Source organism: Calliphora vicina, chromosome 1, assembly GCF_958450345.1.
Source record: "Calliphora vicina chromosome 1, idCalVici1.1, whole genome shotgun sequence".
In the NCBI taxonomy this organism is placed as follows: domain Eukaryota; kingdom Metazoa; phylum Arthropoda; class Insecta; order Diptera; family Calliphoridae; genus Calliphora; species Calliphora vicina.
The window spans coordinates 166,092,021-166,164,109 of NC_088780.1; the positions used below are offsets into that span (position 1 = coordinate 166,092,021).

The window sequence follows — 72,089 nt, forward strand, 5'->3', positions numbered from 1 at the left end:
TCAGATATAACAACAAAAAAATAAAATATAAAAATTAAAATATATGTATATTACAATGTGTAATAAGTTAAAATAAAGAAAACAACGTCATAAAAATAATGACCGAAATGAATGTTTGAAAATAACTAACTTACTTGGTGTTGTACTCCACTGCGTATGAATGTGAAATAATAAAAAAAAATTAAGGGTCGTCCACCATCGTCACCGCCACCACCACTGGAAAACGAAACCACGACCACAGACCACATAACCAACAACAAATACACCAACCATCTCACCACATATCCATTCATTAGCGGCCGCAATATGAGACAAAAAGTATGAAAGTGATAAGTTTTTTTTTTTTTTTTTTTTATAAAAAAAAGTATATCTAAATATGAAATAAATATAAATCACGTAAATTACTTATTTTTATTGTTAACATTAGAAAAATATAGAAAAGTATATATTTAATAAAAGCTGTTTGTGTGTATGCGAGTGTGTGTGTGTATGTGTGATACTATCGACCAGTATTGACAATATATTTTAAGGCAAAAATCGCTTAAATGTTGTTTAAGAATGTTAGATGATCAAATGTATTGCGTAAATTAGTTTTATTATCACACATCACTTCCCTTAATTTGAGTTATCTTTATTAAGATTTCATTACTACGAAAGAAAGAAAGAAGTTTTTATTACAAATTATCCAACTAAACTCTTTTCATTATCAATACATCACTGTCTCTCACATAATGATATGACCTAAAATTACTTTTTTTCGGAAAATTTGTTAAGCTACAAACTTCTACTTGTATTAAGTTAAATAAAACTTAAACCGTTTAATATAAAAATTCTCCAAAATACGTAAATTTATTCAAATATTATACAAATTCATAAAACATTAAATTTAGATGGTGTGAATGATTATTTTGCTGCTTGCCAAATACAAGATGTTGGTTGTTATGATAACTACATAGATATTCAGTCTGGTAGCTGCTTTTCCTTCTTAGGTATTGGTCCTGATGTGTTGTATCAAGCATTTCTCAGAATTAAATCGAATGCTATTGGATATGATGCCATGCCATTAAAATGTTTAAGGATTATTTTTTTTGTTCATTTCATCACACCTGCTTCATCTTGCGAACACAATAATCACTACGTCATCTTTCCCTTGTAACTGGAAAATAGCTAGAGTTGTACCCATCATTAAGGAAGGACAGTCGACTGAATTGGATAATCTACGTCCTATTTCTATACTTCCAGTCCTTTCAAAAGTTGTGGAACATATATTAAAGGACCAAACGATTGTGTACATAGATTGTAGATCTTTGATTCATCCCTCTCAATCGGGGTTTCGACGTGGCCATAGCACCACTTCTCTACTGTTATCCTTGACTGATTCAATCAGACAGTTTTTAGATAACCGTAAGAATGTTGTATTACTTTCTGTGCATTTTTCCAAAGTCTTTGATATGGTTGTTTAAGTTGTCTCATGATTTTGAGTTTTCACGTCATGCTTGTGACTTAATTAAATCCTACCTACACGATAGACATCAGTATATATCTATTGGCACTTCTCTTTCTCACACTCTACGGATCACTAGTGGTGTCCCACAGGGGATGCTTAAAAGCGTAAGTGAACCACCTTTCCTGTGTTCTTTAATTCTTTGTTTACAAGATCCCAATCAATTCTTTTCCACAGGTCGAGGTTCTGGATAGTTGAGTGGATTTGCCTCCCGTGGTACAAATTGACAGAAATATGAAAACACTCTGTGATGTTTTAATAATGGTAAAAGCCGTTTTTGTGGACACTCCATAATATATAATTCTGTGTTTATAGTGCCTGATGTCACAAATTATTGGCTTCATTTACCACAACTGAAAATGGCTTGCCACACAAGAAACTTCTTGGGGAGTGTTGTTTGTTTTTTTTGTACGGTATTGTTCTTGAACAATAATAAATCTTGACCCAGAAGTTGTGAAAAGTCTGCCAGTATATAAGTTTCATCAACTAATTTTTTCACTCGTTCGTTTGCTTCTAAGTTCTTTATCGCATTGCAATCTGGAACTTTCTGAACTTTATACGACTTTAACCCAGCATTAGTTTTGAGTCTTCGCAGAAAAGAAATCAGTGTATATAACTTTACGATCTGCTTTTCTGATGGAAGTTTTCGGTGCTCTTAGAAAGCGGTTATTAAAAAATAATAATTTTTTAGACCAAGGATAAGTTTTGGCTGGTAAAATATGTATACTTTTTTTTGACTCATTCTTTAGAGTCCTGCCGATTCGGTTTAAGCCATAAATCGGCCTAATATCAAAATTTGACCAACTACCGAAATCTAAATTGTTAATGTACAAGATCATAGATTAAAGAATTTTAAAGAAGAAATAAGTTATGAATATACAAAGGTGGGTTAAAAAGTCTTTGATTCTTTTGAGCTATATACACTTTGACCAACGTTTCTCATACTGATCCATGTGAGATACTTATGGCTTCCATAATCTCTCATACTTTCAGTCTTCGATCGGTCAAATAACATGATTTTTTTCAATTGTTTCGGCCACAACGAAATTCAGTTAACCACTTTTTTACCATTGATTCTCCTCCAATTTCTCCTTAAGTCACGAGGTAGTCTGCTATCAATGTCTATTAAACATAAACTGAATGACAGGAGTCAACTGACAGTGTTGCCCTTTCAATAAAGAGCTAGAGATTCAAAAAGTCGCGGACTTATATTTAAATTTTTTTTTTCGGAAATTATTAATATATGTTTCGATTTGTTTCGGATTTAACCGAGATTTGTTGGCCGAGTTTGGTTTCGGCCTAAAAAATTTCGGTCCGACTCTAGGGTTTTGTAGAAATAGTTTTATTTTGTTTTGAAAGTAATGGGAATGTAATTAATAGTGCACGCTAACTTTTGGTTCCCAAGAATTTTGACATTATAAAAAGATTCACTGTCGCTCCATTTTGAAGACGCAGGTATGAATCAGAATATATCGCGTTAATTAGATGTTACACCCCTCACAGTTCGGTGAACAAAGTAGTGATTTTTAGATAGGAATTAGTTATTTAAAACTAGTATACTTGAGAATTTTGACCTCACATCCAGAATTGTTCTATGTATTGTAGAAATACGTTCTGTAAAATGTTACTATATATGATGGGATAACCTTAAAAGATTCATCCCAAAAATACTGAAGCACTTATTTTACAGCTTGCTTATTCATACAAAATATAGCACATAAACGCGAGTTTCGTTGCGTTTCTGTAGTCAGTCCAGGCGCGGATCCAGGTCAACCATTTGGGGGGGGGAAAAATTAAAATTTATTCTACATTTTTCTTTTTATTCCTTTTTATATGAAAACTTTTCAGTTTCCTATTTCACCCCCTCTGGATCCGCGCCTGAGTCAGTTGAACCATCAACATCGCCTTATCGAATTCACCATGGTATTGAAAATTAATCTTAAACTGGCACTAGCTCTGTTCAACTTTTTATTTAGAAAATGCAATGAAAACAAGTAAAGGTCACACATGACAAATATTTGACGAAAAAGACGTAACCACAAAATAAAATACATTTGAATTCTTTTATTCATTTTAAAAACTTATTTTACTTAGGATGATGCAAAACAAAACATTTACAAATCACTCGTCAAACAAATTTGTGCTAGAAAAAGTGGTTACGCTTTTCTGATCAAATATTTTCCATATGTGACCCTACCTTTAGAAAGTATGAGCAAAAATATTTTTCTTTCAAAATTTCAATAATTTATTTTCGTGAATGATTTTCGGAAGGAGGGAATTATGGACCGATCGCAATGATATATGTTGAATTTTATGTGTATACTAAAATTTTTAAGAGTTTTATGATCTTTAAAGTGATTTTCGGAAGCAGGCCTTATATGGGAGCAATGATTAATTATGGACCGATCATCATAAAATTAGGTGACATGAATTCCGTAGAATTTATTTGGAGCGAAATTTGCGTAGATATTTACATAAATTAAACATTTATGACCGATAAAGTCAAATTTCGGAAGTAAATTTGTATGGATACTAGGCGAAATAATGGACCGATTTTAGCCAGTTTCAATAGTCTTCGTCCTTAGGCCTAACAAATGGTATGTGTCAAATTTTTATCGAAATATCTTCAAAATTGCGACCTGTACTTTGCACATGTATATAATACTTTATTAAAGTATTATATACAGTGGTTGACAAAACAACGAGTGGATTGTAACCACTCGGTTACAATCCAACGGGTCGTTGTCGTGTTGGAATCTCCAAACTAGCGTATGGATACATCACATCGTTTAATATGGTTCTGTATCCTATACCTGTCATGGTATCTTTTATAATATGAATTGGGTCCATACCTTGTCTTGAAAAACATCCCCATACCATAATATTGCCACCGCCAAACTTTACAGTCTTATTTGTGTACTTTGGATCTAATCTTTTTCCCTTTGGTCGTCTTACAAATATTCTCCCATCACTGCCTCTTAAATTGTATTTGGATTCGTCGGAAAAGAGGACAGTATTCCATTTCTGTATCGACCAGTTTAAATTATCCCTGGCAAATTGTAGACGAGCAGAACGGTTCTTTTTAGAAATGAGTGTTTTTTTTCACAGGACGATAGCAACCAATACCAGTCTCATTTGCCCTGCGACTAACTGTTCGGGTACTTATTTCTAATTTTAGGCTATGACGAGTTATTTTTGGGAATTTCTTGAACTCTCTCGCTATTAAATTATCTTGTCTAGGAGTAGTCTTACCAGGTCTTCCACCTAAATGTTGAATTTTTACAGAACCGGTCTCACGAAATTTCTTTAACAGGATGCTTTTTACATCGTTCTTTTAAATATTATTTTCGTTTTACACTTCTTTCTTGCAGAAGTTTAAAAGTTTCCATTGTTTTGTCAGTAGCGAAATAGTGAATATTTTTAATTTTGTTCCCTTTTTTCAGAATATAATTAATTATGTTGTTTGTTTTTCAGTTAATTTATATAAATAAAACTATACAAGTAAAATACTAAAAAAAAAATTTCATTTTAAAAAAATATTTAAAATTTTGGGCTACATATGGAATATTTGGAAAAGTTTCCATTGTTTTGTCAACCACTCTATTTATATCGGATATGTAATAGATTAATGCAGTGTATAGTATAGAATTTTAAAACATCTACTATTTTTTAACTTTTAATAAAAATTTTCCCATTAAAATTATATTTATTTGAAAAAACATAGTGTGTGAAAATACAATCATTAAATTGACAACACTTGTCTCCCTAAAATATTCGTAAAATGATGAGGAGAAGAATATGAATATAAGAGTAAAAATTACAACAAAAAAAAATAAATTAAAAAAACAAAAAAATATACAAAAATACTACCAAAAGTAGTAGCAGAGGAGAGAGATATGAGTGAGTGAGTGACGACTAACTATAGTGTGTGAATTTTATAATATTTAAGAAAAAAAACGAAAAAAAAAATAAATTCAAATTACCTAATCACTAATGGAATAAAACTAAATTTATCAAGTTATAGTGCGAAAAGAAAATTGCTAATAAATAATTTTTATTTATGCAAAGTTTGGACAAGTATTTTCTAAATATAAATATCTACTTTTCACCTCGAGGACAACTAAATAATAATAAACACGATTTACTTGGCAAATCTGTCTGCCTGGTGTTAGTTTTTCTAATTAACGCTATTTTATTATATTCGTTAATTCAATTCAATACGATGTGATGTGATGTGTTCATTCATTATTTATTTTCATTCACTTAATTATTTACATACTACATTTTGTAGTAGCTATGTTTGTTTGTGTAAACCCCTATTAAGCAATTAAAAATAAATCCTTTATTTAATTCTTCTGTTTAGTTTTAGTTAAATTTGTTTTGTTTTTTTCTTCTAATTTATGTGAAACGAGCGAGTTGTCGCCTGTATCGTATCGTTTTTTTTTTTTTACAAATTCTGGTTGTTTATTTCTAAATGGTTAAATATTTACCCAATTGGGTTTGGTTGGTGGTTTATTCTATGTTCCGTACATATGTTCCGTTTGTTTTGAAATAGAATATACAAAATGTAGTTGCACATACATACATACTTATTTTCTATTACAATTTGGTTCTATGTACGTATTAGTCTTTTTAACATAATAATAAATATTAATTTTATTCACTTGTCGTCTTTAAATTTTTGTAGTTTGTTTTCTTTTCTTTTTCTCCTCTACACATATTTTTGTATGTTTGTTTGTCTGTCTATTCTGTCGTATTGTGTCTATTTGTCTAGTTTTTAGGCCCTCTATTGTTGTTGTTCTTGTCATTAAATAGTTTGACAATTGGTCGAGTGGTTGGTCGTTCGTTCATTCGGTTGGTTGGTGGGTCGGTCGGTCATCACCCGGTTTTTTCATATAAACAGTTAAGCGGCTTCTATATTGTTTTTTTATGATTGAGCTGCTTTCCTTATTTTATTTTTTATGTCTTTTTTTCTGTTTATTTGTCATTTTTATTGTACGTAAACATTGATGCCAGATTTGTAGTTTTATTTGACATTTGACGATGGAACAATATTTTTGTAGCGTAATAAAAGGTGATTATCACTTTATTTAGTGGTTTTCTTTAATTAACCCTTAAAATTTTGAAGACCAGCTAAAATAAGAAGTATTTATAAGACATATTTCCGTTTTTATTGAGATATATTTTTGACATTTTAAAATTTAATAAAAAACATGTAAGAGAGCTTTATTCGGCTGTGCCGAATCTTATATACCCTTTATCAAATTATACTTCAAAATAAAAATTTTAAATATTTTTAGGTAAACAAATATTTTTTAAAGTTTTTTAAATTTTTATAGAAAAAATTTTTTTTGAATTGTGTTTTTTTTTTAAATTTAATTTTTTTAAAATTTTTTTTTTGTTCTTTCAAAGGTCTTTGAAATATCTATCATTAGATATCCATATTGTCTAGTAATCCAGATATATGTAAAAAATCGAGGTTGCCCTGGTTTTTTCCTCATATCTCAGCCATTTGTGAACCGATTTTGCTGATTTTAAATAGCAAACTTCTCGAAATCATGTCTGACATAATTATTGAAGATTTGGATCCCGAAGATATCTGGGTTCTTCAGAAAATTGATTTCAACAGACGGAATGACAGGCAGTCAGTCAGTCAGTCAGACAGACATACTGACAGACGGACATGGCTTAATTGACTCCGCTATCTATAAAGATCCAGAATATATATACTTTATAGGGTCGGAAATGGAAAATGTAGAAATTACAAACGGAATGACAAACTTATATATACCCTCTCACGAAGGTGAAGGGCATCTTTTTAAAATGGAATATACTACGAGGGTGGATCAAAATTGAAACGCAGGTTTTTGAGTAAAAAATTATTTTACATTTATTATTACAATTATTTTACAATTATTTACTAAAGAAAAGATTTGTCGAATAGATATTTTTTGTGAAAGTCAAATCAAATCCAAAACCCCGAGACATTTCTTCAGGTTTGGAAACAAGAAATAGTCACTCGGGGCTACATCCGGAGAATATGGCGGAAGAGGGAGGATTTCGTAGCCAAATTCATTGATTTTTTCCATGGAAACTGTACATGTGTGTACCATTTTGTGCCCCCGATTGTGAGCAAACGCAGCAACCATCGGAAAGCTTTCTCATACCCAAGTAATCGTTCAAATTTGAAACCACAGAGCCATGTGAGATGCCTATGGCTTCCACAATCTCTCGCACTTTCAATCTCCGATCGGCCAACACCATATCGTTGGCTTCTTCCGTGCTTATACGGCTACAATTCAGTAAACAATCTTTTTACCATTGAAATTGATGGTGCAGAGTACTACTATATGGCTAAGGCCTTTATTTGAGTGATGGCTAATGAGCATACGAAATTCACTTTTTTTCCAATTTCTCCTCAAGTCACGTTGAAATGTCTGTTATCAATGGCTGTGAAACACTAACTAAATGACACAGCTCAAATTTTGTCAGGAGACAACTGACAGAAGCCTGTTGAAAGGAGCAGTGTTGTCCTTTCCGTTAAGAGACCTGTTAAAACCGAAACTATCATAATATGTTCCATTATAACCGAATCTCTTTTATTATAACTATTATCAATTTCATAATATCAACTCACTTTCCAGATACCATCGCAGTTTCGATTTGGATTAAGTATTTATTGTCAAAGCAATGAAAAATTAGGTTTAATTTTCACAAACCTTTTTCTGGCCCATTCAGTGACTCATTCACATTCCCTCACAACCGCATATTTCTTGTTTAGTTTTAATAAGATACACCCAGTGTCTCTTTCTTCGTGTTATTATTTGAATTCTGTATTTTGTGATCTACAATTTCCCATAGGCTTTTTATGGAATTGAGATCTGGCCACTTCAAAACGCGTACCTGGCTCAGCGTGTGGATACATAACATCGTTTAATATGGATCTGTATCATTCCAGTCATAATATATTTTATGATATGATATGCTGTAAAACAGCACCACACCATAATATTACCACAGCCAAACTTGTCTGTTTAATTTGTTTACTTAGATCCAGTCTCTTTTCCTTTGGCCGTCTTACAAATATTCTTCAAACACCGCCTCATAAATTGTATTTGGATTCATCCGAAAAGAGAACAGCATTCCATTTCTTTCCATTGTATAGGTATGAGCAGTACGGTATTTTTAGAAATAAGACGTTTTTACCTGCTTAATTTGCCCTGCGCTAACTGTTCGATAACTAATATCCAATTTTAAATTATTGATATTTTTTTGGGAATTTCTTAAACTGTCTTGCTATTAAGTTATCTTGTATTGGATTAGTTTTACGAGATCGCACTTCCCAAAAGTTGCGTTTTTACATTACCAGATTTATTAATTAAATATTTACAGGATATATTTTTTGCTTCGGGAAAGAATTCGCAGTTTTACTATAAAAAAATAAAAAAGTAATACAAATTTGAGAACATTTTAACTTTAAAAAAACGTTTTTTCGAAATGGGTCGGCGGATAGAGACTTGAAGGCGCTACGAACAAAGTCCCCAATCCGAAAATTGGGGGCTTGTTCGATACACCCCAGAGTAGAAAGTCCCTTCGGCAATACAGAAAATATAAATATTAATAAATTTATTTAAAATTGAAGACATTGAACAAAAGTCCCAAACTATTTTTGGGATTTATTTAATTTTCAGTAATTGGGGAATACTTTTATTATTAATTAAGTACCCAATTTTAAAAATTAAATAAATCCCCAAAAAATTAACTAAGTCCCTAAATTTCGTTGTTGGTTTTTTCTGTATAAAATGTTGGGGCTTTAATTCATATTCGGTTTGGGGACTTTGTTCGTAGCGCCAGATTTGAAACAACGATCAAATCTTCTCTCAAAAATATGTATTTTGATGACCTAGACAAATCTTATTATATGGAAGGGATAAAAAAATTGTAGAAACTTTGGAGAGGTTTTATCCAAAAACCTGTGTTTTATTCAAAACGTCGCGAACATATTGATCTGCCCTCGTTTATGTATTTGGTAAAAGGTTATGTTCTTGAAAACTGAAAATACGGAATGAATATAGGTACCAAGTTTTCAAAAAAGTTTCCAATGGATTGTCACTCACCGTAAATTAGATGATAAGTCATTATTAGACTATTTCAATGTAATGTAGACAGTATGTATTGCAGTAATTTAATTTATTTTTCACAAGATTTGTACATATTTAAGCCTCTAACCCGCAAGAGTGCCTCAAGGCATGCATTACAAAATACCAATTATCTCAAAAAGTCATTATAGGTATATTTTGTTTTTAAATTTAACTGTGACTTTTGTTACAGATTTGTTAACATTTCCCTCGAAGGTCAAAATGCATTCTGACATTTAGTTTTTGTTCTGTCAGCTGTTTTGTGAGTGATGTCATAATTTTAGCACATGACATTTTGTGACATTTTTTTTTTTTTTTAAAAATCAAAGTTTACTAACTTTTAGTTGCCCGATCTATTCGAAATATTTTCATTAGTTTTACAATAAAATCATATCATAATTATTGTTTCTTACACCTAAATCGACAACAATGCCCTGAGACATTCTTCACCTTTTTGCATTTGGTTCCTAAACTTAATTTGCAAATTAGTTTCTAATGTCTGTTCTGAGTCTATTGGGTCATAATTGCCCTAAAAAGAAATTATTCGAAACTTTGTTTTTATCTTTTTAAAGTTTGAAGGTTAGAGGGTTAATGATTACTAGGTAGTTATCAAATAATCGATTTTCATCTTAAACATCTGGCATCGCATTGTATAGCTACTTATTTCATGTTTGCAAAAGTTTTCTTGTTATTCTATTTCATTTTACATCCATCCATCCATATTCCTTACATTACATTAGCTACATAGGTATTTTTTTTTATAAAATTTATCTTGTGTCTTCGCTTTCGTTAAGCGAAAATACAAGTTCTCTTCTAATTTTTCTTCCATCTGTTTTCTTTTATTCTCGTTTGTGTGAGTGTTTTTTTTTTGTTTTCTTTTTTGCGATTCGACAAATACAAGACAAGTACAAGTGAAATATGCAGAATAATAAAAATACAATTGTGTGCTAAAAAAGAAAAAACAACACAGAAGAAGAAACATGACTGAAAACAGCAAGAAAGAAATGTAGCAAACAGCGGCTGCAGCAGCTGTGGCCGCAGCAGCAGAAAAGTGAATTTGGTGCTCTTCTTCTCTTTTGCTTTTTTTTTTGTTTTCTTTCTGCTCTCTAGTGGTGGTATCTCTTATCTTACAAATACACAGGCACTTTAAACGGCCTAAAAGTATCTGAAATATGTGGTGTAGTTTATCAAAAAATATACCTACCTAATAATTTAAATATTTTATTTTTTTTCTCCACCACATACCTATGTCGTGTCACCACTACAACATACATATTTTGAAATATGTATTTGCTGTTGTTATCTTTATTTTACCTTAATTCAAAAAAAAAAAAAACTAATTAATAAAATTCCGTATTTGTGTCATTTCACATAAAAATGTCAAAATTTTCAAATATATAGTGTCAAAGTATAATTGCAAAAAAATAACCAACCAACAACTATAACAAAACAAATGTAAAGAAAACAAAAACAAAAGTGATAATTTTCAACTTTAAATACAAAATGTTCTTCATAATAAATATAAATATTTTATCTTTTCAAGTATGTTGTGCTGTTGGTTGTGTTGTTTTTTTATTTTTTTTATTCTATCTTGTTTTTGTATCTGTTGTTTTAGCTGCTTTTAAATACTACATTTACTTGCACTGCAAAATTTATTTTATTTCATTTTATTAAGTTTTGTGTTTTTTTTTGTTTGTTTTTATTTTCGTTTTTATGACAAATCTATGATAAATTAAACAATTCAATGTTAATACTATTCTCAACAATATTGTACAAAAAAACAACTACAACAAGCGAAATATTTATACATATTTGTTGCTGTTGTTGCAAATAATGATGATGATGAGAATTTAAACATGTGTTTAATTTTCTGTAATAATAAATCAAAAATCAAGAAATCTACAAATAAATTTATCGACTGCGACAGATAGACAAACAAATATTTACTCATTTTAAATGCTAAAATTTATCCTTCTTTTGTTGTGTCGTGAATATATTGATGTTATTTAAATTTGATTTATTAAACAACCTACACTGTCATACCAATGCCTGGTTTTGCAGACCAAAACCTAAAATTTGGCCTATTCCGAAACATTTCAACTAATTTTTAGGTTCTTGCACCCCTTTACATGGTTGAATTTCACTCAATTCCATCTTGAACAGACAAGTATTTTTTTGAGGATACGAACTGTTTTTTATTATATACTAGTTGATCGCCCCCGATTCGCCCGGTAGCATTTACTAATGTTAGTTCTTCAAGTTTCTCCAAACCACTCACACCAGCCTGTTCTTATTTATTTGGAAATAAAATATCTAAATTTGTACTGCATACTTTAGGGAGCTTTTTATTACAGTTGGCAGGACTCACAAAAAAAAAAAGAATTTCCGAGTTTTACCCGGAATTTTTGAATTTTTTTTCTTTATAAACCATCTCCTAAAAATTTCGAATCGAATAAAAAAAAATCTGCCAAATCGCTCCAGCCGTTCTCACGTGATGTCATTACATACATGGACAATTTCATTTATATATATGTATATAGATAGATTAGTCTTTTGATTTTATTGAAATTTTAATTATCTATGTAGAAATTATTGGAATATCAGAATTGCTGGTAGGTTACAATTAGAGTTTCCTGTTTTATTTTAGCAAAAAGAAAAAAAATTTTCAAAATATGTACGTGAAAAATTTCGGAATTTTCAAAACTTAAAAATATTAAGAAACCTGCTTCCATTATCTTGATTCTATCTTTTCTTCCAAATTGTCTAGGTATTTATCTTTCTTTCCTATTTTTTGTCTGTTTTTGTAAAATACAGAATAAATTCATTTTAAATATTCGGTTTTGCCATAGAATCCAATCATTGTCGGAATCCGGTTTTGAAAACGACTAAAAAGAACTTATGAAATCCAATGTAAATTTTTGTTTAATCGATAAAGAATTTAATTCTATATTGAATAAAAACCGATAACTTTGGATTCTATGACAACTACGATTAAAACCTTTTTTTATTGGATCTATTTTCAAAACAGATCGTACACCAGTTACAATAATTATATACAGGCGTTAAAGTAATTTTCAAAAACAGTGAGTGTGAAAGAAATTTAGAATCGTTAAAGCTCTGATCCGAGGCGACATTAGTATATTGGGTCTATATGAAATAATGAACCGAACCGAGTCTCCTGAAGAGTTGATGTAAAATTCGAACGGATTTAGATAACGTATTGTCATTTTGAAGTACATAGTTACATTGTAGTGTAAACTAAGTTTTTTTTTGGTGCGATCATTTCGAATTTAATGCCAACAAAGCGGCAAATGCGGGAAGTTTTGCTTTACTTCTTAACCCTCTAACCCGCAAACTTTAAAATGATAAAAAAAAGTTGTCGAATAATATTTTTTAGGGTAATTATGACCCAATAAACTCAGAACAGCCATCAGAAACTAATTTGCAAATTAAGTTTAGGAACCCGGTGCAAAAAGGTGAAGAGTGTCTCAGGGCATTGTTGCTGGTTGAGGTGTAAAAAACAATAATTATGATACGATTTTATTGAAAAGGTAATGAAAAGAACTAATAACAAATATTTCGAAAAGATCGGGCGATTAAAAGTTAGTTAAACTTTGATTTAAAAAAAAAATGACGTAAAATTTCACGTGCTAAAATTATGACATCACTCACAAAACAGCTAACAGAACAAAAACTAAAAGTCAGAATGCATTTCGACCTTCGAGGGAAATATTAACAAATCTGTAACTAAGGTCACAGTTAAACTAAAAAAAAAAATTTTAAAATTTTTAGGATAATTGCTGTTTTGTAATGCATGCTTTGATGCACTATTTCGGGTTAGAGGGTTAATTTTTAAAAAATGCAGCTGAAGCACTCTGATTGCTTACCAAAGCTTATGGTGAATGTATTCCATCGAATTCAACGTGTGTGATATGGTTTGTTCTGTTCAGAAATGGTGATTCTGACATGGAAGACAAAGATTGCTTAGGCCAGCCAAAAAAGTTTGAAGAGCTAGCAAAAGCATTGGAAACGACTCAATAAGCTATTTCAAAACGTTTGCGAATAGCTGGATTCATCCAAAAGCAGAGAAATATGGTACCATACAAATTGAAGCCGAAGATTTTGCATGTCCGAAATTATGTTTAAAGGCTATAAAAAAAAATCTTTTTATCACCGAATCATTACTTGCGATGAAAAATGGATTCATTACATGTGATGACCGGCCACCAGCCGAATCGACGCCAAAGCTGCTGAAATCTGACCAGACCATCACACGGGGAACTGTACCGAAAGCAACTGATTTGTTTGAAGCGTTGAAGCCTTACCGAACGGCTGTAAGCCGGCTGAGCCGAGCCGCCGATAAATTTTCAAAGAATTTCTTTTTTGGATTAAGTCGGCTGGAACATAGCGGCCATTTATGATAAACGTTTCTTAGTAATTTCATAAAATTTTCAGAATTTCACTTTTTAATTTTTTAGAATTTGAGTAGTTACTCTTTAGTCGGCTGACAGCCGGCTAGCCACCGCCGCCAACCTTTTTTGGAGTCAGCCGCAGCGAAATTTAGTCGACGCAGGTCTCTGGGCCGCCTTACCCGCTTTATAGTCGAGACCGTGTCCGTCCGACTACTATTTGTTTCGATCGATGTAGAACGCTCACTCTGGGATACGCTTCACTTTAAAACTGAGTATCCGATATTGGATTGGTTCGTTCTTGGCCTCTAAAGATAAGCAGTTCTTTTGGCTCAGAATCCATATGTTGCCAGAAATATGGAAAATTATCATAGCTATCAATCGTTACCATATAAACATTCTTAGCAAGTGGTATTACATGTTTTAAACTTTACTATCTGTTCGTCTATCGGGACATTGGTTTGAAATTTTCTTTATATCAAGATAGAGCCCTTTACTGCATGATGTTGAGGATGAGTAATGCAATGCCTCCAATGCAATCCTCTGACTGTTGAAACATTGAGATGGTTGAAACATTTATAACTGTGTAGCGCCCTCCTAACATAAATAAATAATGGCTATAAAATATAATGAATATACCACCAGAGGCGCTGTTGAATTTAAGTTTTGAATTTTTTACTTGAAACAACAAGGGAACGGAGTCTCAAGGTCTCAATGTGGTTTACATCGGGTATATATAAAATTAAAATATTGCTCTCGAACCGAACTTTTATATAAAATCGTTAATAGCAGATCCAAATCTTTAGTCCAATGTTTTAAATATTTCTCATTCTTGAGGGAATATTGAAAGCAAATATTTTTAGAAAACTAAAACAGTCAGGGAAAGTCTAATTTAAACGAAAAGAAAAATGTTACATTTATTAATCCTAATGAAAAGTGCATACGTTGGAAATTTATAAAGATAATAGAAACGTTCAAGTAATGTGCAGCATAATTTTAATTAGACTTTTTGCAAAATATCAGCTTCTGAATTAGTTCTTTGAATAAAAATCTCTACATTTAAATAAATTTCTTTTGTTACTAGCATTTTCTTGATTTTTTTTTGTGTGTGTTTGTGTGTTTTTCTTTTTAATTATTGTTCAGTGTCACGTCTGATTATTATCAGTTGGTTGTTGAATGGAATCGTATGATGTCTGTCTTTCTGTCATCCCAAATTGTGTCATTTCAAACAAAACGAAAGATAATTACATTTATTATTAAGATTTCTATTTATTCTTTTGTTTATTTTGGTTTGTTGCGACCAAATACAGCCCCCAAAGAAACACAAATACTGAAGAATTTATACTAGATAATGAAAATTGCATAATCGTAAATTAGGCTCAATTTTTTTTGGACTTCATTTTATTTCGGCTTATCTTTGCAGTTGATTTATGACAAGTTTTTAATTGTTTCAAATATATTTTGAGGCCATAAAATGTAAAGTGTTGTTTTAGACTTTAATTGTTTTAAAATGTTTAATTTTTTTTTGATTTGATTTGTTTTAATCTAAATATCTATTGTTATCTCTGCACAATTACACCCATATTTATTTTTCTAGTTTTATGTTGATATAATTATAGCAAGTTGTGTCAAAAACAAATCAATTTTATATGAAATTGTTATTATTTTTGTTTATAAATTTGTGTGTTTTTATTGCTTTAAAGACATTTGTACGGGAAACGGTATTATTTATTGTATTATAGAATATTATTCTACCAAATATCTCTTGAATGCTGATCACGTAATTAACACAAACACACCTTTTTACACGTTTTAACAATTAAAAAATACTCAAGTTTCCATAGGGCGGGGGACTAACGAAAGTTTGCGTTGTAGGAAAAGAAAATAGCAATTTTATTGTCTATAGTATTTAAAATTCTCTTCTTATTGTTCTTAATTTTATAATGTAGCATATTTTATATCCTTAATAAGCTGCAATTACTAAAATTTGTATGAATTTTTGTTAACAAAATTTAAAAATTTGAATTTTCAAAATGTTAAAAATTCTACTTTATTTAAAACCTTTTTTATGATTAAACAAATTGTTGGGATCTCAAAGGGTCCGTATAAAGACTTCAGGAAGCAGCGATCTGAGGGAAACATTAAGCTTAATCACTGTATTTTAATTTATTTTCCAATTTCAGTTTGATTTCATGACAAAATAATATACTTCGAACCTGATATATTCCCAGAAGAAATAATTGAAATGAAATGTAACTCGAGTGTTAATTTTTATTTGAAATCGAAAACTTGGGTTGATTCTCGTTTATTTTAAAGTTTTCTCGCTTGTTGTCTCAGAAGCGTTGAATCTATTCACATCTATCGGCAATAACATGTGAAATTTATGTTCCCATGAAATATCCATTTCCCTTGAAGACAAAATTGCTATCGTGAAATTCCCCATGAACATTTCATTCACAATAGTTCATTTTGTTTGTAACAGCTGCTTATTGTTTACACAATTCCATCTAAAAATTTCACAACAAGGGGAATTTTTTCACGTGAACAAAGTTGATGAAAGAAAAAAGGAAAAGGGAACATATTTCATGTGAAATATTGATTCGCGATAGGGGTGATTAACTCTTTGCGGTTTAGTGGTCACTTCACTAACCACCTTTAAAATTTAAAATATAGTTTATTGGCATCTATTGCCATTTTGCTAAACAATTATATTTTTTGAAGTAATCACTTATGGTTAAATAAATATAGTAATATGAAAATATGTATTGTAAAAATCAGTTTTTTTTAAGAGACTTTCACGCATTCAATAAAAAAAAGCACAGAGTGTTTATTGTTCGTCGAATTCAGTGTTACTTTGCTATTTCGTTTGTTTGGTCAGAAAATTTAGTCGAAAATATTCGATTAGATTTTTATCATAGTTATTTTTAATGCCAACCGCCACGGTGGTTAGTAAACTAACCACTTCACTCCACAAAAAACCTTGGAATGGGGTGGTTTTTTTATGTTTTGATTAATTTTTTTCTCTTACTTTTTATAATAAACTAACCTTGATTAATAGGGCCCATACACAACACCATCGTTATTGAGCAATCAAGTGATTGTGCAATTAAGCTTGAAGCACACAATACACCAGCATGCTGGTACAAAATTAATTTTTTTTTAAAATTGTGTGAAAACGGTTATAATGAATAATGATAAAATTTGTGGTGCACTTATTGTTGCTATTATCCTAAAACGAAAAATGATCAAAAAAATCGTATTTGGATAAAGAAATGGATAGAAAACAAAGGGGAACTAGAACATATTAAACTTCTAAAAGAATTGACAATCAGCGCAGAAGGTGATGATGGTACATTTTCCTTCTCTGGAACATTCCTGATCTTCCAAAAATTGAGTTTATCGTAATACCACAACGAAGACTCAAAAACATCATCTGTTCCTGCAGCAGATTTTTCACTTTTTTGGTCGAAAAACTTGGAATTTGTTCGAAATTTGTTCTTTTTACCACTTTTTCTCTATCTGCTTCTTGGTCCACCTGTTTTAATTGTTCTACCATTCCGTACTTTTAACATTCCATAGGCTAGGCATTGTTTACGTTCGAGAAATGCTGCCCAAAATATTTTTTCTTTGGCATTCATATCTAATTTTTTTTATTTTTTTGATGTTTATGCCATGACGATTTTAATTTTGTGAGCTAATTTTACAACACAAGATTCAATCATGCTGATACAATCAAAAAAATATCAAATTAGTTTTGATAAAGCACCAGCAGCTGGTACAATCGCACCACAAGCTCATACATGTTCAATCAGCTGGCACAAGCACTTGATTGCACAATTATATGGTGCTGTGTATGGGCCCTATAAAGTAAAAATGCAATTACTTGGCTGAAAGAATTAATTCAATTGTCATCGACATATTTGTATGAAGCTTTTCCTGCACTTCTATCTATCACAAAAAAGAATTGATCACGTGTGGACACTGATGAAAATGATGTTAAATGATGTGCATTATCTGAAATTTTCTCTAAACATTAAACAAAAACAGTATCGTGGCCTCATCTTTTGAGGCCAAGAACGAATCAAGCCAATTTCGGATACTCTATTTCAAAGTGAAGCGTATTCCAGTAAGAACGTTCTGCATCGATCGAAACAAATAGTATTCGGACGGGGTAAGGTCTAGACTATAAGGAGGGTGAGGTAAAACTGCCCAACCACATTTTTCTAAATAGTTTTTAAGACGGATTGCAACATGTGGTCGAATGTTATCATGATGGAATATTACGGTTTCATGCCTGGCCGCATATTCTCGGCGTTTTTCGGCAAATGCTCGATTCAAACGAATCAATTGCGTTCGGTGCAGGTTCCCTGTGATGGCCTGACAAGCAGCTTATAATAGATAGGACCCTTTTGCTACCCCCAAATACAGAGCATTACCTTAGCGCCATCGATATTTGGTTTTAGTGTCGATTGGGCTGGTTAACCGGGCTACACATACGATCAATTATGCTTCGGGTTATCGTAATGGATAAATTTTTCAAGCATTATTTCAGACATACCAAATCCACTTTCAAGGTCTATCGGCTTCAATTCGTATGATACCCATTTTCCCAGCTTTTGGATGAATCCTGCTGCTTGCAAAAGTTTTGAAATACCAATGATTTTACATGCTCTTTTTGAGTTTGACAACAATCTTCAAGGAGTAATGAAGACCAATTCTTGGTGTTCAAATTTTTTTGGCTGTTCTGGGCGATTGTTGTCTTTCTTGTCAAAATCACCACTTCTGAACCGAACTCACCATCCCTCACACGTTGAAGCAGATGGTACACATTCATCATAAGCTTTGGTGAGCAATAGGTGTACCTCAGCGGCACTTTTTTTCATATTAAAGAAGTAAAAAATCTTTGTTGTTTACACTACACATGGTCAATTACTAAGTGAGAATAAATGTCAGACATGTACCCTTCAAAATGACATATATGTTATTAAAAACAAAAACCGCCTTCAAAAGATATGCCATCTATTGTAAATCCTTAATATTTGCTTAAAATTTTGGTTGAATACATAATTCAGCTAGCTGAATTGCTCCTAACTGCATTTTATGTCAGAAATTTGCCATAAAATAGCAATTCAGCTGATTATAGTTGATATTCAGCTAGTTGAATTAATAGAAATACAAATTTTGTTCAAAATTCTTCAGTGAATAATGATATTCTTTACACTAATTATAAACTAAAATTCAGCCTTGCTTGCTGATTTGAGATTTTTATTCATAAATGATAGATTTTGGTATTTGGCATTTTCGAATTTTTCATACATTTTTTTTTTGAAAATTTTTTAAATAATTTAAGCTTCAATGGAAAGATTTCTTTGTTCTGTAAAATTAGGAAGATTTGTTGTAAGCGACAAAATTATTAATTAGCAGTCTCTAGATCGGTTAAAAAGTGTATTTATAACCAATAAAAAAACTGAAAGTGAACCCGTTATTTTCGGTCTCTGGTTGTAAGCGACAAAATTATTAATTAGCAGTCTTTAGATCTGTTAAAAAGTGTATTTATTCCCAATAAAAAAACAGTTTGGAAGATGACAACTTCACACAAGAAAAACTTATTTTAGTTATTTTGATATTTAGGGGTATATTTATTTTGATTTAAAGATTTCAAAATAATTTTAAATTTCTTCTTAATTAAATTTTTCTTCTTTTCATCTGGCAACCTTGCCTAACGGACGTGTTTTTGTGCTGAGATTTGTGAAAAGGTCTCCGCACTCAAGCTGAATGCTGCTGCTCTTTTCTAAAGTTTCTTAACAATCCATCAAATACATTTTAATAAAGAAAAAGTTGCAATAATAAATACATTATTGATGGAATGAAATCAGTGTCCACGCTGGATTGGATTTTTTTTTCATTCTTTATTGATATTTATATCTTTTATATATTTATTTTGTTATTTGTTGTTTTTGCCAGCTGAAATCGTGTAGGTTTGAAAACATGTTTTTATTTTATTTAATGGTGGATTTTCGTTTTGTCTTTTAGAATGTAAATTCATTCATTAAATTATTTGTTTGATTCATATTTTGTGCAGCATATAGATACAAAATAATGTGTATTTAACTGTTTTAATTTTAATAAATATCATCATTATTAAACAAATAACAATAACATCATTTCTCCTTTTGTCTAATTACAGAATTTGGCTCAGACAATAGTATCGGTTAAATTATTGATGTGACACCACTAACTAGTAGACAAAAAAAAACATAATAAATTATTTCGAATCTTTTTGTCGCAGTGAATAAATAAAAAACTGTATGTAATACAAACTAAACGTTTTTAAACTAAATTCTGAAAACGAAAACGTAGAAATTTTGGTGCTAAAGTGCTGAAATTGGAGACAAATTAAGCAAAAATAAATAATTAAAACGCATTATAAGAGAGTGAGGGAGATTGATAGAGAGAACAAACAACGTGCCATCATTATCATCATCATCATCTTCAATAATAATAATTATAATAATAACAACAACAACACCATTAATTCAACACATAACAGCAAATCAATACAATAAACAATCACCAACTACAACAACAACAACTACAACAACAACTAAAAACCATGGATGCTTAGCGAGAGTATTAAAAACGATACAAAAAATAAAACAAAAATAAAATTCAAGAAATAATCCGTAGCAGAAGAAGAATATTATAATAATTTTAAACATATGTAAAAAATTAATTACAATCCCTCCATTAAATGCACTACTACAACAGCAACAACAACAACCACAACAACTACTATTCATCATTATTCGATTTTATATTAATGAAAACACAAGGTATGCTAATTAATTTTATTTGCTTTTCTAACAGTGTGACAAAGATTGTAAGAAACTTACTATATGTTTGATGAGATCTTTCTGTTCAAATATCTCTTGAACTAAAACCGATAATTCACACATGTAAGCGTATTTTTTTTTGTACATATTTTCAAGTATTGAAAAAACATTTGTACAATATAAATTTATTCAAAGTATTGGCCATTGTTAGCTATTACTTTTTCCAATCTTTCTGGCAATATATAGATTCCATGCCAAAAGAACTGCTCATCTTTTGAGACCAAGAACGAATCAAGCAAATATCGGATACTCTGAAGAGTATCACAGAGAAAACGTTCTCCATCGATCGAAACAAATAGTAGTCGGACTGGGCACGTTCTGGACCATAAAGCGGGTGAGACAAAACTTCCCAAACACTTCTTTCTAAATAGTTTTTTAACAGGTATTGCAACATATACCCGAAAGTTGTCATGATGAAATATTACAGTTTCATGTTTGGCCGTATATTCTGGGCGGTTCTTGGCCAATGCTCGCTTCAAACTAATCAGTTGCATTCGGCACAGGTTCCCTGTGATGGTCTGGCCAGATTTCAGCAGCTCATAACAGATAGGAATCTTTTGATCACATCAAATACAGAGCTCTGGTGTCGATTCGGTTGGCAGGGCTTCACGTAAGATGTCTTACGCATCGCAAGTAATGATTCGGTACAAAAATTATTTTCTTTTATAGCGTTCAAGCATCATTTGGGATATGCAAACTATTTTTTCAAGATCTCTTCAATTCGTATGTTAACCCAAATTTCCCTGCTATCGGATGAATCCAGCTGCTTGCAAACGTTTTGAAACTGCTAATTGAGTAGCTACCAATGAGTTTGCAAGCTCTTATTGAGTTTGACAACAATCTTCATGGAGTAAAAATCCCCACTTCCGTGTAAAAATCCCCACTTCTGAACAGCACAAATCATATCATCTATCACACGTTGAAACCGATGGAACATAATCACCATAAGCTTCAGTGAGCAATCGCTGTGTTTTAGCGGAATTTTTTTAAAAATTATGTAGTAAAGCAAAACTTCCCGCATATGACGCTTTGTTGGTACAAAATTCGACATTTTCGAAGCAAAAAAAAATAAAATTTGTCTGCACTATAATGTTCAATAACTTAGTGAGAGACAAAACTTCCCAAACACTTCTTTCTAAATACTTTTGCAACATGTACCCGAAAGTTGTCATGGTGGAATATTACGGATTCATGTTTGGCGCCATGGATATTTGGCTTTGGTGTCGATTATGGCTGCTTGACCAGACTTCACATACGATCTCTTACGCTTCGACTTATTTTTCATTGCAAGTAATGATTCGTTGCTAAAATGATATTTTTTTATAGCATTCAAGTAATTTCGGACATGCAAAATCGTCTTTCAAGATCTCTCGGCTTCAGTTCCCAGGTACCCAATTTCCCTGCTTTTGTATGAATCCTGCTGCTCGCAAACGTCTTAAAATTACTGGTTGAGTAGCTCCCTATGATTTTGCAAGCTCTTGTTGAGTCCTCAAAAGATACTCCATCTATTGTAAATCCCGCATTTTTAAGTCATACAGCCAATACTATCTGAATTGTTGTAGGCCTGAGGTGAGCATCTTTGAGCGTCTGCCCATGTAAATACAGATCAACTCAAAACAACTCAGCACTCACTATGTGAAATTTCATTAAGATAGCTTTAATCGATACCGAATTATTTCTGAAATAAAAGTCTCTAAACCACTGTGAATTGGGATAAAGCAACTGAACATTTTAAATTTGTATAAAAAATCGTTGAAAAAGGTACTTTACGATGTTAAAACGTATTAAAATATTTTGAATAGGAGTGAATTTTCCATGCCTGCTCAAAATTAAAGAATTTTCAAAGCAGAACAATTCGAAAAATGTCCGCAAATTAACCTTCGAATAAAATTTATTCGAATAATCTAGGAAAAATATATTTTTTATTCGATTAAATTATTAAAATGTTTTTATTTATATTTTACTAGTTGACCGACCCGGCTTCGCCCGGTAGCATTTACTAATGTTAGTTCTTCAAGTTTCTCCAACCCACATACACCTGCCTGTTCTTATTTATTTGCAAATAAAATATATTAATTAGTTCTGCATACTTTAGGGAGCTTTTTTTATTACATTTTATTTATCCGAGTTTTACCCGGAATTTTTTTAATTTTTTTTCTTTACCAACCATCTCCGCAAAATTTCGAATCGAATAAAAACAAAATCAGTCAAATCGCTCCAGCCGTTCTCACCTGATGTCATTACATACATGAACCATTTAATTTTTATAAATATAGATTAAATTATTGCTCGTTATTCGTTCAAATAATCGAGGGAATTTCAAAAATTAATCGATCACAAATAATAAAATAATTCGATGAAAATAAAACTCGAATAATTGTCAATCCTAGTTCACATAATCTAACAATGATAATAAAATATCTCAAAACTAAAATATTGAAGCAATTATGAAGAATATAGAAAACTAACTAATTTGTCGTTTGTTTTTTAATTAATATTTGTAAATAATATGGTAATTTTGTATTTGTAACTGTTCCGCTACTGTGGAAAGTTCTATCCTGCGAAAAAATCTTTGATTGCTACAGCTGCCGTTGGATTGACAATCTTAGGCAGAGTGTTGAGACTCGTAATTGCATTAGAGCAATAAATATTTGTCTAAAATATTCTCTGTCACACTGTTAAATTCAATAATATCAATAGTGCTGCAATTATTTTCCAGTATTTTTGGAAAGCAACGTTACATACGTAGCACTATAAAATTATATAAGTTTGCTGCATGTGTGTAGTTAAAAATGGCATTTTATTAAATGAAACTGTTACGCTCTCCTTTGCCTCCTTCTAAGCACTTTATGACTATTGAATAATAGCCATATAATTACATTTTTTATTCTTTGTTTTCAATTTCAGATATCGTCAAATAATACATAAACAGAGAAAAGAAATAATAATTTGTAATAATTAACATATTGTAAACTAACAGCGTATACAGCAAACTACAGTAGGTTTTCAATACAAACGAAACTACAAAAAAAAATAACACGAGGAAGGACGGAGAGAAGGAGTGAAAAGAAGAAGAAGAAAAACAGAATAGAACTCGTCGATAAGCACAAACATCTTAAACACAAGAACAACAGAAAAAATGTCATCGGGAACATTTGTTGATCGAATCGATCCATTCGCCAAACGTTCATTGAAAAAGAAAAGCAAAAAGAGTCAAGGTTCCTCACGCTATAGAAATTCACAGGATGTGGAATTGCAACAATTGCCACCACTAAAAGGTATAAGTTTAATTAAGATTTCCTTTTAAATAATTCGAAGCTGTAAAACTAATGTTCTTGTTTTCCCTTAGCCGATTGTTCGAGTTTGGAACAAGAAGAATTATTTATTCGCAAATTGCGTCAGTGTTGCGTATCATTTGATTTTATGGATCCTGTGACTGATTTGAAGGGCAAAGAAATCAAACGCGCCGCCCTAAATGATTTATCCACCTACATAACACATGGACGAGGCGTACTTACAGAAGCTGTGTATCCTGAAATTATACGTATGGTAAGTGTAAATATTTTACCTACAAATGCTTTAAATATCCATTACAAAATTATACATTTTTCTATTTTGTTTTAAATAGATTTCATTAAATTTGTTTCGTACATTGCCGCCAAGTGAGAATCCAGATTTCGATCCCGAAGAGGATGATCCCACTTTAGAGGCCTCCTGGCCACACCTACAGCTGGTGTACGAGGTGTTTTTAAGATTTTTAGAATCGCAAGATTTTCAAGCGACTATAGGAAAACGTGTTATTGATCAAAAGTTTGTTTTACAGGTAAACTCAACTCAACTCAACACTTACTTAATTACTAATGCACTACACTACACCATGTATACTGGCGTACTGTTGTACTAAGTATAATCTTAGTTTACTTTCAAATTTTTTTTTGTTTTAATATTTAATGCGCAATTATCTTTGTTTTGTTTAATTTAATGTGTGTGTTTTAAACATTTGTTATTTAATTTAATTTAGCTTTTGGAACTATTCGATTCTGAAGATCCACGTGAACGTGATTTTTTGAAAACTGTTTTGCATCGTATTTATGGAAAATTTTTAGGTTTACGAGCATTTATAAGAAAGCAAATCAATAATATATTTTTGCGTTTTATTTACGAAACGGAGCATTTTAACGGTGTCGGCGAGTTGTTGGAAATACTTGGAAGGTAAGCAAGTGTAATTAATGATTAAAGTTTTTACAATCTAATCATGTTTATATGTGTTATTTTACAGCATTATTAATGGTTTCGCTCTACCATTGAAGGCCGAACACAAACAGTTTTTAGTTAAGGTTTTGCTTCCTTTGCACAAAGTAAAATGTCTGTCACTGTACCACGCTCAGTTGGCCTATTGTATTGTACAGTTTCTCGAAAAGGATCCATTCTTAACGGAACCAGTCGTACGGGGCCTTTTGAAATTCTGGCCAAAGACTTGTTCGCAAAAGGAAGTCATGTTTTTGGGTGAAATTGAGGAGATACTCGATGTAATCGATCCACCACAATTTGTTAAAATCCAAGAACCTCTATTTCGTCAAATCGCCAAATGTGTATCCAGTCCACATTTCCAGGTATTCAAAATTTAAATATAATTTTCATAGCTACACCATTTCCAATTGTATTTCAGAAGTTTACAATTGAATTTCAGAAATTTCCAATGGAAGTTTCTAAAATACAATTGGAAATGGTGTAGTAAAGAGTTGTAGGCGAAGAATATTTAATAACCATTATGTTTTGTTTTGTTTTAAAAAAGGTTGCTGAACGTGCACTGTATCTGTGGAACAATGAATATGCTATGTCCTTAATTGAAGAAAACAATGCTGTTATAATGCCCATCATGTTTCCGGCATTGTATCGCATTAGCAAAGAACACTGGAACCAGACAATTGTGGCTTTAGTTTACAATGTTTTGAAGACTTTTATGGAAATGAATTCGAAATTATTCGATGAACTTACCTCTAGCTATAAAGCGGAAAGGCAAAAGTAAGTGTTGCTTATAATTTGTTAAAAAAAATATGTTAAAATTAGTAAATCTTGAGCTGCTGTGAGAGATTTCTGTAGCAAGTAATGATCTGAGGCGTTTTATTTATCTGTCACGAAAGATTTCTTAAGCAAAGCTTTAGCTGTAACGACAGAGTTATTTTTTTTTTTGTAAATATTGATATGACCGACGATGAGACTAGATCGGTGGCAATAAAGAGAGATTTCTTTACAAAATCTTGAGCTGTGGCGAGAGAGCAGGAATTGAAAATTTGATACCGATCATACTTCTTTTAATACTATTTCAAGTTGAAAAGTATCTTGGTACTCATGTGACTAATGTGATACTCATAAACTATATTACAGTTTTTTTTCTATAAAAACATTTGTGTTTGACAAAACTAAACAGTTTTTTCTGTAAAAAAGCTTCATGGTTTTTATAGAAACATTTGTGTGTAACCGTTTTTTCTATAGAAAATTTGCTGTATAAAACAATTCTAATGAAAGTAAAAACACATTTCAGTTTTAGTTCTCTGGGTAGGAAAAAAGGACAATTTGAATAGTATTTTACATTGAATAAATATTTTACTTTCCATCCCTAGTGGCGAGAGAAACCTTGAGCTGTAGGGAGAGCGAGAGAGAGTTATTTAGCAAATAATAAGCTGTAGCGAGAGAGACTTCTTTAGTAAATATTAAGCTGTAGCGAGAGCGAGAGAGACTTCTTTAGTTAACATTAAGCTGTAGCGAGAGCGGGAGACACTGTTTTAGAAAATCATGAACAGTAGCGAGAAGAAAAAGATTTATTTAGAAAATTATGAGCTGTAGCGAGGAGCAATTTCTTTGAAAATTCTAGAGTTGTAGCGAGATTGGGATAATTATTTAATTAAATTTATATACTTTATTATTTTTAAAAACCCCGCATTTAGTAAATCTTGAGAAGAAGTGAGAGAGAAAGTTTTGAGATTCTTTAGAGAGTCTTATGTGTTTGCAAGAGTCAGAAAGATTTCTTGTCAAAATTACGAACTATAGGGCGAAAACGTAATTTCTTTAGCAAGATCAGAGCTGGCAAAGAATTGTTTTTATCGTTGAAATTTGATTTTTAATTAATTTTTATCTTTTTATCTTTTTTATTTCTACAGAGAAAAGAAACGCGAACGAGATCGCGAAGAACTATGGAAGAAATTACACGAATTAGAGCTCAATCGTACAAAGAGCATTCAGGGAGGCAACTCTAATACTTCAACAAACGCTAGTGGTGCCTCGACGTCGGGAGGTGGCATTTCAAATGCCAACAATAGTCAACAACAGAACACAAATTCGCAACAATCGAACAGTACCGCAACAGATCATAAATTCGCAGCTGGTGCTAGTGGCGATAATAAAATGGTGAATGCGCCAACAGCAGCTACAGCGAATGTCGGTGCCGCTAATCCTTTTGCCAAAATCAAAACTGAAAAGGTTGAAAATTAATTTTCAACAATATTAAAACCACCACCACCAGCAGCAGCAGCCGCAACAGCAGTAGTAGCAGCAGCAGCAGCCACAATAACAACAACAACAACCACAACATCAAACACCATAAGAAAACTTAAGGCAGACAAAAAGATCAGGAAATACAAATATTACTATCCGTATTAAAATTATAAATACTTTAAAAAAACAAACAAAAATTGTTTAAACAAAAAAACAAAACAAAAAGTTCAAGCAAGAATTGCAATAGGAACAGAAACCTAAAAATCAACATCTAGAGCGTAGAGCGCCTGATACAGAGAAAATTAAAAAAAAAAAAATATTTAAACTAAAACCATAAATCTATATATAAATTTAAACAAAAACAAAAGAAACGAGCTAAACACGAGGACAGGTTGATATAAAGTTGAAGTCTTAGAAGATAAAGAAGAAGAGGAAACATAAACAGAAAAACCAAGAAAAGAAAAAATTTAATTTAAATTAAAAAAAAAAATGAAATGAAAAGAAATTTAGTAATGGAAATGGTAGATTTATAAAAGAATGCGTTATGAGCAACTCTAATATCTATGATTTAACTTATGCCTATTTAATTATTAATTAAAAATTTAAACAAAAAATCTACAAATAAACTCATTTACATTTAAAATGAATAATTTTTAGAAAAGAAAAAATTTAAAAAAAATTATATATATACTATTACAAAATGAACAGCAGTTGATTAAGCAGATGTATAAGAAAAAGAAGTCGAAAAATAAATCAATAAATAATAAATGTAGAATAAAAAAAATGAGCTAAAACAACAACAGCAAACTTATTTAAACAACCATAAAACAAAACAGAACAAAACAACACAGAGTAGTCTGCAGTCTAACACAGCAGACTTGCAAATGAAAAATTAAGTTTAATTTAGGCTTTCTTTTTTGCTACATAAAGAAAATATTTTATAAAATAAAAATACAAAATAATAAAAATAAAATTAATGAAACAAACAGAAAGAAAATCATACATAATAAATATTTTGAAATAATTTTTGAAAAAACAAAAAAAATTAAAACAAAAAATTATAAATTCTAAATTGTTGTATAAGTGCATATATATATATAATAAATAAATTTAAAACAAAAAAGAAAACAAACAAATTCAATAATATTTCAAAAAAAGAAGAAAATTAATTTAATAAAATAAAGGAATTTTCTTACTTTTTTTAAAATTTTCTTTTGTAGACATGGTCTAGGAATTTAGTAATATAAACAACAACAACAAAAACCTATTATATAATAGCACAGACATACATACATAAATTTGAAAACCAACAGAAAACAACAACTACAACACTAAACCCCCCTCCTCTACCAAACCAACAAACCACCCCTCTCTACCCCTTCCCCCCCAAAATTTATGAATTATGTAAAGAAAAGTATTTCAAAATAAATTTAACTGAAACTTGGAAAATTAAGAAAATGTCGTTGTCACTCAAAAATCGAAAATAATAATACAAACAAAACAAAAATATTTATAAACAAAACAAAATAATAAAATTTCCACTAAAAAAACAGTTGTTACATAAGATTTAATTTATAAATATTAAAAATAATAATAATAATACAAATAAATACAAATAAAACAAAAAGCAAACAAATGATGAATGTAAGAGAAAATATAAATATAAATAAAATATTAATTGAATTGGAAAATAAATAAAAAATACAAAAAAAAAATACAAGAAATAAACGGTTATTATTAATAAATATGGTTTATTTGTAAAAAAAAATCAACAATCTACTGTGTTTTCCTTTTAAAGTGTTTGTTTTTCATTGTTTGTTTATTTTAATATATTTTCATTTTATAAACATAAATATATTTTATTTTAAATTTCGTTAAACCTTAAAATCTATTTAAACATTTTTTTCTTCTTTTTTTTTCTAATTAAGTTTTTATTTACAAAATAAATCTCTTTGTAATAAACATTTATTATGATTAAAAAGTTAATTTAATATTAAACAAAAAAACCAATTAATAAAACAAAAAAACAAAACGAGAACAACTACAAATTATTCATTTCTATATTTAAAAAAAAAAATAATTTCGAAACATTTTACTTAAAGAGCAACAAATTACATGAATTTCTAAATTTGAAGAAAAATTTTTAAAAAAAAAAGTTATTGCAAATTATTTGGCCATTTCCATTGTATTCTTAACTCGAATTATTCCCGTGTGTCCCCTTACTTTGTATATCAGACTGTAAAAAATATTTTTTACAATAAATATAAATCAATTATTCTATTTATGTCTCACAAATCAAAAAAATGGGACAATTCAGGTTAAAAAGGATTTTCAGGAATTCTAGCACACATCAGGAGAGTTACCCTAATTCGAAACGAAAGGAAGTCTTCAATTTACATGAAACTAATGATTTTATTATATAATTTATGTGATATAAAAGCTTGTCGATATATTTTTCTGATGATAGGCTTATCCCTACAAGCTCTCATATCATATACAGCCCAATTATGAATAAAAAATTCCGCTGGAGTTTGTTCCCCGGGAGTTTTTTCTCATTGAAATTGAATAGGAAAAATGAGAAAAGGGAAAATTCCCACGGAATTTTTATTCATAATTGGGCTGATAAATTATATAGTGTAATAAATAGTTTGATATAATTTAAAGTTTATATGTATTCTTCTTTTTGGAGTATTTAAATAAAAGCTTGTTTTAAAAATGTTTTTTCATTATTAATTTATTTTCTTCTTTTTTTTAGTACATCTTGAATAATTCGTATTTTCGAACCACATATTTTAGAAATATCGAAATGCTGGAATATTTTTCCATTGGCCTCAAATGAAACTAAAATTATTTGTTTAAGAATCCTCGTGATTTAGAGATTATTTTTGGAATTTTAAAAGATTTTCGAACATATGTTCGAAATTTCGAACAAAATATGGAATTTTTATTAGGGTTATACATTATCTAAAGCTTATTTTAGGCTTTAAAAATTTTTCGAACATAACTACGAATTTGATTTCGAATTTTGGGCTACGAGAAATGGATCAAAATTGAGTTAAATAATAGCTTTTAAAAAGAGGGGTTTAGCAAGTTCTGCAGTGAACGTTTTATCATAACACAATTTTTAAATTTTCAGAATAAATTATTTTGGATTCCACAATGAGCAAATCTATAAAGACTTGATCGTATTTTTATACCCTTCACCATGAGTGGCAAGGGTATATATAAGTTTGTCATTCCGTTTGTAATTTCCCCATTTTTCATTTGCGATCCCATAAAGTATATATATTCTGGATCGTTATAGATAGCGGAATCGATATAGCCATGTCCGTCTGTCCGTCTGTGTGTTGAAATCAACTTTCCACAGCCCCCAAATAACTTACATACACGATTCATACATCAATATCTCCGAAATTCTTCCGGCTCGGTCGCTATTTAAAATCGAGAATATCGGTCCACAAATGGCTGAGATATAAGGAAAAAACTAGGACAACCTCGATTTTTTACCTATTTTTGACCTATATCTGGATTACTAAGTCATTAATATACACCCCTATCGCGAATCAACATTTCACATGAAATATTTTCCCTTTTCCATTTTTCGTTCATCAACTTTGTTCATGTGAAAAAAATCCCCTTGTTGTGAAATTTTTAGATGGAATTTTGTAAACAATAAACAGCTGTTACGAACAAAATCAACTATTGTGAATGTAAAGTTCATCGTGATATTCCCGATAGCAATTTTCCCTTCGAGGGAAATGAATATTTCATGGGAACAAAATTTCACATGTTATTGCCGATAGGGGTGATAGACAATATGGATATCTAATGATAGATATTTCAAAGACCTTTGCAACGACGTATATAAGACCAAAGTAAGTTGGACATACAATGGGTCAAAATCGGAAAAAAATATTTTTTAACCCTAATTTTTTTTTCATCAAACAATTTTTTTTTGTCATAAATTCTTTTTCCAAAAAAATTAATTAAAGAAATTTGAAAAAACTTTTTTTAAAAAAAATTAAAAAATAATTTGGAAAAATTTTTTTTTTAAATAATTTTAAAACATTAAAAAAAATTTTGATTTTGTTTAAATAAAAATATTTAAAAATAAATATTTTTAAGTATAATTTGGTGAAGGGTATATAAGATTCGGCACAGCCGAATATATCTCTCTTACTTGTTTCAGAATTTTCTAATTGTATTTCAGAAATTTCCAATTGAATTTCAGAAATTTCTAATTGTATTTCAGAATTTTCTAATTGTATTTCAGAATTTTCCAATTGTATTTCAGAAATTTCCATTTGTATTTCAGAATTTTTATTTTATACTTAAAAAGTTTCCAATTGTATTTCAGAATTTTCCAATAGTATTTCAGAAAATTCTAATAACAATACCAATGGATATTTCTGAAATACAAATAGAAAATTCTGAAATACAATTGGAAAATTCTGAAATACAATTAGAAACATTTTAAATATAAATTAAAAATTCTGAAATACAAATGGAAATTTCTGAAATACAATTAGAAATTTCTGAAATATAAATGGAAAATTCTGAAATATAAATGGAAATTTCTGAAATATAAATGGAAATTTCTGAAATTGAATTGGAATTTTCTGAAATACAATTAGAAACTTCTGAAATACAATTGGAAATGGTGTAGTTATCCGTTTTCACATAAATTTAGCAGTAGTTAGTTTTAGCTACTAACGAAGAAAATAAGACCTATGTACATATTACTCCGTATTTACACCCTTCACCATGAGTGGTAAGGGCTGACGAGGATATTTCCCCATCAAAACCGAAAAGTATTAATATAAAAAAGAAAAATGTAAAATAAATTTTAATTTATTTCTCCCTCCCCCCAAATGCTTGACTTGGATACGTGTATTCGTGGATTCGTTTGCATTTTTTAAATGTTTAATTCGACGTCTAATTATAGACATTTCAAAGACGTTTTTAACGCCATAGAAATTCGGATCGAGAATCGGCCAAAAATATTTTTCAACAAAAAATGTTTTTCACCAAAAATTGTTTTAAAAAAGTTAAAGTGTACTTTGCTGAAGGGTATATCGATGCCTTAATATAAAAAGGTCTTTTTATATTAATGCATCGATATAAGATTCGGCATAGCTGAATATAGCTCTCTTGTTTCTTTATATTACAACGAGAATATTGTTTCGATATCAAAATTTTTGGCAAAATAAAACGGAAAAAATGAGCATTAATAAGACTTTAGCAAATTTATAAATTTAATAAATAACTGAGATATGATATACCATGACTACCTCGAAACTATGATGAATAAGCATTTGTCTTTTAAAGTATGCTAAGATGATGCGAAGATATAGAATACTTAATTCTTTATTTACGTCTCGTCTCTATGTTACCCTATGAATTAAGCTCTTGAACATTTTGTTGGAATTTGACTTGAATACAAATATAATTATGTTTTATATAAAAAACATATGGCTTGGATTTATAATTCCTTTTTACTGGAGAATGATATTGAAATAAAGGCTTGAATTACACTTTCTTTTAACTTGAATTCCAGTAAAAATGCTTATTGGGAAGAGTTAGCAACCATAGATAATTATACACAGAGCACTCCTTATTGTCAAACAAAAATACAACAAATCATATATCTGATACAACAATGAAATAAATTGAGTAACATGTATTTTGCTGATTTAGGTTTTTGACCATAGATCGGAAACTCTCTTGTCAAAGATCTAACTTAGTTGTCAAAAACCTAAGAGGTGAGAATGTATTAGTAAAAAAACTACGTGAAAACAAAAACAACCCTCGTATTTGTGATTATTTTGAGTAATTTTATGTGTCGATTATGGATGGCAACCGAACTTCAGTTGCGTTGCCATTTGGCAACAGTTGCCATCTGTAATACCATTTAGGCAACTGGCAACGCAACTAGAGTTTGGTTGCCAACCATAATCGTCATATTAGACACTCGCATCTCGAATAACATTTGCGATTCTGACTTGAACTCACATAATAGGTGCTCTGTAAATCGCAATCGAAAGATTCTTGGCGATTCTGGATCGGTGGCCAGCTAATTAGGGACAAAATTGTTTGCTAAATTCCATGTAATTCTCAATTAATTTTTCAAATATTTCCACAAATACACTATATGCAGAAGGAATGTTTTAACACACATTTGTTTTTTATTCAGCACGAACACACGGTTTTTCTGACAAAAATACTTTTTTTAAATAAACTTATGTATTTATTCAGCCCAATCATGAATAAAAAATCAGCGGGAGTTTTTTTCCATTTTTCCTATTCAAAGTCAGTGTTAAAAAATGTGAAAAGGGAAAAAACTCCCGTGGATTTTTTATTCATGATTGAACTGATTAACTTTTATTAACTTAGACCAAATTTCGTATTTTTAGTTCCACTTGTTTCGGCCATATCATGTTATTATAACAGCTGATGTTCGTTGCGGCGAGTCTACGCATTTCCACATAACTTCTGGATCGTTATAGAGTCGATATATCCATGTTCATCTGTATGTTGAAATCAACTTTCCGTAGCCCCCAAATAACTTACATTCATGATTCAAACATCAATATCTCCGCATAGACCCGGTGAGGAAAAAACCGCGGGAACCTCACTTGACCTATTTTTGATCTATATCTGGATTACTAAGTCATTAATATAGACAATATTCATATCTAATGATAGATATTTCAAAGAACTTTATAGTTACGTATATCGGTCCTACAATGGCTCAAAATCGGGAAAATATTTTTTAATCCGATTTTTTTCCCATAAAATTTGTTCATTAATAAATTGAAATAAAAAAAAATTTTACAGCAAATCGCAGGCAAAATGCGCGATTTGCAACTCAGAACATACATACATGTTGATTTTTTGTATAACCCTTCACTTCATATGAAATATATGTATATCTTGGGGCACTGCTACACATTCAATATATATTGATCGCGATCCAGTATCGCGATATTTATTGAACGTGTAGCATGCAGTATTGATGGATCGCGATCCAAATTGCAGAATAACCTAATTTTGCGAGATCCAATAAAATGGATCGCGATCCAAATATCACAATATATATTGAACGTGTAACAGTGCCCTAAGGAAATTCTTAAATATTGAGATATTTTAAAAGCAACATATTACAACATTCTAGTACCTATTGAAAATTCTTTGAAAAAGATTAAATTTTGAATTTAATTTTTGTTATTAATTTAGAAATTTATGTAATTTTCAAAACATAATCTTACAAAAACGAGTAATAAAAACTACTACACTACTATTATTAATAATTTATCAAAAAATATTACTTTAAGTATAAAAGAAATGAAAAATAATTTAAAATAAAAACAAATCAGAACTCCCTTTATTTTACAAAAAAAAAGAAAAAATAAAAAATAATTGTTAATAAATTTTAGAAGCAGGTTTAACATAATTTATAAATTATGAAATAAATTTAAAACAAAAACAGAAAAGTATTTAATATATATACATATACTATATATATATAAAAAAACAAACAAATTGAACAATTGCTGACTTATGATACAAAATATTTAAAAGTAAAATTAATAAATTAACTATAAAAATAGTTTTCAAAACACCCCATTACAAAGAAGAAAAAAAAAACAAGATTTGACATTAAACGTATTAAAAAACAAAATAACAAAGCGATAAAAAAACAAAATTTTTTAAACAATTATTAATTAAATCATTTAAAACAAAATTTATCACGAACCATGCTCCCCCCTTCGATCTAAACATGTATAAATTATGAAAATATTGTGTGCAAAAAGTTTTTTTTTTTAAACGAAATACATAAATACGAGCATAGAAAATTGAAATTAATAAATAAATAAATACATACATACATATAGGTATATAAACAAAATTGCGTTTTATATACATACAAGAAATTTTTTGGAATTCTTTTGTATTTTGTAAAATTGTTTAAAATTAATAAAGGGAAAATATATAAAAAATAATTTAAGAAAAGTTTATAATAATGATGATGTAGCAATTTCAGGCACACAACTCGTAACATTTTAGTCACTATTTTCAATATTTTTCCGACTCCTCAAACCTCAAACACTCAGCCATACTCTCACATTTTGTATATGAATTCATGAATTATTTTACTCTCTTTTTGGAAATATTTCATGTTCAAGTAATTTTAACAAAAATTTTGTTTTATTATATTGTATTTAATTGTGTTAAAAAGTTATCCTATTAATGTTGCCTTATTTCCTATCCCTCTTTGTTTTAATTAGTTGATAATTTTACTAGAGCATTATTCAAAACTAATAAATTTCTTTGCTTTTTGTTTTAAAACTTAAAATGTAACCTAAAAGGCAAATGCTAGACTTGGTATCTTGTACTTTTTTCTTGGGTAGTCCTTCGGCAGGCCGGGATTCTGTCATCTGTGTATTTCTTTTAAAATTAAATTATATGTTAAACATAACCTTTGTTTTTCTTTTCCCCTATCTCTCTATCTCTCTCTCTCCCTGTCTAACTGTATCTTATACTCTCTGTCCTTTATCTTACACACTCCTCCTACAAAACAATAACAATCAATAACTTCATTAAATAACTGTACTAACCATTACACTCACTCGTACTAGTATTCGTACCACTTAAAGAAATTCAAATAAAACGAGATGCTTTTTTCAATTTTTATTTCAAATTTAACTGTATAATAATTATTTTACATGTAAAAAGGTGTTTTATGTATTAATATTAAAAATTAAAAAGAAAACAAAAAAAAAATTATTTAAAACAACAACTTTAAGTAATTCATAATATAACAAAAAAAAACCTAAAAAATTATAGTATTTAGAGCATTAAATTACAAAAAAAAGAAAAAAAATTTATTACAAGAAAAAAATCATTATGATATTCTTCTTCACATATAAACAAATACTATGGCATCATGATAACAAAAAAAAAAAACAAAATATTTGCATACTAATATTAATAATTAATTAACAAAAAAAAAAAACAAAAAAAAAACTACAAAAACATTATTACATGTTCATCACTTGAAATAAACAAAAAGTTTAATAACAATAATTTAAAAAAAAGAAAAACAAAATAATAATAAAGATTCATTAAAATTAACCATAAAACCATAAATAAATGTAGAAATCAAGCAAAAAACAACATTAACAAAAAATGAAATAAATTTAAATATAAAAAAATAAAACAAAATACGGAAATTTTGCTGCAAGCAAAATTAATTATTATGAGAAAAAACAAAATATTAATAAAGAAAAACTTAAATCAATAATAAAAATAATTTAAAAAAAATTGTATCAACCAGTGTTTTTTAATGGAGATTATTCATTAACTTTTACCTTTCTGAGACGATTTTGAAATAAATATATGGGGGATTTCATGTCAAGTGAACCAACTTTTGAAATCAATGTCTTACGATCGGGATGAAAGTTGCACCAAGGTTGGTTCTATTGGATAGTAATTCAGACACAATTTTTCAGCAAGATCGGTGGAGAACTCTCTGAGTTTTTGAAAAAAAGTAAAAAAAAAGTTTTTGATTTCGGAAAAAAAATTTCAAATTTTTTTTTAATTTTTTATTCGAAAGATTGAAGAAATAGCTATCTAAACTATTTAAGACACAATAGGTAATAAGCAGGGAAACCAGAAATATGCTCTAAAAAAGCGTTTTAAGCGCTTTAAATATGCAGTAAAAACTTTAAAATATGCTCTTAAAATTTAAAAAATATGCTCTTAAAAAAACAAAATTTTACATAATTTTTAATAAAAAAAATAACATGAACTAAAACAAGTATAACAAAAAAATACAACATAAAAACTATAGGTACTTAAGCTATGAAAATGCATCGAGAGGTATTTTTTGATGATATTTCATATAAATCAGTAATGTTCACGCCATACAACAATTGTTTGAAAAATTTACACACATTTGTTACGCTCTTTTAAAAACTTTTGTTCATTCATCGTTTAGCCACAAAGTATACAGAGGCGACACGACAAAAAATATATATTTGTCTCTTTCGCTCGAAACAATTTCAACCGGTTTGGTTTTGTGCTTATTTATATAGTTGTTTGTTTTAACGCACTGTCTGTATTAAACCGCAAATTTGTTTTCTCTTTCTATCGAAACAATTTCAAAAAAAGCTGATTTTAGTGTTTTTGAACTGTCAAATTTGACACCTCTGTATACTTTGTGGTTTAGCTCTCGATGAAAACACATGCGACGGACTATCGTCATTTTTTTCAGACATTTACTAAGCATTGTTGTTGGTTGTTTTTGGACGAAGCATAGCAAACACAAGCGTTTCAATTGCAATTGAACACAAAATAACAAAGTCAAAAATAAATACAAAATTAAATAGAATTTAGGCCGTATAATGCATATTTTTTCTTTTCCTTAAAATTTAAATTACATTCATTAAATAAATTGGTTATATGTGACAAAAATTCTAAATCTAAACTTTCATTATTTTGTTCTTATTTTAAATGTTTGACATTATGTTTGCTGGGTAGCACTCTCACCAATACATCTTCATTTTTATTTTTGAACATCACTGATATAAAGCAGCGAAATGCAATGAGCTCTCAAATGAGCTCTCTTGTTTTTATTTTGTATAAAAACAGTCAGTCTCGCATGAGCATTGATAGAAGCAGGTTGTGTTACGCTTTTATGCTTGTTTATTTCATTATTTCAGCTAGTTGTTTTTGCCAGAGAATAATTCTCAACTCATACAACTACAATATCTAATAACTGTAGTGGTGTGAGTTTGCATTACGCTGATATAAAGTCACTTCTTCAATTAAGGTTATTATTGCAATAAATTACAAAATATTGACTTAAATTTTTAAATAAAAATCGTTGTCTATTGGATCTGAAAACATTTTTATACATAGAACATTTTCTTTCGACATCAACTGATGTTATAGGAGCAAATTTAAAAGACAATATTTCTTTAACACTTAGACTGGATTAGTTCGAATTAGAACTAAAATTTGATATTTAGATGGCGCTATTATTAAAATAGTGCTTATTTTATTTTAAAACAAGTAAGAGAGCTATATTCGGCTGTGCCGAATCTTATATACCTTTAACCAAGTTATACTTCAAAATAAAAAATTTAAATAGGTGAACAAAAAAATTTTTTTTTTCAGTTTTTTCATTTTTTGGAAAAAAAATTTCGAATTGTTTTTTTTTAAATTTAAAAAAATATATTTGTTTTTTAAATTTTTTTTTTGGTGAAAAGCCATCTATTTTTCAATTTTGAATTTTAAACAAAGGAAGTAAAAATCTGTAACACAACAGCGAAAAATAAGTAAGACAAAATTTGTTTTTGATAAAGTCAAAATATGCTATTAAACAGTAAAATATGCTCTAAAAACGCAAAAATATGACATAAATATGCTCTTAATACAAATATATGCAAAAATATGCATTTAAGGGTAAAATATGCAAAAATATGCACTAACAAATCGATGCCAAAATTCTTAAATAGTTCTGAAACGTATAAATATCTTATCCATGTGCTCATTAGACTTACCAGAAAAAACATGCATTTGCATATTTTGGTTTCCCTGGTAATAAGTTATATGGATGAGAAAAAAAACCTGCTTGGCCAAAATGTCAAATTTTGACTCAGAGAGTTCTCCACCGATCTTGTTGAAAAATTGTGTCTGAATTACTATCCAATAGAACTATAGTTTTTAATTTCTCGACCTTTTTTGATTCCCGGGAATCGGGAAATTTTTTCCTACACTCCCGGGTACCCGGCTATTATCGAAATATATAAATTAGGAATATTATAGCCAAATTTCATATAAAAACTTAGTGTTATAATTATTAAATATCAGATCTTTTGATTTGAAAGTTAATTAATAACAGAATTTATTTTTTAATTAATAAATTTTTGTTAAAAATTAATTGAAAAAATTGTCTTAAACCTTTTTGTACTAGATTTTAATTGAAGAGAAATTTAATCATTTAATAAATTTTTGAAGCTATTTTGTTATGGATTTGAAGAAGAAATTTAAAGAAATTAGAATGATTCAATAAGAAATAAATTCTATAAATAATGAATTCTCTTTTTAAAATTTCATACGAAAAATAATAACAGATAAATAATAATAAGCGGTCTATTATTGCCAAGATATAAGCAAAAAAACTTTTCACTGTATTTGTTGAAAAAACCAGAGTTCTAATTTGTTTTCCCGGGATTCCCGACTAAAAATCCGGGGAATCGGGTAGTGGAAAATTGGCAAAATTCCCGCGAAATTTGTACCCGGAATTCCCGGGATAAAAACCCTAAATAGAACCAACCTTGGTGCAAGGTTGACATCAATTTCAAAAGTTGGTTCACTTGACATGAAATCCCCCATATGCAAATCATAATTCAATTCGAAAGAAATTCAAAGATATATGTATTTCTTCAATTTACTCAATATGGGAATTCCCGGGATTTTTTTAATACTAAATTAAACCAAAAATCAGTAAAGCTTTTTTTTCGAAAAGTAGTCCTAAAACGTTTACCAGCATTTAAAAAAAATATAAAATATTGGGTGTATGACTTAAAAATGTGAGATTTTTTCAAATGTTTAGCTTGTATTTTGAAACATTTGTACAATATAAATTTATTCAAAGTATTGGCCATTATTAGCTATGGCCTTTTCTCATCTTTCTGGCAAAATATGGATTCCGAGCCAAAAGAACTGCTCCACTTTTGAGGGGAAGAACGAATCAATATCGGATACTCTGTTCCAAAGCGAAGCGTATGGCAGAGTGCGTTCTGCATCGACCGCAACAAATAGTAGTCGGACGGAGCAAGGTCTGGACTATAAGGTGAGTGAGGTAAAACTTCCCAACCACTTCATTCTAAAAACTTTTTAACAGGAATTGCAGCATTCGGCCGATCGTTGTCATAATAGAATATTACTGTTTCATATTCCTTATAAGTCACTTAAAGTTTTAAGAAATTAATCACTCCATCAAATTCTGTAAAGTTCGGATCACAACTGATTCAACTTCCCATAGAAGGCCAAAACTATATAGAAGCTACACAAGATTCGACACAACTGAATATAATACTCTTACTTGTTCTCTTTCAAACTGTTATTCTTTGTCAAATTTCTCTTAACTTAAGGACACTTGTTAACATTACATGCATATTCTTAAGCACATTTCACATTAAATAACAGAAAGCTTTTTGTAAAACAAAACAAAAAAGCTTTTCTGTTCTGACCCATTTCGCTGCTAAAAAGTGCACAACTTATTTAGTTGTTAATTAGCTCAGTTTCGGTAGTGAAGTCGTCCCCTTCTATGGGGTTTCATTAACATTAAAAGTGCATTAGGAAATTAGAAAATATTTACATAAATTCATTCATTTTAGTTGTAAAATTTCATCATAAGCTGATTTATTAAAACAGAAAAAAATGTGTCGCAAATAAAATTCAAAACAAAAAAAAAGAAAAAGTAAATTAATTGGAGAAAAATAATAAACAAAATAATTAAAAATAAAATAAAAAAATAATAATGAAAGAACTTTATTGTGATTTCATGGCTGGTTGTTTTGGTGGCAAGTGAAATTTAATATAAAGAATATTAATATTTAATACATTGTATCATTTACAAAATTATTTAACAAATTTCATTGAAACAAATGAATGCACTTTCACTTACATGATGATGTAATAAATAGGAGCAAGAAAATAAAAATAACAAATTTACTTAAGTATTTTAGCTTTAGTAGGTGTTTAATGTGTTTGTTATAAAATTACAATATAAACAATATTAAATTGCCTGAAATATTTTCCATATCTAATTAACCTTTCTTGAGTGCACAACGGAACAGCTGGTCAAGTTCATGTTTAGCGCCCGTGATCTCTTTATTATTTATTATAAAGTATTCTCTCACTCTCTCTGTCTCTCTCTTAGAAACACTCAAATATACTCTTATAAACATGTGTTGGTGAAGAAATATGTCTATGGGAATTGTTGCAGTTTCTATCAGTGTCTTATCGTCTTCGTTTACAGTTATTCGATTAATTGTAAATCGACCACATTATGACGTAGATGTTAGAGGAGGTATTTGAATTATTGGGTGAATGACTTAAAAATTCGGGATTAACAGAGTTGACGTATCTTTGCACACCAAAGCTTGTGGTGAATGTTTCGGTTTCAACTTGCGAGAGATGGTTTATTCGGTTCAGAAGTGGTGATTTTGACACGGAAGACAAAGATCGCCCAGGCCAGCCAAAAAAGTTTGAAAACTAAGAATTGAAGATTGTTGTCAAACTCAACAAAAGCTTGCAAATTCATTGGGAGCTACTTCATCAACAATTTCAAAACGTTTGCGAGCAACAGAATTCATCAAAAAATGATCACCATACGAATTAAAGCTGAGAGACCTTGAAAGACGGTTTTGTATGTCTGAAATGCTGCTTGAGCCCTATAAAAGAAAGTAATTTTTGCCCCGAATCATTATTTGCGATGAAAATTAGAGGCATTATTCCATGAAGATTGTAGTCAAACTCAACAAAAGTTGAAAAATCATTGGGGGCTACTCAAACAGCAATTTCAAAACGTTTGCGATTAGCAGGATTCATCCAAAAGCTGGGAATTTGGGTACCACACGAATTGAAGCTAAGAGACCTTGAAAGACGATTTTGTATATCTGAAATGCTGCTTGAACCTTATAAAAGAAAGTAATTTTTGCATCGAATCATTATTTGCGATGAAAAATGGATCCATTACGATAACCCGAAGCGTAAGAGATCGTATGTGAAGCCCGGTCAACCAGCCGAATTGACACAAAATCCGAATATCCATGGCGCTAAGGTAATGCTCTGTTTTTGGTGGGTCCAAAAGGGTTCTTTACATGCTGCTAAACTCTGACCGGACCATCACGGGGAACCTGTACCGAACGCAACTGATTCGTTTGAAGCGATCATTGTACGAAGAATGCCCAGAATATGCGGCCAGACATGAAACCGTAATATTCCACCATGACAACGCTCGGCCACATGTTGCAAAACCTGTTAAAAAGTATTTAGAATGAAGTAGTTGGGAAGTTTTGACCTTGCCCCTTCCGACTTGTGTTTGTTTCGATCGATGCAGAACGCTTTCTCTGGGATAAGCTTCACTTTGGAACAGGGTATCCGATATTGGTACGTTCTTGGCCTCTAAAGAGAAGCATTTCTTTTGGCACGGAATCCAAATGTTGCCAGAAATATGGGAAAAGGTCATAAAATATAATATTTCATCTGGACTAGTTCAACAAATATTGGAAATATGTACATTAATATAATATGGGGGATTTCATGTCAAGTAAACCAACTTTAGATATCGATGTCTTCCGTTCGGCATGAAATTGTACCAAGGTTAGTTCTTCAACAAGATCGGTGAAGAACGGTTTAAGTTGGAGGGGGTACAAATTTTATCAGCCCAATTATGAATAAAAAATTCCCCCGGGAGTTTTTTCGCATTGAATTTGAATAGGAAAAATGGGAAAAGGGAAAAAAACTCCCGGGGAATTTTTATTCATAGTTGGGCTGTATATTTTTACCAAACATGTGTTTTTTCTCATCCATGTAACTTATTATCTATTGTTCTTAGCAAAGTGTGTCCCAAATAGTTTCGATAGCGATCTTTCGAAAAAACATATAACATTTTTTCCCGAAATAATTTAGAGTTTTTTTCAAAATTGACTTTTTCTCAAAAGAAAGTTTAGATATTTTCCTTGAAGACCTATTTGGTCGCTTAGTGGGATGCGAGTTTGATATCTATCAAAATAAATGTTTTGTAAATCAAAACATACAATTTTTTACTTTTTTTCAAAATGGACAATTTTTTTAAAAAATTTTTTTGCTAAAAATAAAGCTTTGGTCTTTTCCTTGAAGACCTTTTTGGTCGCTTAGAGGGATGCGACATACAATATTTGACTTCTTTTTTTTTTGCAAAATTGAACTTTTGTTTTCCAAAATGGGCGCTTTTTCAAACATTTTTTTTCTCAAAAGAAAGCTTAGATCTATTCCTTTAATACCTATTTGGTAGGTTAGAGTTATGCGAGTGGGCTTAAGCTATTTTCACATAGCTTGATATTTGACTAGATATTTAACATATTTTATGCTAATCTATTTTTGTTTTTAGTCCAAAACGAATAAACTTTTATTCGAATAATGTTAAACACTCAAGCCAATCTCGCTCATTTTCACATTCTTATGTACGTAATTAGTTGTGATGCACGTTGTTATATATTTTTTTCAGATTCTTGTATTTTTTTTCTTGGCAGATGTTTCTTGATCTGAAATAACAAGTGGCTGCTACGGTATTAGTTTGTTAGTTATACTAGACCAAAGCAAATAATTTTGTTTCTAATAATTGTGTATTTGTTCATAATTTGCATAAATAATTTGTTATTAATTAGGGAAAAAGCTTTGGCAAATATGCACTGTGTTTTAAATTCATTAGGAAGTCTGTATTTTAAAATGAATTATGGCCAATTATTAATTTGCTAAAGCGCTAACAATAGTTTTTGCTCTCTAATTGGTGTGATCAAGGCAGTTTTTTTTTATCACATGCTTTATCGTCTTAGGTTTTCTCGCAAATAATAAATATGAATAACCCGTGATATGTGGAATTTGTATGGTGATTTTTTCTAGGTATATAATTTGATTGTGAACGTAACATTGACCTATTTTCAATTAAAGCGCATCCCCCATTTCTTATCAATCTAAAAATAGTAGTTTGGGCTGAATTATAGCATTCAATTTGCACAGTATATCAATAAGCTAAACGTTTGAGAAAATTTGCAGCTAAAAATTATTTATTTTATTTTTTCAATATTGTGAAAATAAAACAATGAAAACAAGTGAGAGGGTTTGAATAGGGTTTACCTAAACCAATAATTAAGAAAGTTACACTTGTCTTAATATTAAAGTTCATAAATTAAGAATATTTGAAATGGACTGGCTGATTTAAGATCGTCTAAATTTGTTTTATTTTTAACACAACAGTATGTTAAACTAGGTTTAACTAACAAGTAAAAAATTAGCTCTATGTAATTTTTGGAAGTAGGTCTTATATGGGAGCAATGGTCAGAGAGAGATTTCGCTGAGTGCAAAAACACCAATGCATTCATATTCTCTCTTGTTGCGGTTCATTTACCGAATATGATAACAATCGGATTCATGATATACAACATTAATTTGTGTTTAATGCCCTCTCGATATTGATATGATATTTGGATCTGATCGTTATAATGATTATGGAAAATGGTATATAGAATTCGTCAATGTTATTTCAGTATCCATGAAACTAATTTATGTTGAATTTTATCTTGATACCGACAAGATTCTGTCCAAGCAATGTACAATTATGGACCGATCGATCATCATCAAATTTGGCAGCATGATTTCCGTGTATAGACTAGAATCCACATGTTTTACTCGATTTACATTCGAATAAACAAACCAGTTTCAGTGTACGAAATCGAGCAATTTGTCAATTACTTGTTTTTTGAAAATTTATCGTTTTTGAAATCAATCGATTTATAGATTAAATGGAGCAAAACACATTTTTGTCTAGATGTTGCCATATTTCAGTTGTTTTCTAATTCACAAACATTGTTGCACAGTTTCCAAAGAAAAGTGTGTTGACAATCAATATAAAGAATTTGCAATTGCTCGCTTTCGCAATCTAAAAAGCATAAGAAAGAGAGAAGAGGTTTTATAGCATATAGATACAGAAGGATTGCGTACGATGAAATTAGTTCACACTAGACTAAGTAATAAATTGAATCTTTTCGATTCAATTTATCTAGTCTAGTGTGAACTAACGCTTCTAAGGTGCAATTGCAATTGGAAATACATGATCAACTGTAAGCGAGGAAACAAAAGCTCTGGAAAACGCAGCAAAACGAATTTCAGCATGTTTTGAAAACCACGCTATTTGCTATTGGTTTCAGTATACACTAGCGTTTTGAAAACGTCAAATTTCTAGAGTTTTTTAACGCTATTTTTAAGCGTAATGCGTTTTTCAAAACATGGGCGTATGGATTACGCCAGTTCCAATTGGAAACTCACTATTTAAACTCGTGCTGGAAATCAATTAAAATATCGAAACTGGAAATTGGTCGAAATTTAACAGGTAGTAAATTTGACTAAGAGAGATAGAGAAGAGCCGTAGTAGTTGACTGTTTAACACAAAATTTTATATAAAATTGAGTAACATTCATAATAAAGATTTTTTTAATATAATATACCCAAATGATCGGATATCAGTTCCCTAGAAAGACAATTCACGCTAGCTAAAAGAATAATGAAGAGCAAAAAATTGTTTGTTGAAAATACACAATGGGATTGAACTTTTTCTTCTTTTATGTGATTAACTAGATCAACAATTACTTGGATTCATCCAATCGCTAATTTCATCGTACACATACCTTTTAAACATTCATATAAACAACCTGATATTGAAATTCTTAAACATGAAACAAATTATTTTTAACACTCTGCTTTTGCCACTGTGCGTTGTACATAAGGAGTGAGCATGAACAAAATAATGCTCACGTTTATATTAATAAAGTAGTAACTTCTGAGTGAATTGTTTTATATTTATTATTGGATGTATGACATAAAAATGAGGGATTTTTTTGAGAAACATTTGTACAATATAAATTTATTCAAAGTATTGGCCATTGTATGATCTGTTTCCATCGTTCTGGCAACATATGAATTCTTTTGAGGCCAAGAACGAACCAATCCAATGTCGGATACTCTGTTCGAAAGTGAAGCGTATCTCAGAGAGAGCGTTCTGCATCGATCGAAACAAATAGTAGTCGAACGGGACAAGGTCTGGAAAATAAGGCGGATAGACAAAATTTTCCAACATCCTCGTTCTCAATACTTCATAACAGTTATTGCTACATGTGGCGGAGCGTTGTCATTATGGATAGTACGGTTTCATGTCTGGACGAATATTCTGGGCGTCTATCGGCCAATACTTCCTCCAAACGAATCAGTTGTGTTTGGTTCCAGTTTCCTTTGATGGTCTGGTCAGATTTCAGCAGCTTATAATACATAGGACCCTTTTGCTCCCACCAAATACAGAGCATTACCTTAGCGCCTATTCGGCTGGTTAGTCGGACTTCACATACGATCTCTTAAGCTTCAGGTTATTGTAATGTATCCATTTCTCATCGTAAGTAATGATGCGGTGCAAAAGTGATTTACTTTTATAGCGTTCAAGCATCATTTGGGATATGCTAAATGGTCTTTCAAGGTCTCTCGGCTTCAATTCGTATGGTATCGAATTTCCCTGCTTTTGGATGAGTACTGCTACACGCAATCGTTTTGAAATTGCTGATTGAGTAGCTGCCAATGATTGTGCAAGCTCTCGTTGAGTTTTGCAACAATTTTCATGAAGTAATGCCTTCACTTATTGGTCTTCAGCTTCTAGCCTAGGCGATCTTAGTCTTCCGTGTCAAAATCACCACTTCTGATCAGCACAAACCATCTTTCGAACGTTGAAACCGATGGAATACATTCACCCTAAGCTTTGGTGAGCACTTTTTCTTTTTAAATTAAGGAAGTAAAGCAAAACTTCCCGCATAGGATGATTCGTTGGTACAAAATTCGAGATTTTCGAAGCAAAAAAAACGTTGTTGTTTATACTGTAATGTTCAGTAACTAAGTGAGAATAAATGACAGATGTGTACCTGTCAAAATGACATATAAGTTAATATTTAGCTTGACGTTTCTGACAGTAGTGAAAAATGTAAAACAATAAAACGGCACCAAATTAAGCTGGGTTTCCGCATACACCGTAATCGGCGATAACGAAAACTGAAAAACGTTGGTGTTTGTCACCGCCTCGTTTCTGAATTGTTTTCGTTTCGGAAACGAGATTTTATTTTTTAATTTTGGAAGTCGCACATTAAATAAAATTTCATTATTTTTGACAAAATCTATTATTTTCCTCTTACAATAATTAAAATAATTTCGATCCTACAGCACCGAAAACAACCTACTTGAAGTTGTTTTCGTTGCGGCCCCAAATCACAAAGTATACAGAGGCGTCAAATTTGACAGTTCAAAAACACTAAAATCAGCTTTTTTTGAAATTGTTTCGATAGAAAGAGAAAACAAATTTGCGGTTTAATACAGATAGTGCGTTAAAACAAACAACTATATAAATAAGCACAAAACCAAACCAGTTGAAATTGTTTCGAGCGAAAGAGACAAATATATTTTTTTTTGCCGTGTCGCCTCTGTATACTTTGTGCCCAAATGACAGGTTTTTAGTTACTAAACGGTGCCGTTTCGTTTCCAATTTTCGTTGCCGATTTCTGAAACGAACTTTTTTTTCGCAAATGTATGGAATTTCGTTTTCGGTGCCGATTACGGTGTATGCGGAAACGTAGCTTTAAGGGTGGATTAGCCGACCGTAATGTAATGTATCCTTAACGGAACGGAACAGCTGATCGTTTTTGTTGTGTGTAAAGTAGTTAAAGCAATTATAGTGATAAAATGTAAGGAATCAGTAACGTCTGAACCAAGGCGAATTCAGTTCTACAAAATGAACGATTGGTCTTAACAAATGTCAAAAAACCAAAATGAAAAATTTAACAAATAAGTATTTAAACTTAATATAGTGTAGATAATTGAATAGTGAGGGCTTTACTTATTTATGTAAACAATAAATATTTTGTTAATAAGCTTAGAATATGTAGATATTTAAATATAAAAACAAGCTTTGACAGTTCTTAGAACCAAAATCAGATGTTTGACTGACTCCACCTTGTATAAATTCGCCTTGGTCTGAACCTGTTAAGAACAGAATTTCATTACGTTTCTACTTGACATCTGCTAGCAGGGTTAATCTTTAAAAGCAATTAAATTGAAATATACTTATTTTTTTAAAAATACAATACAAAATACAATATAAAAAAAACAATAATTTTTTTTTAGGATTTTTATGTCAAATTCGTGTTATGTATTTTTAATGTTCTATAATCGCACTAAAGTCTTACGTTAAGTCAACATTACGGTTACATTCCTTCAACGGTCGGCTAATCCAGTCTTTAGCTTGTGTGTAAACAAAATTATAAACCCAAACGCACGCACCATTTTTTTCGTGCGCACTCCTTATTTACAAATGTCCAACACTAACAATCATTACAATTTGGCGTTTGACCACCACTTACTAGACTTCTATTGAAAAACTATCAATAGATGTCTATTTAAATGAATTGATTTCAGAATCGATAGAACACGATCGAAAAATATTATACAAAATACATCATTTCGCACATATTGTAATTAACATTGCATGGCTATTAAATTGCCAAAAATACAATAAATAAATCTTTACAAATTAGAAAAGTACGTAAGAAAAAAAAAGAGAAACTCTTTGTAAATTTAAATATATGTATGTATTTCTAAATAAAAACCCTCAGGTGCTTGTGGAGTATTAATAGCACATCCTTTGGACACAATTAAAACATGGCAGCAGGCCTCAAATACCACAGTACCAACCGCCACTCAACAGATTTACAAACGTAACAGAGGGGTGAGTTACTAGTACTTTTTAAATCAAATAATATTAAAGCAATGTATTTATTTTTAACCAATCATCTCTTCCTTTAGATCAATGGGTTTTATAGGGGAATGTTTTTTCCATTTGTCACAACGGGAGCCATTAATTCGATTTTATTCGGGGTCTATGGCAATCATCTGCGGCAGCTGAGAATGGTGTGTCACAGTGACTATCAAAGGGAACAATTGGAGGATAAGAATATATTTGTGGCCGGTTCTGTGGCTGGTTTTGTGCAATCGTTTATAGCCTGTCCCATTGAACTGATAAAAGTGCGATTACAAACACAACATTGTAAGTAAATGGAGTACATATTTGAAATAACTTTTCAAAAATCTTTATTGCTTTTTAGTTTATAGCGATTACGTCTATGGCATACGCAGAACAACTTATGGCACATTTAAAAAGATCTTAGTAACTGATGGCATCTCTGGACTTTACCGCGGTCTACTTCCCATGATGTGTCGGTAGATTTTCGAAAAAAAATATTTTGAAATACTGCAGGATTAGTTTGTACATAATGTTTTAATTGTTTCTTGCAGTGATGTCTTTCCTTATGGTATTTATATGTTGGCTTATCGTCACACCACCACGTATATAGATCAAACTGAATTTGTACAAAATCGTCGTCGTCAGCGTAAAGAGGATGAAGCTAAAGTGGATTTTGTGGTGACAACATTGGCTGGTGCCTGGGCTGGTATTTTATCGTGGGTCTGTGTAATACCCTTCGATGTGGTTAAGACCATAATGCAGGCTGAAGAAAGTAGACAATATCGTAATATTTGGCATTGTCTGTCTAAGAATTTTAAGGTATTTAATTATGTATATAAAGTTTATAACATGATAATATTTGTAAAAATATAAACCGTATCAGAAATATCCCTAGAACTAGAAAATGTATAGAACCATTTAGTATTATTTGACGTAATTTTGCGTTATTTAAGTGATAAATTGAGCATACTAATCTGAATAAGTAAATTAAAATTCATTGATAAATTGTAAACATTTTACGAAATTCCAAGTCCACCTTTATTAACGTTTAAATATGAGGAGCCGCAGAACAAAAAGTACTTTTTTGAAAATTTAAAAATTTTGGGAAATTGATTTTTTCTAAAAGATTTCAACCCAAATATTATAAAAATACCAAAAAATCAATTTGTAAAAAAATCGAAAAAGTACCTTTTGTTCTGAAATTGATTTGATTCTGTTGGGAAATTTATTTTTTCTAAAAGATTTCAACCCAAATATTATAAAAATACCAAAAAATCAATTTGTAAAAAAATCGAAAAAGTACCTTCTGTTCTGCGGCTCCTCATATGTAGTTTAAAAGTATGTTGAACTCTTACATATGTATTTATTAACATTTATTTTGTGATCGACTGTGGTCAGTGTTACCATGGTCCAACTTACTATGGTCTTATATACGTCGTTGCAAAGGTCTTTGAAATATCTATCATTATATATCCATATTGTCTATATTAATGACTTAGTATTCCTGATATACAGTGAGCCTCAAAAATGAGTATACACCAAAAATTATTAGATTTTTTTTAAGGTCACGAAAATCATTATAGTCCGACTTAAATCTTTTTTTTTCACAACCGAATCTATTTTTCAGCCCATTCTCCAACAAACCGAAACTTTTAAATTTTAATCTATAGATAAATTTTAGGATTTTTATTATCTTAAAAAAATCAAATAGTTTTTAGTGTATACTCACTTTTGAGGCTCACTGTAGGTCAAAAATCGAGGTTGTCCTAGTTTTTTCCTTATATATCAGCCATTTGTGGACCGATTTTCTCGATTTTAAATAGCGACCGATTTAAATAGCGATTCCGCTATCTATAACGATCCAGAATATATATACTTACAAACGGAATGACAAACTTATATATAACCATGTCACTCATGGTGAAGGGTATAAAAATGCGAAAAGTGAAAAAACTCCCGCCTACTTTTTATTCATAATTGGGGTGTATAATAATGTCAAACAGTTTTGTATACCGTTCCGTACATATTAGGGTGATCGGACCGGTTTTCAATAACCGGTTTTTTTTGGATAAGTCGGTTTTGGGTTTTTTTGAAAAGCTCACATTTCGAATATCGAAGAAACCGGGTTTTTATCATCGAATAACCGGTTTTTTCTAAAAGTGTGTTTTAGTGTATTAAAAACTTAAAAAAAATATTAAAAATCAAAAAGGCAAATAAACAACTAAAAACAAGTAAGAGAGCTATATTCGGCTGTGCCGAATCTTATATACCCTTCACCAAATTATACTTTAAAATAAATTTTTTTTAAATATTTTTAGGTAAACAAAATTTTTTTTAATTGTTTTTCAAATTGTTTTTTAATTTTTTTTAAAAAAAGTTTTTTAAATTTTTTTTTTTTTGGAAAAAAAATTTATGACAAAAACAATTTTTTGATGAAAAAAAATTCGGGTCAAAAAGTATTTTTCCCGATTTTGACCCATTGTATGTCTAACTTACTATAGCCTAATCGTTGCAATGTACTTTGAAATATCTATCATTAGATATCCATATTGTCTATATTAATGACTTAGTAATCCATATATATATCAAAAATAGGTCAAAAATCGAGGTTGTCCCGGTTTTTTGATCATATCTCCGTTATTTATGGATGGATTTTGCTGATTTTAAATAGCAGACTTCTCGAAAGCATGTCTGACAGAATTATTGAAGATTTGGATCCCGAAGATATCTGGGATCTTCAGCAAATTGATTTCAACTAACAGACGGACATGGCTTAATCGACTCCGCTATCTATAAGGATCCAGAATATATATACTTTATAGGGTCGGAAATGAAAAATGTAGAAATTACAAACGGAATGACAAACATATATATACCCTTCTCACGAAGGTGAAGGGTATAAAAATACGATTTTGAATGAAAAAATATGTTGTAAACTTCTTAGTAATTTTAAAAGTAGCTAAAATATCAATTTGACGTTATTTTTAGACGGAAAAATCACAAAGCTTCATGTAAATTATTTACCGTTAGCTGCTTTTTTGGGCAGTAAACTGTAAATGCACTTACCAGCATCAATGAGCAGGTAAGTGCATTGAGGTTAACTGCATTTTTAACTTACCTGCACAAAATATCGTGCAAAGTTGATTGTGCAGGTAAGTCAAAATTACTGTATATAAAAATGAAATGGTCCAAGCTTTTTAAACACAATTTTTCGATTCACGGACCCCAAATTCATATAAAAAATATATTAAATAATTTTGTCCAGCTACTGCGCAATAGATTTTTTTTACAAAATCATTTATACAGTCATATTTTAAAATTATATTCCATTTTTTTAACACAAATTCATAATTTTATTTTATTGTTTTTCTGCTTGCAGCGTTATGGTTGGCGTAGATTATTCCGCGGCAGCTGGATGCTGGTAGTTCGAGCTATACCCTTTAATGCCGCCACCTTTGTTGGTTATGAATATGCCTTGGAATGGTGTCATAAAGTTTGGCATGTGCAAAAATCTGCCCCTAAATTTATTTAAGTTTTAAGTCTTATGTTTTTTTTTTATTTTTTATTATGTTTTCTAATTGGTAAAAACAACGAAAAAATTGGCTGTGTAAATTAAATAAAATTATATTGAAGATTTAAATTCTTTTATTTTTTAAAAAAAGTAGAAAAAAACTTTCCCATACCGGGAATCGAACCCGGGCCTTCTGGGTGAAAGCCAGATATCCTAGCCACTAGACCATATGGGATATATTAAGTGCAGCAAAGAATATGAATGCAGTTGTGCTGGAATATGGTGCATGTATTATTGCATACATCTTCATATACATCTTGCAAAGTATTTTTGTATTATATGTAGTACATATGTATTTTTATGTTTAAATGAGCTTTTCCCTTGCAAGCTTTTTATTATAGGAGCATAAAAGCTTTGAAAACTGAAATTGAAAGTTGTTTGTTTGTCTTTGCTTAGTGGCTGTTAAAGCTATTTTGTTGTATAGGTTTAAGAATTTGCTAAATATTTTTGTTCACTTTTCAAAAAGAAAGGGTGACCCGAAATTCACGCCAGATTTCAATTTGCCGACATCTGTGTAGTAAAGTGTTGCCAGTTTAGGTCTTGTAAAAATAAAATAGTATTGTTCAAAAATGTAGTATGTATTTCAAAAATAATGAAACATGCCCATTAGGATGACACTTATTGTGCACATTTTGGAAATTGTTCCCTTTTAAAGGTTAAATTCTTAATTAATATTGAAAAAATTAAAATTTTAAAATTTATTTTGGTTGCCAGTTTCATATTTTAACAATGATCTAACGATGTAAGAAAATAACTATATTTTTGACTTTACGTTATCATGGGTTAATAAAGTTGAAAAGCTGAATCTTTTTATACCCTTCACCTTCGTGAGAAGGGTATATATAAGTTTGTCATTCCGTTTGTAATTTCTACATTTTTCATTTCCGACCCTATAAAGTGTGTATATTCTGGATCCTTATAGATAGCGGAGTCGATTAAGCCATGTACGTCTGTCTGTCCGTCTGTTGAAATCAATTTTCTGAAGACCCCAGATATCTTCGGGATCCATATCTTCAATAATTCTGTCAGACATACTTTCGAGAAGTTTGCTATTTAAAATCAGCAAAATCGGTCCATAAATAACGGAGATATAAGCAAAAAACCGGGACAACCTCGATTTTTGACCTATTTTTGATCTACATATATCTGGATTACTAAGTCATTAATATAGACAATATGGATATCTTATGATAGATATTTCAAAGTCCATTGCAACGATGTAGATAAGGCTATAGTAAGTTGGACCTACAATATCGGGAAAAATATTTTTTAACCCGAATTTTTTTTTCATCAACAATTTTTTTTATCATACATTTTTTTTCCAAAAAAAAAAAAATTAAAAACTAAAAAAAAAAATAAAAAAAAATTTTTAAAAAACTTTTTTTAAAAAACAATTTCAAAAAAAAAAAAAATTTTTGTTTAACTAAAAATATTAAAAAAAATGTATTTTAAAGTATAATTTGGTGAAGGGTATATAAGATTCGGCACAGCCGAATATAGCTCTCTTGTTTTTTTTTTAATTTATTAGCGAAAAAAAATTAATGACAAAAAAATTTTTGGGTGAAAAAAAAATAGTGTTAAAAACCATTTTTTCCGAATGGCTTATTTATATACGTCGCACAGTGGCTCATTATCCTTTTTCATCGGCCTGTAACTCTATCGGTTCAACTCTGTAACTTTTGAACCGATAGAGATATTTTAGAAATTTTGTTTATGGACAGTTAACTTCTTGAATTTTTCTCCAGTTTTTATTTTTTGTTTTTTGAATCAGCTATAAAAACAAGTAAGGAGGTATGTTCGGCCATGCTCGACCATATAATTTCCTACACTATAATTTATTTTTGTGAATGATTTTCGGAAGAAGGCATTATACGGGAGCTATGACTAATTATGGACCTATCGTCATGAAATTAGGTTGTGTGATTTCTGTCAATATGGAAGTTATTTCTGTTGAATTGTATGTTTATACCTGTATTTTTAAGAGATTTATGCTCGTGAAATAATGGACGGGTTTCAGTCATTTTCAATAGGCTTCGTCCTCGGACCGAAAAAAATGTATGCATGTACTAAATTTTATCGCAATATGTTCAAAATTGCTATTTGTACTTTGCGCCAGTCATATGAACAGTAAAATAAAAATAGAAAACAAATTTGGGAGTAATTTCATTCAAATGAAAAAAGTGTTCAACAAACAGGTCAAAACAGGTCAATAAGTATATATGGGAGTAAAGAGGACACTTTGGCCTGTGTCCTTGTAGTAAAATTTGTTTAACCCCTTTTGACCCTAAGCCCTTCTATTCCACTGAAATTCAAATTTGACTAAAATATGGTAACATAAAAAGTTTAAGTAAAAAATTGCTACCTTCTTCACAAATTATTATAAATAAATATATAACTGCATAAAAATTAGACTAAAATTTATTTTTTTAAAACATTTTTTTTATTATTCATTAAAACATAACAAACCTTTTTAAATTTCAAATATTATTACGACATTGTTAGGTAAAAACCTTTTAAAAACGTAGGTTTATTTCCTTTAAATAAACCGTGTACTTTTGATTACAAATAAAAACAGTTTAGTAGTTTAGAATTGTAAAAACTCTTTATTTATACAAATACACGTTTTTTTAATGCACAGAACTGAAATTACACATTTTAAAAACACACAGCTTAATCATTTACAAACGATGCTCAACTTAAATCTTTTAATAATATCCACAGCTATGTTAATTGCTGTTAACATAAGGTTGAGAAACATTATACAACTTTAAACCAGCCATTAAAACCGTTATATTTGAATTCAAGTACAATTTCATAACAATATCTTAAACGGCTACTTTTTTTGAGCTTTCAAATCCAAGAAATATATTTAAATTGTGATGTATTTCATTCATTGAACAAATAAAAATACAACATTTTGTTTGTAAACATGTGTTATTTGAATGTATGATAGATATTATTCTCATGCTATTTGAGAGTATGTACATAAAGACTAAAGGGTTATTTCTTAAGAAAGTGATAAAAATAAATTTCTTTTAAAGAAAACTAAAGGGGTATAGTAAAGAAAATTCATAAGAAATCAACAAAAAAAGGAAAAACTCATAAGGAATATGTTTGAACTTAAATAAGAATTTAATAAATTGTAATAAATTGCCTCAGAATATGATTCAGCATCCATAAATCTAAACAAATTAAAGATATATTAATGTATCCGTTATAAGTAATTGTTTATTACGTTTAAATTATCTATCATTTAAACCAGTGGTGCACGTTCATATTGTTCAGGTTACGAAGATTTTCGTCATTGTACCCGAATGTAAACAATAGAGCATAATAGAGCATAAAAATACAAATATTTCATTCAGTTGCTTGATGTTGTTGTTTTATTTTTTACACATAAATACAACATGCAAACAAATTAAATCCCTCTATTTGCCTACTACTGATTTAAACATTCCTATTAGGAAACCGGAAGCAAACACCTTTTTTAAATGTTTGTGTTCGTTTCTGCATTTAATTTTTACTTAATAAGCTTAAATGAATATCACACTTCTTATTTTAAAATGATTATAATACAACATACACGCAAACAGTTTTGTTTTTGGTTTCCGGTTTTAATTTATTTTATTTTTCGTTTGTTTTTCATCATCATCACCATCATCGTCATCTCCTGATTTATTTTCCATTCAATTAGTGCCATAAAATGAAAATTAATGACATCAAAGCTGACGCTCAGCTTGTTATTTATAAATTAATAATAATAATAATGAAATTATTAAATTTAATATTTAAAAAATTCCAGCCGAGCCTACAACTTTGCGCAACAAGGCATAAAATTCAACAAAACAAAGAAACACATATTTGTTAAAATAAATAAATAATTTTTGTTGCATTATTAAGCAAATAAATATTAAATAAAATGTTCTAGTAGAGTCTGGTTGGCATTGTTTCATTGGAATAAAAAATGTTTGCAGTGATCTGTAGAAATATTTGAAATAATTCTCTTCACCTCTACAAAGTATGCAAATAATTTTCATTTTAAACTAATTTTAATTTAAATATTTGATGAAATAAGCAATGTTTCAAAACAATAACATGCTAAAACAAGTAAGAGTGATAAAGGGTGTTTTTTTAAGCCTAACAGAATTAACGAAAGGATTAATGTCAAACGAACTTTTAACATTTATGATCAGTATACACTGGCAAATCATCATGAATAGATTGACGCTTGAACAGTGCTACCAAATATCCAAATTTTATTTGAAAATCAGTCATCTATTCGCGGCACTTATAGACGACTTCGTTAATTTTATGGCGCACATATGAGCAAGTCATCCGTCGAATTATGGATAGATTTCATACTCCAGAGCAGTTGAAAACTGTACCGATGTTTTATCTGGACTAAAGTCTGAATTTTAAAAACGGGTAAAGATAATTCAATGAATTTTGAAACACAGTTTTCCTACGATTTGATATATTTTCGGAGATAAAATGGAGGTGTGTCAATATTACGCCTACCTCCCATACAAATGTTAAAATCAAAATTTTAATATGTATACCATACACCACCATAGTGGGGAGGGTATAGTGATTTATTTTTGCTAATGTTTGTAATGTCCAAAAATGTTGTCCTAACATCCACCTCAGAGTATACCAATCTGATCAGGATCACTTTCTGAGTGTATATAGCAATGTCCGTCCGTCCGTTTGTCCATCCAGACTTTGCGGATTAAAATTCATAAACAAAAGTCTACAACTTTGTAGTTCCAGTACTAATATCTCCACATATAAAATCAAAAACACGGTCATGTCTTTTCGCTTTTTTTGAAAGCCAGATACACCCAGAGTTTCTGGTGGGAATCGAACCCGCAACCCTCAGATTAATATTCAGCACACTATCGACTGGTCTATCGGGGCCAAATGCCTATTTTGATGACCTCGACAAACATAATTTTTTGCAAGGGATAATAAAATTTGAAAAACTTTCGGAAAAACTATAGAGCTTAAAAGAGACTATGTTGAAGAATAAAATGATTTTTTATCTAAAACCCTGCGTTTTTTGGAGAATCGTTTAAACTTAATTCGAAATGAAAAATAAAATCAGTGACACATATCGATAGACAATAGAAAAATAGCTGCGAATCCGAAGTTTTTGGTTACTAATCTTTCACATCTTTGATTAATCTTCATTTAAATGTTGAAAATTTAAAAACTTAAACATTTTTTTAATTTTTTTTTCTTCAAATTTTCAACTTTTAACCAATATAACTTTTAGCATGCTTAAGTATCGGCGTATGAAACTGCAAAATGGCATAAGTGTCATGCGAAATACAATTTTAGTTAAATTCTCAAATGTGGCAACTGACGTTAAACTAGATTACCTGGGATATCTAAAGTAACCAATTGACTGCTATTTGCATCACAAAAAGCACATACGTGTCAAATAATCGAATAATATATAAATTGCAGACAGCCAAGTAATTAGATATTACAGAGAATTACTGTCTAAATGGGTTACAATGACTAGTTAAGTAGTTATTGTAGAACTGTTGGGTTGTTTTAATGCAAAGTATGTTTTTTTCCTCACATAACTTGACTTTTATGAGATACGTTGAAATTCTGGCACCACCGAATATAGCACTCCAACTTCATTAATATCAAAAAAAAACTTTAAATTTTCCAGTCATTGTTTTATGTCGACTTGCTACATTGGAACTAAACATTAAGCAAAATAAATACCCAAGAATTTAAAGTTTAAAAATTACTTAATCATCTGAACGCGTTCATGCCACCAACAGATGAGTCCTGTTTGTAGTTGTTCTTGTTGCTGTTGGTATTCACTGGTTAGTAATTTTTCAAAACTCATGTTAATGAACTAATGAATCACTTTACTTCCCCTTTGTGGCATTATTTCATTTTTGTATACAGAATTTGATATTGTGGATGATTTTGATATAGGGGGCTGTATGTTTGTATAACAGCATACACATTTTGTTTAAACGTAATTAACACCATCATCTTCATCATTTTCATAATCACTATCATCAACTTGTTGTAAGTTAACAGTGAAAAATAAATTATTGCTTTTGAAAATTTTAATCTAAAAAAATTCATAGTTTTATACATAGTTTATTTAGTTGCTTCTACAAATTGAGCATAGACCGAGTTTTTAAGTAAAAAATATTCTATGAATTCATTTGATATTTGGAGTACATAGAGAGCGATTGGAAATGAACAAAATATAAATTTCATTTGGGAAAAAGTACATAAATAGATGAAATTATGACATTTTTTTTAATGAAAATATTTATTTTTTGTAACTACAAAATTTTTTGGAGAAACATTTATTTATAAAATTTTATTAAATTAAGTATAAATTGAAAATTTTGTTTCGGTTGCTATAGTTTTTTATATAGCATTTTAAAACATGAAGTTTTAGCTTTTCAAAAATGTATATATCGTTTAACAAATTGTTGCTCCTAACTTTAATACTTACCATTTACTCTATCTATTAATTAATTAATATTAATCATACGCATTATATCAAAATTTTATTTTATTGATATTTTACACAAACTGAGATTTTTTGTTATTTCTAGATATAAATAGTGGATCATATAAATGGTTATAAAGTGCATTTAAACACAATTAACTTAAAATTTTTGAAAATTAAAGAAATTTTTGAAAATTTACAAAAAATATTTTTAAATTTCTTAGTATAATTTAATTTAATTAAGATTTTTCTTCTGCTGTTATAAGCAGTTATTAAATATTTTAGTGTTTAAAGTTTTAGCTTTTTGAATTTAGGGTGTCTCAGTAAGAGTGCACTTTTTAAATTTAGTGTATTTTTTTTCTGGAAGTCGAATTTCTGAAATTTGACAGCTGCCACATATTTTTTTTATTAAAAATGGAGCGCTTTACGAAAGAACAACCGGTTATAGTTGTTATTTAATGTGTCAACCATTCGAAGAGTGGTCAAAACAATTGAAGAAACTGGTTAGGTAATTGACAGTAAGACTTCTATTTGTCAATGTACCGGTTGGTCTCTTGAAAACATTGTTGCTGCAAACGTGAGTGTTGCCGAAAACTCGAAAACATCAATTCGGCATCGTTCTCAACAATTTAAAATTTTTCAAAGCACTACACAACGTATTTTGACAAAAGACCTCCACCTTCATACGTACAAAATTTAGCTTAGCTCAAACCAGCAGACCATGGAAAGCGAAGGCAATTCGTTCAATGGGTAATGGAGCAAAGTGAAGTCAATGTAAATTTTTCGAAAAAATTCAGCTTCGTGAATATACAAAATTGTCGAATTTGGGGCTCAGAAAATCCTCATGCAATCCATGAGAAACAAATGCACCCACAACGAGCAACTGCCTGGTGCCGATTTCTTACATGAGTTACAGGAACATTATAATGGAGTTCTTGTGGACGGCATGGATCTGGACGATATGTGGTATCAGCAAGACGGTGTCACCTGCCACACCGAGCATTTAACAAGCGATTTATTGCAGGAACGATTTACAGAACAAATTATCTCAAGAAATTCTGATGTCATGCAATTTTTTTCTCTGGGTTTTGTGAAATCTCGGGTTTCTGAGAATAAATCAGACACAATTCCTCACCTCAAATCTGAGATCCATCGTTGAGATACATCCACATCTCTGTGAAAAAGTCCAGGAAAATTTCATGAAAAAAGTAATGACCTGTAATCAGAGCCGTGGACGCCATTTGAGAGATATTTTATACAAAAATCACAACTATCTCACAAAAATAAGTGTTTTTATTTTAAAACTAGCTGAACCCGGTCCGCGTTGTTGGCCCTTAGAAATCTGTTTTAGATTGCACCTAGATTTTAATATACAGTGTCGGACAGAGACGGCTGGTTCCAATGAATTTAAAAATTCAGCAGGATAATCGACGGCTTATTCTTCGTTCATTACTGTGTCAATCGATTTGTATTTTATTGTTGCGCCAGGCAGATTCAATTGTATTTGCTCATTGAGCTTGTTAATATCATAATTTGTTGGAGTCAAAATGGCATGTTCCTTCAGCCAATCCGAATTTTTGTTCTAGAATATGGGTAACTTTATTTAAGATTATGTCGGTCACTGTAATTTCTGTTAGTTCGGTAACGGTAGCTTAGCGGTTAACCAAAAAATATTTTTAATTTATTTTTTAATTGTCTATAAATTATTTTTTCCTTCTGTTCTTATAGCTTATTGTACATCATTTAAAAGCCTAAAGCCTTGGCTTTTCAAAAATGTATATATTGTTTAACAAATTATTACTAAAAGCATAAGTTTTTAACATTTTTGTATAATAATATCTAATTAATATTAATCATACGCCTTGTATCATAAGTAATTCTAAATCAGTCATCATTTATTGATTTGAAGGTATATATGAAAATATATGTATATATTGAAAATAAAATATATTTCAACAGGCAAATGGTTACACAGACGGACTTCTCTACTTATATAACAGAATTACTGCTGTTGAAGCTTATAATTAGGAATTCGCCAAAAAAAAAAAATCGAAACGAGATTTTTCACAATAATTACTAAAATGTATTTCTTTGTAAATGTCTGGCTCCGCTAAATCATAATTTTAAATTTGCTTTAAAAAGTTCATTTGCCATTACGCAAATTATGGTCTATTTATGGTGATTTTTGTCATTTTCAAAAACTCAATTACATTACATTATTATGTAGTCTGTTTGAAAATGTTCGTGCTTTAGCCACATGACAATTAGTCATCACATACATATTTTACAGAAAATCTACTGCAACAAAATTTAATTGGAAACAATTTGGTTGAAATTAGTATTAAATTATTTATAGTTTTGACAATAGATTGTGTAAATATACGTTTTAATTGGAAATAAATATGTAGATATGGATATTTATGAGAATTTTGGTAATGAAATTCAGTTAAATGTTGTCATAAATTGTATAAGACATAATTTTTTAAATATTTTCGCCAATATATCGGATACTAGATAAATATGTTCATTAGACTTATCCTTAAAATATATGTAGATATTGGGGCATTCAATCGATTAACTCTTAATCGGTTAACCGAATTATTTTGGACGGTTAACTGTTCGAATAATTTGAAATTTCCGATTTGCAAATAACAAATAAACCGATTAATTTGTGTCGATTAACCAACTAACCGAAATTCCTTCTTTTTTGCGCTTTAAAAAATTTCTTTGTATTTATTTTTCCGTTTCAATTCAAATACAAATTTCAAATTAAAATTAGATATTTTTTGAACATCCAATAAACATGATTAGTGAGTATGTATAACAACTGACATATTTAATTTACATGTCTTTGTAACTTTGTTTGTATTTACATGTATAGACGAAACTTTTTTCTAAAACAATCCAAAAAGGAATATCATGCTTTTGATTTCTCCAACATATACAATCAGCGAGAGAGTTTTTTTCCAAGAAAAGTTTTATTAAATCTAAAGAAAAAAATCGTTTAAATTATATTCTTTTTATAAAAGATTATTTCAGAAGATCTCACTAAAAAACTCACACATTGCTCATTTGCTGCAACAACGTCATAATTCAAAAAAAGTCGTTTCGAGTAAAACGTCTTTGAATGTTTTATGACATTTTACTATTTCTTAAATAAATTTTCAACAAATCGTGCGATTTCAGAAATATAAATAGCAGATATTTATATCTTTCTAATCTGTATTTAACCCAAATTTTTACTTATCAAATATACGAGAAAACATGAATTTTAATTTTGATGTTTACAACAAAAAAAACACTCTCACACAAAAAATAATTGACTGTTTTGAAAACAAATGAAACTATATGAAAGATTATAGAACAGCGCATGTTCTAATTATTACTCAGTTCATAAAACACGGATTTTGAGTTAGACGTTGTTGCAGCAAACAGGCGATATGTTTACAAAAATGATCTCAAATACCTTATTTGCTGTTTTTTATGTTTTTGTACGTTGTTGTATTCTCAATTTAAAATGAAAATAGAAATTATTCGGTTAATCGAATAATTTTAAATTAACCGATTATTAACCGAATAAATCTAAACCTCGATTAATTATTTGCTCGATTAACCGATTAAACCAGATTAATTGAATACCCTAGTAGATATGCTTCGAAATTATTGTTTTATACCTTGTTAGAAAGATAATTTTCTCTAGAAGATAAGATTTATTACAAATGTTTAGAAAATATTATTTAAATAGGTATTTTTTTTAAAGATATCGGAAAAAGTACCATTATTTACCCAATTTTACAAGCCAGTACGTGACCCCTCAAAGTAGTTCACTAGGGACTCAAATTTTTTAAAAAAAATTGCCAAAAATTCATTTATGAACCAAATAAGCTGCAATTTAAACAGGACTATTTATATTTTAAATTAATTCACAGACAATAATTAGGACTGTTGCAAATATTCAGCATCAAATATAGTAATTTGAATATTAACTCACCTGATATCAACATTTATTTAATATGTTTTTTTATTTCATTGATTCAGTTCGCACAAACCAACATTTTTGAAAAACGGTATCTTATAATGAATTAAGATTTTATTTTAGTTGAGAAAATCCATAGCTTTTTTTGGGGGCCATCCCAATGTACACAAATAAATACATTTGTGTGTATAAGTATGTGTATGAATTTCAGTTTATTTATATCTGTATATCAGTACTCTGCATGCAAAATCAAATTCATGCATGATAAATATGTGGAATTCACGCACAAGTTCAGGTCTGTTTAATAAACTTTATAATACTCTTTAAGCTTGATGATAAAAATGTTTAATTTGTTTTGATTATTTGTTTATTTGAGCTTTTAAATGTGGGATTTTGAAACATTTGTACAATATAAATTTATTCAATCCATCTTTTTGGCATTATATGAATTCCGAGCCTAAAGAACTGCCCATCTTTTGAGGCCATATTCGCCTCAAGCCAATTTCGGATACTCTGTTTCAATGTGAAGCGTATCCCAGATAGAGCGTTCTATGATGACCGAAACAAATAGTGGTAGGGGCACAGAGGAATTTTTGTATCAAAAACCCTATTTTTCGACTACTCAATTTCAAAAATCAAATGATGCAGTTTTGTAGAGAAATGTTTAAAGATGAAATGTGCATTTATAGTTTTAAGAAAAATTTTATTTTATTTTTATAAAATTGAAGTAATGTCCATGGAAGGGTGTTAAATAGGGTATTCATTCGACTAATGATCGTTCGATCAATCGAATAATATCTTACGAATAATTATTCGAACAATTTAAAAATGGCCATTTTCGAATAACGAATAATTCGAACAATTTTATGTAGAATAATCGAATAAAACGAATAAATGTTCATATATAATTAAATTTATTAAATTGCTTAAAATTTTTCATAATTCCAAATTTAAATAAGGCCCTAATTTTGTAAATCATGTCACAAAGTGATATTTATATGGAAAGCAAAAACAAAATTTCAAAACTTTTAAAAATTTGTTTTTGTTTTATATATATTTTAAAGCATATGGAAACCAATGTGTTTGCTAGTCAATTGTTTTGTAGATTATTCGGGAGTTAATCTGATCAGAATATTTCTGTTGAAAATTTAATGATGGACTTTGTTTTCGAAAGATTTTTAACATTATCAATACATGTATTGTTAACTTTAACGTTATTTTTTGTTTTTCTTTAACAATAAAATATTAAAAAACCGACATCAAAACGTCATTCTTTACTTTTTTAAAAAAATTTAAATTATTCGAATAATTCGATTAATTTTAAACGTGTGATCGAATTATTCGAACAAGTTAAAATCTCTTATTCGAATTATTCGTTTTATTCGAACAAGAGAAAAATCGAATAAGCAAAAATTATTTTATTTTTGATTTTTCGTGGACAAAAAATAATGTAGCCCCACTTTCCCCCAAGCTGTTGTTTTAATAAAATGAAAGATGGGAGTGTCTTGTTTCGATTTAAAAAAAATTTGTTCTCGGAAGTTTTCGGAACAGGATGAAAACTTAACATTTCTAGTCGAATAGTAAACGAAATATCAAAAAAATTCTTATTTATGTATGGATTTTGTGGGCGGTGGGCGTGACCGATTTTATTGAAATTCGGCATGCGTTCTTTTTTTGTTTCAAAAAATGTATGTGCCAAATTTGTAGACTTTTGCTTGGATATAAACAATTTTATGCGAAAAAATCGATTTTGATTTTATGGGAAGTAGGCGTTGGGCGTGGACAATTTTGATAAAATTTTATTTTTTTCTTAATTTAGTCTGTATAATTCACGGTGCCAAATTTTTATGCTCTACGACCACTCCTTATAATTTTTGCCAAAAAAATGTATGAAGCCATGCCTCTGTGCGGGCCATGGTCTGGACTTTAAGGCGGATGAGGCTAAACTTCCCTACCATTTGATTTTAAATACTTTCTAACAGGTATTGCAACATGTTTACGAATGTTGTCATTCTGCTCGCTTCTAACGAATCAACTACATTCGGTACTGGTGCCCTTTGATGGTCTGGTCAGATTTCAGCAGCTTATAATAGTTAGGACCCTTTTGCTCCCAACAAATACAGAGAATTATCTTAGCGCCATGGATATTTGGCTTTGGTTGGCCGAGCTTCGGGTTGTCTTAATGGATTCATTTTTCATCGCAAGAAATGATTTGGTGCAAAAATTATATTCTTTAATAGCGTTAAAGTATAATTTCGAAGAAGCAGGGTATGTCGGCTTCAATTGTCCTGCTTTTGGATGAATACAAATCTTTTAAAATGGCTGCTTAAATAAGTCCCAATGATTTTGCAAGCTCTTGTTGAGTTTGACAACAATCTTCATGGAGTGATGCTTCAAATTCATGCTCTTAAAATTTGTTTGGCTGGCCTGGGAGATCTTTGCCTTCCGTGTCAAAATCACCACTTCTGAGCCTCACAAATCATATCTCGCACATTGAAACCGATGAAGTACATTCACCATTAGCTTTGGTGAGCAGTTGGTGTGCAGCAGCGGCACTTTTTTCAAATTAATGAAGTGAAGCAATACTTCCCGCATAAGACGCTTTGTTGGTACAAAATTCGTCATTTCAATTGTTTACTGTAAAAAATAAAATATTCTAGACACCATTTGAATACTTTTCCTATTTGGTTAGTTATTAAAAAACAAAAAAAAAAAAACAATTGAATTAGATATTTGAAAATGCCTGTGTTGCAGGATTAAAAAGGATTATTATAGACAATTTATATGCATAATACCTTAAATTGTTTTTAAGATTTAATATTTAATTAAATTTCTAGATTAACTTGATTATGTAGTAAATCAATTAATTAATTTCCAACAAATAAGTTTGTGCTTAATTAAAATTATGTAACTTCCGCCTTAACCTTAAACTGTTTTTGTTAAGGAATGGAAATTTTTAATAACAACTTAAATGCGAGTACTTAAATATTTGGAATATCTTTAATTATTGTTTATGTGTACAATTGCAATGGAAATTTCCACACCATTTTCTGTAAACACAATTATTTGTTAGCAATTTTATTTTTTTTTTCAAAAAGGTTATGCCAATTGATTTTATGTATTCTTTGAGTTTGTAGCAAAATGTTTTGGATTTTAAGTGGTATGATAATCATTCATTTTAAATAATTTCCTATATTTAGCATTCTGCTTAAACATAAATATTTATTGTAAAAGATATTAGATACAATATTATCCATGCTAAAGAACATACAAACATTTTCATATCTTTATTTCCACTTGATTAATTCAACAGATTTCATGATTTAAATAAATAATAAAAAAATAAACATATTTTTTATTACATATTTTCTTTTCTTGTTGTCATACTTGTTGTGGGTTGTTGTTGGGTTTTCATAGATATTTTTTTTTTTTGCAAAGTTAAGTCGGTTATTAATTTGTTTTTGGTTTGAATTCATCGAATGCCTCAGCAGATGTTGTAAATCGGCAAGAATATTATAATGTTACGAATTAAAAGCCAAAGGAAAACCATACAATTATTGATTAAAAATTCTGTTTAAGATAAGTAAGTTGTATCGTTAAGGCAAAAGTTGTATCATTTACATACATATTATCATTTAATAAATTGCCCTTGTTTTTCTAGGATAAATAAAGACAGTGGTTTCAAAGAGAATTGAAAGAATTGAAATATTAGATTTTTAAATTTAAATATATTCAAATACAATTGGGGTATTCACACGTTCTACTATTTGGTCATGTCAGAATGTCCGAATATATTATGGGAGTTTAAACAAATTTTTGTTGAGTTTCAAAGAAAAAAGTTCTAAACTAATAAGACTAATAGCAGACCGTGTGAATAGCCCAAATGTTGTTTATGTTGTAAAGCTGAACTTTACTATACAAAAATGCAAAAAAAAGTCGAGGAAATTAAAAGAAAAATAATAATATAATGGGTGTTTCATCTGTCATTTATTGAATATTATAAGGTAAACAAAAGAGTTTGTTTTGCTTCGAAAATGTCGAATATTGTGCCCTCAACAAAACTTAAGGTGAATGTGTTCAACATTCATTGGTTCAACGATTTTGACACGGCAGACAAAGATCGCCTAGGTCAGCTAAAAAAGTTTGAAGACCAAGAATTGGAGGCATTATTCAATGAAAACTCAACAAGAGCTTACACAATCATTGGGAGCTACTCAATTAGCAATTTCAAAACGTTTGCAAACATCAGGGAAATTGGCTACCGCATTGAAGCTGAGAAACATTTGGGGTATTCACACGGTCTGGTATTAGTCATATTGTCATAATGTAATAATATATTACATTATGACAATATGACAAAAAGTATTATTTTATGACAAAACAATAAACATATGGGCTAATCCTGCGTGACGAACGTTTCATTCGTACACGTTTTCATATTTAAATATGAAATTTTTTTGGTTTTTCAAATAAGATACCTCCAACGTATACTATACGCTATAGTGAGATTTAAGTGCAATTCCAAATGGCATAAGACATTTCCTTTTAATTGCCATTTCTTGCGAAATATTTGATCGCAAAATTTTGTGAAGCACGTTACAAAAAGTGGAAGTAACTTTAAAAGTTAAAGTGTTTATTCGTAATTTTAGCGAATTTGGCATAATAAAGCACACTAAATCTTATTCATAAAAGAAAGATGAATGAAAGAGAATTCTAATATAACTTATTTGCATGAACAATCATTTGTCGTTTTCATAAAAAGCCGAGAACATTTTGTTACGCACGTTACGTGACGCTCGTTTCAAATTATCCAGATGCTAGAAAATGATCTCCTTTTCCGTGAGAAGTTGCGAAAAATTCCATTCAAAGTGAAATTACTCAAAATTCATTTGTATTTAAATTGAATGGTCGAAAATATAGCTGTCAATCGAACCATCTTGTTAACATTTCAGTAATTATAAAAACACATAAAAAAATTCAAGTTTTTTGTATAAAATTAAGATATCTGACCTAGTATTGGATTTGATAATCATTTTTGTATGAATAACCATCAAAATACATTTTGTTTATATATAAAATATAATATACATTATATTTATATAATATACACTAATATTACAATTAAGAATTCCAAGTTTGATTCATTTAACAATTTTTTTGTGGTAGACTGTTTCTGGGACTTGTAGTTCAAATCATAGAATAAACGCATAGAACGGAAGGAGAAAGGGTGATACACAAACAAAATACATGCAATACATTATCATGAATTAGGTTTTTGACAACAGACATAGGTTTTTGGCTTTCAGTTACCTATCTAGTTGTTGTCTATGGTTTTTTATTTGAAACACAACAATAATTTGTTAAAATTATCATAATATATTAGGACATTATGACAATATGACCAAACAGTAGACCTTGTGAATACCCCAATTGAAAGACGATTTTATATGTCTGAAACGCTGCTGGAATGCTATAACAGAAAAGCATTTTTGCATCGATGAAAAATTGATCTATTACGATATCCCTACACAGTGAAAACAGATTCATACCACAACCGAATTTGGTGCCAATCGAATTTGGTCGGTTACATGTACTATCATATAAATTGGTTGTAATTGCCGAATATTTCGATCACTAACAACATATTTTTAGAATACAAAATTGTAGTTGTGACCGAATTTTCAATTAAAGTCATCGAATTTTAGTACAAATATGGTACACGTAACCATTTAAAAAAATAATTCGGTGATAAAGACCGTAAATATTAGTATTACGGACCAATAAAAATAAATGTATTTATTTATAATTATTTTCTTTTCAAATTTATGATTTATTTTATGTTTTTAGTTACATATAATATAAAAACAAGTAAGAGTGCTATATTCGGCTGTGCCGAATCTTATATACCCTTCACCAAATTTATACTTAAAAATTTTAAATATTTTTATGTAAACAAAATTTAATTTTTTTCCAGTTGTTGTTTTCATTTTTTGTAAAAAAATTTTTTTCGATTTAAAAATTAATTTTTTTTTTTAAATTTTAAAATTTTTTTTTATGTTTTTTTAGTTTTTTTAATATACGTCGTTGCAAATGTCTTTGAAATATCTATCATTAGATATCCATATTGTCTATATTAATGTCTTAGTAATTCAGATATAGGTCAAAAATAGGTCAAAAATTGTCTTGGTTTTTTCCTCATATCTCAGTCATTTGTGGACCGATTTTGCTGATTTTAAATAGCAAACTTCTCGAAAGCATGTCTGACAGAATTATTGAAGATTTGGATCCCGAAGATATCTGGGGTCTTCAGAAAATTGATTTCAACAGACAGACGACTCCTCTATCTATAAGGATCCATAATATATATACTTTATAGGGTCGGAAATGAAAAATGTAGAAATTACAAACGGAATGACAAACTTATATATACCATTCTCACGAAGGTGAAGAGCATAAAAACAGATTTCTAAGACATCTAAGACGTGCAAACTGATGCTTATTGCATTTTTGGTCACATTTGATGTTGGAATGGATTTTTGGAGAGAATTCATTTTATTTCTTGATGGTTAGACCGATATTGTCATTGGAACTCTACCTTATTTATATATTGCTATAACAACAATCTGCTCCGCAAACTTACAGATATAAGTGCGAAAGTTATCGTATACAATTGCTGTCCATTCACAAAAAGTTCTGAAATAATGGAAAGATGTTTGTAATATATTTTGTCAGTTGATAAAGAAAAATTTTGTTATCCCTTCTAAAATTTTGTAGCCAGAACTGTAAAATTCGGCCACTGAGGTAGAATCATTCGATTGGCAACAAATTTGGTTGCTATACGAATCTGTTTTCTCTGTGTAAGCGTAAGATCATGTTGAAGCCTTGCCCGGATGCAACTGAATCGTTTGAAGCGAGCCAGGTGTTGCAATACCTGCTAAAAACTATTTAGTATGAAGGGGTTGGAAATTTTGGCCTAATTTTTAAAATTTTTTATAATAATTGACCTACTTTTTGAATTTTGTGTATATGGTCCTAAGTGAGTGAATTTATTGTAATGGTACTTTTTTAAATTTTCTATAATAATGAACATATAAACACAAAATTAAGCATGTTTAGTTCTAAGTGAGTGAGAATTCAAAGATGGAGTTTATGGTACTTTTTCTTTATTCGAATGGTATTTTTTTATTTTCTTCATCAATGATCTTACAAACATAATGCTAAGTTTATATGTTCCCGAATCTACAAGTAGTGATAGTATGGAACATTTTATTTATTTTAATGGTGCTTTTTGAATTTTTAACAATACAATAAAAACATGAAATAAAGTTTATATTTACTCGATCGTGTGGAAATCCTGTGGAGACTTTATTCTACTTTTTCTTTATTCTAATTTATTCTAAATACATGAAATAAAGCTTATATGTACCCGAGTGATTGGGAAACCATCTCTTGTGGTTTTTTGGTACTTTTTCTATACTCTAATGGTACTTTTTGAATTTTCTATAATAGTGGACCAAGAATAATTAAATTAAATTTAAATCAGATGGAATAGCACAATTAAATATTTTGAAAATTATGTACAAACGATATTTGCTCATAAAATGATTTGATAAGTTAAGATATTGTACTTTTATTTTAATATCAAAATATATGCTAAAAAAGTAGCGGATGAAATGCCAGTTTTTAATAAAATTCTTCCTAAATGCTAAATTTTCATCCCCAAAATTCCTTAAAAAAACACTTCACTAAAGAAATTCATGTTGCAGAACAAAACTTTGTTATATTTTTATTATTGTTATTCAATTTATGCAAATGTTAGTGGTTTCTTGTTTTTTATACGAATGAAAACCTTTTTTGAATTTCATAACAAATACATTCTTTAGCTTTATTTATTGGTAAGTATTTCAATGGTCTATTGTCATATATTTATGGACATGACAATAAACGCATCATAACTTTTTATTAACATACTTTTATTATTGTTGTTATTTTTTATTTGTTTTGCTATTATAATTGTAATTTTATTACAGCAACATTCGGTCCATAAACATAAAGAAAATATATACAACCAAGTACCCAGAAATGTGAATGAAAAGAATTTATTTCTTGTAAATTTATTTATTTATTTTAAAAACATTAAACAATACTAAACACATTTCTATATATGTTGCGTCTTATACGGATTGAAACGAATACAAATATTTTTATTTTTTATTTTTATGCTGTTTTTGTTTTCAGTTTTTTCTATTGAATTTGTTTTGTTAATGTTTGTATAGATATAACACAAATATACAAATTGTAATACACTCTATTACAAATACATATGTAAGTACCCAGCAGTTAAGCAAGTAGTCAATGTATGCCTTATAGACAGTAATTGTCACAAATGTCTTATCACTTGGCTGACTCCACTTTATATATTTTTGGTCATTTGACACGTCTGTGCTCTTTGTAGTGTAGAGAAAACATAATTGTTTACTTTATACATCCCAGGTAATCTAGAGTGAAGACAATTGCCACTTAATTGTCTCTAAGTAATCTAGAGTGTAGTCACTTTAAACGTTTTGTGAGTCATTCGTACAAGCTGGTAAAATACCATGAAGTTAATAGTCACTTTAGTGTCTCTTATGGCGTTTTCTTTTCTGGCATAAATTATGCCTTTATTTTGCCTTTTACCCTTTTCTGTGTTCTTTTCTAAAACAAATGTAGTTTGGTAAGGCTATAACGTGTTCTTTTCAAATAATGTTGCCCTAAAAACCCGAAGATATTCTACACGTTTCACCCTCAATTTTATCAAAGGGTTACAAATGCAGCACTTTTTAAACTGCAAAATGTATAGTTTTACAACATTTAGAAGGTACATAAAAGAAAATTGCATAAATGGTAATGGTTTTTGTTCTATTGTGATCGTTAATAAATGGTACAAAATATGTTGGCAACATTTTATGCCAGAAAAGAAAACGCCATTAGTAACCTATAGTGACGTCATTTTAAACGTTTGCACTT

General features: G+C 29.8%; 2 protein-coding genes and 1 non-coding gene across 4 annotated transcripts; 2 read left to right on the forward strand and 1 right to left on the reverse strand.

Annotated features, from left to right (window-relative positions):
* The first annotated feature begins 20,737 nt into the window (after positions 1 to 20,737).
* On the forward strand, positions 20,738 to 28,966 carry wdb (widerborst). The gene is made up of 8 exons (XM_065498040.1): positions 20,738 to 20,884; positions 23,852 to 24,222; positions 24,294 to 24,493; positions 24,573 to 24,767; positions 24,966 to 25,156; positions 25,224 to 25,557; positions 25,740 to 25,969; positions 27,106 to 28,966. Exons 2-8 carry the CDS (start codon positions 24,084 to 24,086, stop codon positions 27,434 to 27,436), a joined length of 1,620 nt encoding a protein of 539 aa, XP_065354112.1. The 5' UTR covers positions 20,738 to 20,884; positions 23,852 to 24,083; the 3' UTR covers positions 27,437 to 28,966.
* Positions 28,967 to 40,748: 11,782 nt separating this feature from the next.
* LOC135948665 (solute carrier family 25 member 45) lies at positions 40,749 to 52,677 on the forward strand. 2 transcript variants are annotated; one of them, XM_065498041.1, is made up of 6 exons: positions 40,749 to 41,034; positions 48,916 to 49,028; positions 49,106 to 49,346; positions 49,405 to 49,519; positions 49,595 to 49,862; positions 52,423 to 52,677. In XM_065498041.1, the coding sequence occupies exons 1-6, from the start codon at positions 40,992 to 40,994 to the stop codon at positions 52,573 to 52,575; spliced, it is 933 nt and encodes a 310-aa protein (XP_065354113.1). In that variant the 5' UTR covers positions 40,749 to 40,991; the 3' UTR covers positions 52,576 to 52,677. The 2 variants fall into 2 exon arrangements, with proteins under 2 accessions (XP_065354113.1, XP_065354114.1); XM_065498042.1 differs by lacking the exon at positions 40,749 to 41,034 and adding an exon at positions 48,457 to 48,841.
* A 40-nt stretch (positions 52,678 to 52,717) lies between these two features.
* TRNAE-UUC (transfer RNA glutamic acid (anticodon UUC)) lies at positions 52,718 to 52,789 on the reverse strand. Its single transcript has one exon. It is a non-coding gene; the product is annotated as a tRNA-Glu (tRNA).
* Between the last annotated feature and the right edge of the window lie 19,300 nt (positions 52,790 to 72,089).

Coding starts and splice junctions, on each gene's coding strand:
- wdb (XM_065498040.1), top strand. CDS start 24,084: ATGTCATCGGGAACATTTGTTGATCGAATCGATCCATTCGCCAAACGT. Junction 24,494..24,572: donor ATCCTGAAATTATACGTATG/GTAAGTGTAAAT, acceptor TGTTTTAAATAG/ATTTCATTAAATTTGTTTCG. Junction 25,157..25,223: donor TTGTTGGAAATACTTGGAAG/GTAAGCAAGTGT, acceptor GTTATTTTACAG/CATTATTAATGGTTTCGCTC.
- LOC135948665 (XM_065498041.1), top strand. CDS start 40,992: ATGAAAGAACTTTATTGTGATTTCATGGCTGGTTGTTTTGGTG. Junction 49,347..49,404: donor GCGATTACAAACACAACATT/GTAAGTAAATGG, acceptor ATTGCTTTTTAG/TTTATAGCGATTACGTCTAT. Junction 49,863..52,422: donor GTCTGTCTAAGAATTTTAAG/GTATTTAATTAT, acceptor TTCTGCTTGCAG/CGTTATGGTTGGCGTAGATT.